Source organism: Vipera berus (assembly GCF_964194415.1).
Source record: "Vipera berus genome assembly, contig: HAP1_SCAFFOLD_215, whole genome shotgun sequence".
Classification (NCBI taxonomy): Eukaryota; Metazoa; Chordata; class Lepidosauria; order Squamata; family Viperidae; genus Vipera; species Vipera berus.
In genome coordinates, this window is record NW_027673520.1 from 1 (window position 1) to 56,428 (window position 56,428).

The window sequence follows — 56,428 nt, forward strand, 5'->3', positions numbered from 1 at the left end:
TTTTGGTTTGAGGAAAGGCTGTTACCTAAAGGAATCTTTCCAATGTAGGTAATTCTCTTTGGGGATGTTTACAGCCAGATGGCATGCTTGAAGTGCAAACTGTACAACTCCCTTCATTTCCTTTAAGGATGTCATCACAACTTTGCAAGCTCTCTCAGATTTCTGACTTCCAAAGCAAAAACCCACTCCATGCAATTTCTCTCCATACATAAAAGCCTGTTGGATAGCTCATTTCCTTACTGTATTTTCCATATGTCAAACCCCACATTGTCAGGTACAACAAGTCACGAACCAGGATAGAGTTCAAAAGTAGCAGAAGTTTATTTCATGTTACCTTTACACAAGAATCTGAGCTACTAGCGGTCAGGGCAATTGGTGTCAGATAAGAGTCGAGGGAATTCAAGAGAGGCTGGATTTAGGTCTCTTACGTTGGCATAGAGATTCCAAACTAATGATGTATTTGACTCCCACCTTCAGGCTCAGCCTGGTCATCTCCTACCCATATACATCTGTCATGGCTTCTCAAAAGGCCTCCTGAGGACAAAATAAAGCAAGGGCAGAGCAGCCACACTCATTCAGGGGTGCAACAGTGCACTATGAGCCGAACCCGAGCTCCAGAAAGTGATCAGTGATGAAATAAAAGCAACATACAGCGTTGACAAACGTAATCCTAACGTAGTCACATTTAGTTTCTCGAGGTACAGTTGTAAAAATAAATAAGTTGTACTGGTAACTTGTACAAATCCCGTTTTGTTTGTAACAGATAAAAGGTGGCACTTGAAAAGGTGGGGGCGGGGGGGGGAAAGGAAGACACTGGCTTGTGGAAAAGTGGTGCATATTTTTGAAAAAAGTTCAATTGGTGGTAGCAACAGAACAGCAACAAGAAGTCCATGATTGCAGAGACCGAGAGTTTATTCTTGTTTGTTATATTCATAGTTGGTTCAGCATCATTGGCAGACGCTGAACTGGAAAAAATACCGTGTAACACCTCTTCTCCACGAGCTACATTGGCTTCCGGTTGCCCTCCGGGTGAGATTCAAGGTGCTGGTAATGACCTATAAAGCCCTAAATGGCTTGGGTCCGGACTATCTAAGGCAAGGGTCTTCAAACTTGGCCCTTTTATGACTTGTGGACTTCAACTCCCAGAATTCCTCAGCCAGAGTGCCTGGCTGAGGAATTCTGGGAGTTGAAGTCCACAAGTCATAAAAGGGCCAAGTTTGAAGACCCCTGATCTAAGGGAACACCTGCTGCCGGCATCATCTTCCCATCGTCCTGTGCGCCGCCACAGGGAGGGCCTTCTCAGGGTACCGCCGGTTAATGAATGCCGGCGGGTTATTCCCAGGGGAAGGGCGTTCTCTGTGGGTGCGCCTGCCCTATGGAACCAACTACCCACAGAACTCAGGACTGCCCCCGACCTTCGCTCATTTCGCCGGGACCTGAAAACTTGGCTCTTTGATCTGTTTGGTCCAGACTGTGGGGTTGTTAATTTAACTGGGTTTTAGATTTACTCTTGGGGCTTGAATTTAATTTAATTGTTTTAATTGATTTTAATTTTTTGTATTTCATGGTTTTAACTGCCCTGTAAACCGCCCTGAGTCCTACGGGAATAGGGCGGTATACAAATTCAATAAAATAAAATAAATAAAATAAATAAATTATTTTCAGACCACCTTATCTGCATTTTTTCCCTTCCTCCTCCTTTTCTCCCCTTCCATATGCCTCAGGTTTACGACAGAGACCTGACTTCTTCTGATTTTATGGGTTCAGCAGTTCTGATGCTTCACAAACTGGAACTGAACAGGTAACCTAACACTTATATTTGTCTTTCAAAGTGCAGTTTTTTAATTTTTTTTAATTTTAATTCCATTTATATCCCGCCCTTCTCCGAAGACTCAGGGCGGCTTACAAGCTTAGCAGTAGCCTTCATTCTATGTATATGCCTGCTTATTAGGGCTTCAACACACACCCCAAGCGGCATTATTACAAAGTCAGCTTATTGCCCCCAACAATCTGGGTCCTCATTTTACCTACCTCGGAAGGATGGAAGGCTGAGTCAACCTTGAGCCTGGTGGGACTCGAACCTGTACTAATTGCAGGCAGCTGGTGTTACTTAAGGAGGCATTAGCCCACTGCTCCTACTTCGGACACGTTATGTGATGATCCAGTTCTGGAAAATGGACTTATGCTGGGAAAGGTGGAAGGAAAAAAGAAGAAAAGGATGGACCATCAGCAAAGTAGACGGACTCAGTTACAGCGGCAATGGATGCAACCTGAAAGAACAAGTCAGGGGCAGATTGCTATGGAGAAAACCTATAGGTTTTTATCAATAGACAAAGAACAGAAAAGAGCAACAAAGATGTTTAGGGGATTGGAGGCTAAAACGTATGAAGAACAGTTGCAGGAACTGCGTATGTCTAGTCTAATGAAGAGAAAGATTAAGGGGAAAACATGATAGCAGTCTTCCAATATTTGAGGGGCTGCCACAAGAAAGAGGGGAGCATCATTCCTCCAAAGCACCTGAGGCCAGGACGAGAAGTAACAGAATTTATCAAAGGGAAATGCAACCTAGAACTAAGTAGAAATTTCCTGACAGAACAATTAATCAGTGGAACAACTTGCCTCCAGAAGTTGTGGGTCCAACATTGTAGGTTTTCAAGAAAAGGTTGGATAGTCATTTGTCAGAAATTGTATATAGTCTCCTGCTTGAGCAAGGGGTTGGACTAGAAGACCTCCAAGGTCCCTTCCAACTCTGTTATTCTGTTATTCTATATGAGTGGCACATAAGTTGACCCATCAATTTACATTTTTGAAGCTTCTGGCCGCATTGTGCCTTAACCCCCTCTTCCAGCAAACCTGGGAACACAATTTCTTCTGTAGATCTGGGGATTTTTAAGGGGTGAATTGGGGATCTTTGTAGCTGAGCACGTTTTAAGGTGTTCATTTTTGGCCCTTTACTATACTTCACTTTCTAAGTTGGCAACCTGTGACCTCATTTTGGCACCAAGCCCCAGATGGAGTCATTATTTACTTTGCAAGTTTGGAGCATTTGTTTGGGTAACTGTGCTTACATTTTGATGGGCTAGTTCAGAGTCGTATAAAGAATTCTTTGGCACTGATACATCTGCTTTTATTTATTTGTTTGTTTTTATTTCATACTTCTTAACACTCCAACTCCCTCACGTGGGAGACTGGTTTTCCAAGTGCTGAAGAGAAAAATTCCCTGGCTGCATTCTTTCCTTTGGACTGGATGATTATTGAAGATACTAAATTAAGGAAGCAAATGTCTATGGAGATTCTCAGTCATCCAGGTCATGTTGTCCCAAAAATGTTGTGTTTTTTTTTCAAAAGGCAACTGGACTTTCTTGTTTTTTTTTCCTTGAAGACATTTCGCTTCTCCTCCAACTCCCATTTACAACACAGACCTTTCAGCAGTACCAGGAGGGTTCCACACCCATCTGCACTATTCAGGTGACCCTGAGGGCAGAGATAAACCTCAACAACTCTCAGAAAGAGTGCTAAGGACCAGATGACTGCCAGGAATATAAATCCTTCCATTCTCCACCCTTCAGTCAGAACTGAAGAAGCTTCTTGGATGAGAAGCGAAACATCAAGGAAAAACCAAGTCCAGTTGCCTTTTGGAAAAACGCATCATTGGGTTTGATGGCCAAACATTTGGGGTGCAGAAAGGCCCACAGGCTGGAGCACTGACCAAAAATGACTGCGGCAGCATGACGAATATTGATGTGGTTAGAAACCTTGAAGGTTCTTGTGTTAGGAGGGTGCTGTTTTAAAGTGTTGGGATATAGTTTTTCAAATGGTGCAGAAGCTGCTTTAGGATTTGGGGACTTAGACTAATGTTTTCGAAGGATACCAGCTGTCCTCATTTTGCAGCCAAACTCTCAAAGAGGCCAAAATCACCGTAGGCAAATAAAAACATCCTAAACTTCCACCTGAGATTTGCAAAAGCTTTTGTCATGACAAATGTGCAAATTTTGAATGGGCCACACCGGTTATAGGCTGTTAGTGCAATTTTATGTCCTTCGTGCTGTCATAAATTGTCATAAATTGAGGAGGGGGTTGCCAGTCAGGCCACTGAAATTAAGAGGGGCAACCGGGAGGATGCAGTGCTCCAAGGAAGAGTTTCATAGGGTCTCTCTCGTCACCCATTTTTATTTTATTTTATTTATTTTATTTTAATTCCATTTATATCCCGCCCTTCTCCGAAGACTCAGGGCGGCTTACAAGCTTAGCAGTAGCCTTCATTCTATGTATATGCCTGCTTATTAGGGCTTTCACACACACCCCAAGCGGCATTATTACAAAGTCAGCTTAATTGCCCCCAACAATCTGGGTCCTCATTTTACCTACCTCGGAAGGATGGAAGGCTGAGTCAACCTTGAGCCTGGTGGGACTCGAACCTGCACTAATTGCAGGCAGAGGCAGTTATCCATTACAGAGCACTTGAGGTGCATGGCACTGTTGCCCTCTGTATGGCTCAGTGAATATTTGAGTCCTTCTCAGTGTTTTGCTCTTAAATTAAACACCAGCTTTTTTGCTTCTACTTTTCTGAATACTACCAAGGCAGTTTTATTTTGAGTGGGCTCGGTCCAGTATCACATCTCCCCTAGGACCCCTGAAACATTAACTGGAAACATAGAAAGAAAAATAATAATCAGGTGATGGATTAGTTTAATTGCATGACCATTCGTAGTAAAATATTCTGGATAATTTTTGCTTCTTAATTCATATTAGCTCCTGAAATTAATATATCTGCCTGTATGTATATACGAGTAGGTCTCTACAGGTAGTCCTCTATTTACGTCCAAAATTGGACCCAAAGTTTATGTTGCTCAGTGAGAAATCTGTTAAGTGATTTTTGCCCCATTTTACGACCTTTCTTGTTAAGGGAATCATTGCAGTTGTTAAATTAGGAACACTATTGTAAGTGAATCTGGCTTCCCCATTGACTTTTCTTGTCAGACGGTCGCAAAAGGGGATCACATGACCCCGGGACACTGCAACCGTCATAACTATGAGTCAGTTGCCAAGTGTCTGAATTTTGAGCACGTGACCACGGAGACGCTGCAACGGTCATAAGGGTGAAAAACGGCCCTTAAGTCACTTTTTAAAGTGCTGTTGTAACTTCAAGCGGTCACTAAACTAACTGTTGTAAGTTGAGGACTACCTGAATATCTTTCTCAGTTATATATACTGTATCTCTATTTGTCTACAAGGCATTAACAATCATAATTCATGATAAAAGTACAGAACATTTGAAGGTACCAAGCAATCGTTAAGAAGGGATTGGTGCCTGTAATCTTTCCCTTGTCGATTTTGGTCAAAGCCATTCTTGTTTCGTTTGGTGAAAAATGGTTTGTTTTGGAAGCGGGTTTGAAAGGAGAACATAGGTGAAATGGGTAAAGTGCCATGTTCCTTCCCTTGTTTTATGATCAAGGAATGTTTTGAACTAATAGAAAATACTTGTAGCTCGGGTTTTAGATTTTGGCTGTGGTTTGTTCTCCAGGCTTGTTTCAATATCATTTCTGAACGTTTCGTTACCAAACTAGGTAACATCATCAGCAAGACGTTCTTGTCCTATTCTCCCTAGCTTAGACACAAGACATTTGTAAGCTAAGGAGAATATCTTGCTGATGATGTTACCTAGTTTGGTAACGAAACGTTCTGAAATGTTATTGAAACAAGTTTGGAGAACAAACCGCAGCCAAAAAGATCAAGGGATGTGCTTGGAAGTCTTTCACTGTTGTATCTTCCCAGTCTTAAGATTCTTCCTAAGTTCTCATCTCTCTAGTGGTGAGTAGGCTCTCCCCAACTTAATACAGGTGATCCTTGACTTTGAACGATTGTTCAAAGTTACGATGAACTTCAAAAAAGCTATTTATAACTTACAACCGCTGTGGTCACAGGATTGTTTTGGGACACTTGACAGCCAGTTCAACGTTTATGACCAATTGCAGCATCCTGTAGTCAATGACCACAATTTGACAGAAAATGGCAAAAAAGCCCAGCTGATATGCTGGATGTGGTTTGCTTAAGGACCATGGTGATTCATTTTACAACTGGTTGTAAAAGTGAGTCATGTGGCGCCTCTGCTTATGACTGCAGTGACCTTATGATTGAAATTCTGGACTGCCTTGTGGTGGTAAGTTGAGACCTCTGAGGAAGGGATTCTTCTTAAGAGTTTTCCTATCAGTGATACTTCTGTTGCTACTAAGTGGTAGACACTGTTGAAAGATTTTTTCCTTTTCCTTGGAGAAAGAATAATCATCTGTTCGGTTTTTTTTCCTCCTCAAGTTTGGGGGAAATAAACCATATAAAGGCTATTCCAAAAGATGCTTTATCAAAAGGCAACTGGACTTTCTTGGTTTTTTCCCTTAAACATGTTTTGCTTCTCATCCAAGAAGCTTCTTCGGTTTGAACTGAAGAAGCTTCTTGGATGAGAAACGAAACATTTTTAAGAAAAAAAACCCCAAGAAAATCCAGGTGCTGTTTGAAAAAGCACCTTTGGGACAACCATGAGCTGGATGACTGAGAATCTGCATAGACATAGGTAAAGGTTCCCCCACACAGGCGTGCTAGTTGTTTCAGACTCTAGGGGCCGGTGCTCATCTCTGTTTCAAAGCTGAAGAGCCAGCACTTGTCCGAGGACGTCTCCGTGGTCATGTGTCCGGCATGACTAGATGCCAAAGGCGCACGGAACGCTGTTACCTTCCCACCGGAGTGGTCCCTATTTTTCTACTTGCCTTTTTACGTGCTTTTGAACTGCTAGGTTGGCAGAAGCTGGGACGAGTAACAGGCGCTCACTCTGCTATGCGGCACTCGGGATTCGACTCACCAAACTGGCGACCTTCTGATCGACAAGCTCAGCGTCCTAACCCACTGAGCCACCGCGTCCCTAGACATACTCAGGTCCATATTGCAAAAAGAAGCTGAGGGTGCCATCCAAGGCAAAACTGGATCTTATTTTATTATTTGCAATTACAATGAAATATACTTAGTGAGTATTTAAATAAATTTAATTTAACTGCTTCTTCTTGCAGTATGGACCTGAACATGCCTACATGAAATATTTCCAAGGAAAGAACCAAGGAAGTCCAGTTGCCTTTTGAAAAAGCACCTTTGGGACATGACCATGACCTGACCATAAATTCACTGTTTGAAGTTTCTCCTCATTTCAGCTATTTTCCCTCAAAAATCTTCCTCCCCATTGATTTTACTTCCTAAAGATGATTATGGGACCTGTAAGAAAACCAGGGCCTTTCGGGGGAATAAATATGAAACTAGAGGATGACTGAGGATCTCCATAGACACCTGTAATGGCTGCTTCTCCTTGACTCTTGTTGCTATCGGAGTCTAATTTCCTTTTCTTTCATCCAGGACGATTGAGAGGATCCTAAAATTGGAAGATCCAAACAGCTTGGAGGACGACATGGGAGTGATTGTGCTGAATTTAAGACTTGTTATGAAATCGGGTGATATTAAAAGAAATGTAAGTAAGACTATCATAGCCATTCTGGTTTTCCTGGTGGGAAGGAAGAGACGGACACAGAGCCAGCATCTGTGGTTGTGTGTTGTTGTGCCAGGCAAATTCATACTACAGTGGTACCTCGGTACTCATTGTTAATTGGTTCCGGGAGGCCCAATGAGTACCAAAAATGATAAGTACCAAACAGTTTTTTCCCCCATGAGGAATAATGTAGTGAGTCGTAAGGCAGCCAACATGGACAAGTTCTACCTTGTGCATCAAGTACCAAACTAACTATGAAAACCGGGGCAAAATTTTCATGTCAAAATGTGCTGAGTACCAAATTCAATGCGTTTCAAAGCAGTTGAGTATCAAGGTACCACCCTACACCTATTAGGGATCCATTAAGGGAAGACTTTAAGTGTAGTGATAGAGGATATTTAAGGAGATGCTCCATGTATGCCTGGTTGAATGAAAAGGATGAGTAGGGGAGACATGATAGCACTATTCCAATAATTGAGGGGCTCCTACAAAGACGAGGGTGTGTGTGTGTCGAACTATTTTCCAAAGGATCAAAAGGCAAGACAAGAAACAAGAAGCAATGGATGGAAACTACATAGCTGTTAAGCAATCCAGCTTTATCTCCGTGGTAGTTGTCAAGATGTGAAGACAAACATTAGAGGCATGCGAAGCAAAGGTAGATCTCAACTCACCCTCCCAGTGGCATCATGAACACATTTTCATAGTTTTTCTTGGCAACAGCATGAAGCCATTTATCATTTTCTTCCACAGCATAATTTCAGCTTCTCCATACATCCTGAAGCTACGGGCTTAGCTGGCATTCTTTCCTCTAAGTACCAACTAAGTCTGGTTCTTCTGAGCTTCTCACGCCAGATAAAGTCCATCAGGCGTTTCCTCCTGCTGTGGGCAGAGTCAATATCACTGAACTAAAAGTGGGAATGAATAACAGAACAACAGAATTGGAAGGGACCTTGGAGGTCTTCTGCAGGCAGTCCTTGACTTACAACGGTTGGTTTAGTGACCGTTCAAAGTTACAACTGCACTGGACAAAGCGACTTACCACCGTATTTGACACTCACAGCACCCCCACGGTCAGGTGATCAAAACTGACACGCTTGGCGACTGGCTCATATTTATGATGGCTGCAGCGTCGCGGGGTCACGTGATCCCCTTTTGCGACCTTCTGACGAGCAAAGTCAATGGGGGGGGAAGCCAGATTCGCTTAACGACCGTGTTACTAACTGCAGCGCTTCACTTAACCACCGTGTCAAGAAAGTTGTAAAATGGGGCAAAACTCACTTAACAAATGTCTCACTTAGCAACAGAAATTTTGGGGATCCGTTGTGGTTGTAAGTTGAGGATCAAATGTAGTCCAAAGCACGGTCTTGGGACATAAGGCGAAGGAGCATTCAGCCCTCGCATAGAGCTAGCCTAGTATCTCTCTGCAGCCAGAATGTGCAGATGTTCGTGGTTTGTAATATTTTGTAAGCAGTCATCTTTTTCCCAAGCTTTGAGAAAGCCATTACAGTTGGATTCCGACTATTGGGAACTGAACATCACTCATGGGTTGCTCTGCTGGAGGATATGGGGAGCCATTTTTAATATTTACCTTCTACTATAACGTACCGAGCTCCCTGAGTAGCAGTTTTGAAGGTTCTTACATTCCAAAACAGCGTGGAAACAGATGCTGGGAAGATGTAGTAAAAAGGATTGGTGAGAATTACCGATTCTTCAGTGACACATCTGTGCTGAATTGTACTCCTATCATTTATGGAGGACGTAACTCAGTCAGATTCCGACAACGCAGCCTATGAAAGAGGTCAGCAACAGTCAGAATATTCCATATTCATAACCAATTCAAAAAGTTGGACAAATAAAAGTTTTTTTTAAAAAAAATAAAAAAATAAAAAAGTCTGGGGAAAAAAAAAAGCCCAGTGAGATGCCCCCACTGAAAATTACCTGCCTTCAGTCGCCCCTTTCCGTGATTCATAAAAGGTTTTGGAGCAGGACATAGATAGCAGCTACTGTCAGGCTTGTCCCAAGTTGGACTTTTAGGAAAGAAGGACCGTCGACTCCCATTTCGTAGCGAAAGGTTTACTTTTGCTAAAGTCAAGTGGTTGCAGCATAAGCAAAGCTGGACCTGAATATTCAAAGTCTGATATATATTTTTTTCCTTTTTCCTTGCGAGGTGAAAGATTTTCTGCTTTCCCTCACCAGGATAGGCTTCAAATACGGAGAACCAAGAAAAGTTGCCAGAAGTCGGAGGAAAACTTTCCTGACAAATGTCTTGTCGGGCTCATATGTGAGAGTTGATGGTTCCTCTAGAGCAGAGGTAGGCAACCTTGGCTCTTTCATGACTCGTGGACTTCAACTCCCAGAATTCCTGAGCCAGCCATGCTCAGCTTGGAAACCTCTCCCTTTCCCCTCAGCATGGCTGGCTCAGGAATTCTGGGAGTTGAAGTCCACGACTCATAAAAGAGCCGAGGTTGCCTACCCCTGGTCTAGGGTCACATCATTGCCATTTGTGACTTTTCCAGCATGGAAACCTCTCCCTTTCCCCTCAGCATGGCTGGCTCAGGAATTCTGGGAGTTGAAGTCCACGACTCATAAAAGAGCCGAGGTTGCCTACCCCTGCCCTAGAGATAGGCTTCTACTTGTCAAACTGAAGAATCTCTACCTTGTGGAACTCAAATGTCATATTTATTGGCTAGCACCATAGGACAACCGGCGAGTGGCCTTGGTCTTTTTCTGTTGGATACAATTTTCAGTTCTTCACTTCCACAGGGATAAAAATTCTCCGTTCCTTCAATCTCTGCTTGTACAGTTGCTTCCCAATTGATAGAAGAGAACATTTGCAGCTCAGGGTCGAACTGGGGGGTCCTTGGTGGTCTCTGAGCTTGGTGGTTTTCTTGCAGAGGTTTCACCACTGATGGCGGTGCACTGACGATGTTACCTAGCTGGGTCATGAAACATCTGCAAGAAAACTACCGTAGTTGTTCCCTTGCTCCTTTCCTCACGCTCCTTCCCTTCTAGCACTGATGATGCTACCTAGTTTGGTAGTGAACATCTGCAACAGAACCACCAAGCTGAGAGAGCACCAAGGACCCCATAATCCTTCTCCTCTACTCTCCACACACCCCACTCCCTTCTAGCACTGATGAAGTTAGCTAGTTGGGTCATGAAATGTCTGCAAGAAAACCGCCAAGCTCAAAGAGCATCACAGACCCCATAGTTGTCATCCGCTCTCTCCTCTTGCATGCCCCACTCTTTTTTTTTTTTTAGTACTGGTGATATTACCTAGTTGGATAATGAAAGGTCTCCAAGAAAACAACTAAGCTGAGAGAGCACGGGGACTGTATACTCCTCCTCTTTCCAAACTCCATTGCCTTCTAGCATTGATGATATTACCTAGTTGGGTCATGAAACATCTGCAAGAAAACCACCGTCATAGACCACCAAGGACCCCACAGTTCTCCTCCTCCATCTCTTCTTCCTCCATTCCCCAAACCCCACTACTTTCTAGCATTGATGACGTTACCTAGTTGGGTAATGAAACATCTGCAAGAAAACCACCGTCATAGACCACCAAGGACCCCACAGTTCTCCTCCTCCATCTCTTCTTCCTCCATTCCCCAAACCCCACTGCTTTCTAGCACTGATGATGTTACCTAGTTGGGTCATGAAACATCTGCAAGAAAACTACCAAACTCAGAGAGCACCAAGGGCCCCACTCTTTCTAGATTTCTAACTAACCTCATTGCCCTTCCGAGAACTGTTCCCCACTTGTATTCTTGAAATACGTGCAGCAGTGGAATAATATTTGAAGTGGGACTTAACAGTGGGAGAATAAAGTGAATTTTTAGCTCCTGTGATTACTCACTATCCTCTCTCTCTCTCTTTTTTTTTCTGGATCCTCTCTTGGATGTTCCATGTTGCACCTCTGGGGGGGAATGGTGGACGCAGCGATGGCCAAACCGAAGGAGATGCTCTGTTCCAAAGGTAATGTGTTCTTTGTCCCCATCGTTGTGTTGTTGTTATTATTATTTTGCTTTTCTTTCAGCTGGAAAAAGCCAACCAGCTGCTTGTAGTAATGAAAAGCAGAGATGGGTAAGTTGAATGCAGATGGAGGTCCCTTTTGCTGAGCGTCTTCTTTCCAAAAGCCTCTTTGAGCATCAAACATGGTCACTGTTGCCAGGAGAGGAGCTTCCATCAGCCCTTCCCTAGCAAGAATATTGTGTCTTTGTGAAGTTGTTCTAAATTGGAAACAGGCACACTGAAATCTGTCAGTAAGTCTGGCAGATTTGGGAGCAGGAGAAACATATGTTGGGATGTCAGCCTTCATTTCTGTCCTTTTTTAGGATTACAGTCTATCAATAATACATCAGACTTAATGCGCTGGGAAAAGATTTAGCACAGATCAAATCCACACAGAAACTGGAATTTTCAATTTCAGTAGGGGTTGGGGTTTTTTTGTTTTTTGTTTTGCTAAAGGTTGTCTCTCACTTTTGGTTCTTCGTTAGCTTCTCCCTGAAGATACAGAGGGGCAAAGTTGATGCCTCTGGGAAGGTTTGCCAGGCGGAAGAGCTTTAGATTGGTCCTTTCAAAAGTTTGCCCATCCAAGTGACACGTTTGAAGTGGCAGGTGGAGAAAACGTGGGTTTCATTGCATTAACAGAGCTCAGTAAATACTTACACAGTTCATTAAATTAAATTTAGGTTTTCTGATTTTAGTAGGAATGAAAATAGTTGCTGGTTTTATTTTGCTTTGATTCAGATGACCCTTCCTTCCTTCCTTCCTTCCTTCCTTCCTTCCTTCCTTCCTTCCTTCCTTCCTTCCTTCCTTCCTTCCTTCCTTCCTTTCTTTCTTTCTTTCTTTCTTTCTTTCTTTCTTTCTTTCTTTCTTTCTTTCTTTCTCTCTCTCTCTTTCTCTCTCTTTCTCTCTCTCTTTTTTCTTTCTTTCTTTCTTTCTTTCTTTCTTTCTTTCTTTCTTTCTTTCTTTCTTTCTTTCTTTCTTTCTTTCTTTCTTTCTTCTTTCTTTTCTGGGAGGCTTCTATTGAACAGTTAAAACAACATATAAAATTCCACTAGCCTTCTGTTGCATTCCTATCTCTTTCTCTTTAAAAATAGTTTCCAGCGGTATGTTAACTGCAAAATGCTTGATCTCTACAAGGCATATTGTATCCATTTTTGCAGTTTAACCCACTGAACTCCCCTCAAATGAGAAAAATAAAAGCCAGCTTTGGGCCAAATCTACTCCTGCTCCAATAAGATGCTGGTGCTTGACATGGAGTTCTGATCAAATTCCATTTGATCACAATCAATACATCAATGCTCATGATCCTCCCTGACCCCTACTCCTTGATCACAAGGATAAAAATTCTCCGTTCCTTCAATCTCTGTGTGTACAGTTGTTTCCAAATTGATAGAAGAGAACATTTGTAGCTCAGGGTTGAACTGAGGGGTCCTTGGTACTCTCGGAGCTTGGTGGTTTTCTTGCAGACGTTTCATGACCCAACTAGGGAACATCATCAGTGCACTTCATTACCTAATTGAGTCATGAAACGGTTGCAAAAAAACCCACCAAGCTCAGAGAACACCAACCCCACCCCCAGTTTGATTCTGGAGTTTCCTTTGGATATTCACCTATTATTTGGGGCTGGGACTTTGTTTTGTTATTATCAATGAGATATACCTTTAAAGTCATTTGGGTCAATTACTGGGCGCTCAAGGCGCTTTGGAAGTCCTTTTAGTCATTCTTACAAAAAAGGAAGGAAGAATTGTGGAAGGAGGAAAAAAACACAAACCATGTAAAGGCTTTTGTCGTTGTGTGTTGCTGCCACTAGAGGGCAGGCAGGTTTCAGCACATGGTGCCCAGGTTATCATTGGATATAGAGAAGGATTTTTAAAAGCATCTCTTCTGTGGCCATTGGAGAGTCAGAAAAGAATTTCCCAGCAAACCTACTTGGGCTACTCTTGACAAAGCAGTATTTCCTTCTTTATTGATTCCTCTGCCACAGTAAAAGGCCCACATTGTACATCAATAACTATCTTTAGTTAGGGAACACCGAGCTGGGGAAACAGTGCTGGCACTTGCTTGCTTTCTTCTTTCATCCCATTTTTTTTTTCTCCTCTTCATTTTTTTTCTTTTCTTTCTGTAATGGATCATAAAGTCAACAAAGGAAAAATAAAAGAGAGCTGGTACAGGGGAAAAAAAGTGTTTTGGGGAGTAGTGAGAGGCTATGGAAAAAGCAATGACTTGAGCAACCTTCCTTCGTTTGGCACTGTCTTCATTGTAGCTTAGACTACAAGGTCCATCAGCCACAGCCGGCTTGTGTATTTCCCCCGCTGGTTGCAGGTATGAGGTTTTAGGAATTGGCTCCATGTTCAGGGCCACTGCAAAAAAATTTTTTCCCCTCCCATGCATGTAGCGTTTTTTTTTTTAAAAAAAAAAACCTCACATGCAACTGTATTTCCAAGCATCATGGAACTAGTTTATAATTTCATTAGTTGTTTTAAATAACTGAATTATATCATATTGAAAACATGGATTGTTTTTAGATCCACGTGATATGTGAATATCAACAGCACTATTAATCTGTGCTCTATAAGTCATAAAATAAGAGGAAGAATTTCAATGTCCTTGGATTGTCCAGGCAGTAGACATTCAATGACCTTACAAGCATCGTTTGTTGGTATTCCTCAAGACTTCTGGTTCCATTTTATTTATTTTTTAAAATTTTCTCGATACAACTTGAACTTTTAATGGGTTTAATTAGCTTAAAAGTTTTAAAAGCAAAATGCTTTAAAAATGACTTCCTCAGAATTAAACAGATCCAGCACTCATAATGTTATAAGAAGCCCTGTTCACCCAGAATGTGGATTTGTCTGCTGTTTACTTTAAAAGTCTTGGTTATCTTAAGATTTTCTTCGGTAAAAATTACACTGGCATTCCTAGAAATAAATATTTTTAAAAATGATAATTTTAAACATTAAAAGGGATGTTGAATACTGCAAAGTGCAGCCCCCCCTCTCTCTAGATTCTTTCTTTTATTCCCCCAAATGGCCTTACTTTTTATGCGACTTCACAGAAAATAGAAATGGTCTATGCCTGATGTTTAGAATTTTGTTTGGAAGTGTGTCTATCCTTTTAGAAAATCATAACTGTGAACACTTAGTGTTCTTGAAATTTTAAGAGAATATCAGTTTGCATCCAAAAGTGGTAACTTTCCTTCCCACGACAGTCTTATGTTTTGCATGCTCTGGATATGCTCGCAAACCATCAAAATGGGTGCACCAGCTGAAAACAAATTAGGGATTCCCTATTCTAGCAGCCAATTTTTTTCCCCTCTCATATAATCTCTCGATGCTCAAGAAATGTGTTTTTGTTCTTGTTCTTGTTCACCTGTTAAGACTCAGCTATTACTGTTTGGATTATCAATTTATTTTTCAAATTTATATAGCTGCCTGTTTCTCAAGTCAAGTGGCTCTGGCGGCATAGAACAATGTATATTTTCTCTTATCGCTGCATAAACTGACGACCATGGGTAAACATTTAATTAATTTTCAGTTTTCTCCATTCCCTTCTGAGTTTTAGCTAGGTTTGACTGGGGTGTGTGAGACGGTAATAGGTTTGCTTCTGTTATGAAATTCGTGGAAGATGGAAGGAAAGGAAAGCAGAAATAGATTTGGCCCCTTTCTGGGCCAGTGGTTTTCCTTGGAGATTTTGCATGCAAGAGGCAGTTGCCAATAGCTTCATTAGAGCGTCTGATCTCAGATTGGCTTTGTGTAAGTGCTGGAAACCTTTGCAACGTGGGGCACGCTTTGCTCACTCAAGGGGCACCAAGCAGCTGAAGGCTTTTTGCTCTAGGGATGTGGGCTTCTCGTGTTTTCTCCTTCCCGTTCAACGTGTGCAGAAGCCAAACCAAATTGATTGCCACCTTGGTGTCCAAATAATTGGATAAATTGGCCCAGAAAGGAATATGAGTTGAAGCAAGGCAAAAAAAAGAAAGCCCATCTCTGTTTTATGTGGGCACGCACCCGCACTTCCGTTGGAGCATCTTGCCCCACCTCACTGGCTTTCTTATTTTTATTTGTCCATCTCCAGAATTCCGCTTTGGGCTATTGTCCTGTTGAAACATTTTAAACAACTGTGGAATTCTATTGCGTGAGAGTTCACCTGCCTCCTTTCATTTGTCTTAAAAAATTTTTCCTATGGGGAAAAAAATGCTTCTCCAGAATGGTGATCCTGCCTAATGAGCAGAGCTAAGGGAGGGGAGAGACCAAGGAGGGATCCGAGGAGAGCCGCAAATCATTTTCCTTTGAAGCTGTGATGCTGCTTTGACCTCTTCACAGGTCTTTTTGTCCCCTTGTCACATCTTTTAAAGGACAGGCGTTTGAAAGACGTCTTCATCTTCGTTTGTGCAGCTTTCACTGTGGCAGCGTCTTAAGACATCACAGGTTTTGCCTTGGAGTGTTTTGAAAGCATCTAAGCAAAGCACAACAGATGGCCCGACTTTGGATCGAGAGTTCTTGCTATTTGCGAGTTCCATTAGGACACACTGAAGGCATAAAATTCTTCCAAAATTTAAACTCGATTCCTGCAGAACCCCAACAGTTTGTTCGGAACTTATTGTTTTCCAATTATTGAGGGTCACTTATACAGGGCTTGGTCAAATGAATAGCTTGGCTACTCTTGCATGGCCTCCCATTGGCTTTGCTTGTCAGAAGGTCATAAAAATGACCCGGTTGCTAGTGCCTGGATTTTAATCACATGACCACGAGGATGCCGCAACGGTCATAAGTGTGAAAAACCATTCAGTGCCTTTGTAACTTCAAATGGTCACTAAATGAACTGTTGTAAGTCAAGGACATTGCTTTATTTGTTGGTTGTGTCATGTTTTATATCATCCAGAGTCCCTCTTTGGGACAGTTTAGAAATATGAAATATAGACAGATAGATGGATAGATAAGATAGATAGGTAGATAAGATAGAAAGATAAGATAGATGGATAGATGGATAAATGGATAGACAGAAAGATAAGATAGATGGATAGATAGATGGATAGATAGACATAGATAGATAAGATAGATGGATAGACAGATAAGATATAAAGATAAGATAGATGGATGGATAGATGGATAGACATAGATAGATAATATAGATGGACAGAGAGATAGATAAGATAGATGGATAGATAATGGATAGATGGATAGACATACATAGATAAGATGGATAGATGGACAGAGAGATAGATAAGATAGAAAGATAAGATGGATGGATGGATGGATAGACATACATAGATAAGATAGATAGATAGATGGATAGAGAGAGAGAGATAAGAGAAAGATAAGATAGATGGATAGATAGATAGGAGAAAGATAAGATGGATATATAAGATAAGATGGATAGATAAGATAGAGAGATAGAAAATAGAGATAGAGAGATGATAGAGAGAGATAGAATAATAGAGATGAATAAATAGATAAATCTACATCTTCCTTCTAGAATGGAGGCAGTTCTGGTCAACTGCTGGGCTTTTTATTTTCAGAAATAGGAGATCAGCTGCTTGCCTTTTCTGCCACCAATCCGAGGCACCACCTCAACTCTCTAGCTATCTCTTCCCACCTCGCCTGTGAGGTGGGAAGATTCATTTTTTTTTTTGCTTTCCCAGCTTGTTTCATAATAGAATCTGGGGACCTTCCAAAGTCTGCCTGCTATTCCATGAGTTTGCCTCAGCTTAATAAATAAAGGCAGTTGTCTACAATGTGTTTTGGAGCCTACTTTCTGGCTAGGGAAACTGCTTTTGATTTAAACCCAAAACGTTTTCTCTTCTCTTCTTTTTTTCCCTTTCCTCCCCTCTGAATATTTCATTCCTGTATTTCATTGAGTCTTTCAAGGGAAAAAAAAACACATCCAAAGTGTGGGGTGTCTATTATGCCTTCCTCCTCAAAAAATCTCCTTCCTCCACCGGCAGAACAAGGAGGGGAAAATAATAATAATAAAAAATTCCTAGGGAGACTAGCTTGTGTGTTCCAAAACACTGGGAGGAATTGCTTTGGACTGAAAACGCAGCAAGTGCTGCATCAAACCGGCTGCCTTATGCGCTGAAATGTTCAAAGTGCAGCGGAGATAGATAAAGGCCTTTGATGGAAAGTGGATATTTCCCAGGGACATTACAAGCCATAATCCAGATGTTCTTCTGTAATGCAACGAGTGTCCATGGAAAGACTAGGAGCTTCTAGCCAAATGTGGCCGGCTGTAGACTTTGGCCCTTTCACTCCCCTGCTGTCTGGCCATATGGAAGCAATCTCCCGGTCCTTTTTAATGACCAGCCTTAGATTCCATTTTCGTGGACCCACCCAGAGCTTTGAGTGGGCCTGTTTTTATGGACAAATTAGGAAGAGCACTTTCCAAGACAAACAATCCGTTTAGGAAAAAAAAAATTAGGACCCACCAAGCCACGCAATTATTTTAGAACATATTTCATGGAAACGCAGACTTTTCCGTTAGGCAATTGGCCGATTGCAAGCTTGGACCTTTGACCTTTTGCTGACATTTCTTTTTTTTCTCTTCTCTCCCCCCCCCTCCTCTCCCCTCCTACCTCGAAAGGGAAAAAGCGGGGGGAAAGAATTTTCTGCTGCAAGGGTGAAAAAGATCTGTCAGAGCTTTGAAGTATGCTCATGAGAATGGGTGTACAAGAGAGGGAGGGAGGGAGGGAGAGAAAATAAATATAAATAAATAAATATCCACAAAAGAAAGAAAGTTGCTGCTCTATTTCTGAAGCAAAATCAAATTTTCTTTGCAAAACCGGGAATATTTATCCCCTGTTTAAGGAAAGTCAAATGGTGATCTTTATGTGCTGCAGGAATTGGGTATGTCTAGTTTAATAAAAAGAAGGACTAGGGGTGACATTGATTTCCATATTTGAGGAACTGCCACAAGGCAGAGGGGGTCAAGTTATTCTCCAAAGTACCAGAAGGCAGGACAAGTAGCAATGGATGGAAACTAATCCAGAAGAAATCCAAGCTAGAACTAAGGAGAAATTTATTGAGTGTGAGAACAATTTACCAGTGGAACAACTTGCTTCTAGAAGTTGTGGGTATTCCAACAATGGAGGTTTTTAAGAAGACATTGGACAACATTTGTCTGAAATGGTATAGGGCAGAGGTCTTCAAACCTGGCCCTTTTATGACTTGTGGACTTCAATTCCCAGAATTCCTCAGCCAGGCATGCTGGGTGAAGAATTCTGGGAGTTGAAGTCCACAAGTTATAAAAGGGCCAAGTTTGAAGACCCCTGGTATAGGGTTTCTTGCTTGAGCAGCAGGCTGGACTAGAAGACCTCCAAGGTCTCCTCCAACTCTGTTCTTCTGTTATATGGAATTCCATAAATCTATAGAAATATAGAGATGTGTGGGGACTGTAAAGGGAATGGCTTCTGAAACCCTATTTGAATATGTTCTGAATGACAGCAGTGAGAGCTGAAGAAGTCTCCCTTTAGAATAATGGCTTTGTGTTGAAGGCTTGTCAATTCCATGGAGATGCCCTTTATTCACTCCGAACAGAGCCCCCATCCCCAGATAGAGCGGGTTCACATTTGGAGATGCTCTTAAACTCATCCCTCCTGCTCCTGTGGCCAAGAGGACTTTTTGCCCTGCTCCATCTTGTGCATCAAAGGTGACCTATCTTGGAACAGCTGTTATTACTTATGGTTACTCATTGAATCGTAAGTCTGGGAGGGTCCTTTGAGGTCTTCTAGTTCAACCCCCTATTTAAGGCAGGAGGCCTAATTCCACCACGCACAAATGGTTGTCCAATCTCTTCTGAAAACCTCCAGTGATGGAGCACCCACAACTTCTGAAGGCAAGCTGTTCCACTGATTAATTGTTCTCACTATCGGGAAACTTCTCTTTCGTTCCCCTCTAGTCAGATCTCCCTCTGACTAGCTTCCACCCATTACTTCTTCTGCCTCAGAGAATGAGTCAATAAGTCATATCCCCTCTTCTCTGTTGTAACATGCTGTTGTTGATCTTTGAAACTCTTTCATGACTTAGGGCCTAACTATCTGTGAAACCACTTTTCCCACGATGAACCTGGCCAGTTACTTAGATCAGTAGAGACCATTCTGAAAATTCTCCTGCTGCTAAAACACGACTCTCAATTATTTAGTAAAGGACGTTCTTCTATATGGCTCCCAGGTATTGAATGGTTGGTTCCCTAAGGAGATGCAGTTGGCTCCCATTTACCCATTATTTAGGGTAAATGGGAGTCAAGTCCTGGAAGATGGCTGTCATGTCTCCCCTAATCCTTCTCTTCAATAAGCTAAAGTTCCCCCGCACATACGTGTTAGTCGTTTCCGACTCTAGGGGCCGGTGCTCACCTCCGTTTCAAAGCCGAAGAGCCAGCGCTTGTCCGAAGACGTCTCTGTGGTCATGTGGCCAGCATGACTAGACGCCAAAGGCGCACGGAACGCTGTTACCTTCCCACCGGAGTGGTTCCTATTTTTCTACTTGCATTTTTTTTATGTGCTTTCGAACTGCTAGGTTGGCAGAAGCTGGGACGAGTAACAGGCGCTCGCTCTGCTACGCGGCCCTTGGGATTCGACCCGCCAAACTGCCGACCTTCTGATCGACAAGCTTAGCGTCTTAACCCACTGAGCCACCGCGTCCCTTTCAATAGGCTAGACATAACCAATTCCTTAATGTTTATCATATAGTATAGCTTCCAAATTTGTCTTGTTTGATCATCTCTCTTAGTCCTTTCTCAGTTGGACTATTGCTATATGCTCTACAAGGGGCTGCCCTGGAAGATCGTTTGGAAGCTTCAGTTAGAGTGGCTGAAGCAATGGTGGGGGCATCTCAAGGCACTTGCACAGCGCTTCTGCATGAACAGCTGCATTGGCTGCCAGTTGGCTTCTAGCTGCAGTGCAAGGTATTTCTTGTCACCTTTAAGCCTTTCATCTTTGGGGTATCTCAGTGACCACTCCCCCCCCTAACATCTATCTGCAAGATTAGGGAATTGACACATAGATGTACCTTCTCAGTTCCTGCTTCCATCTTCTGAAACGGTGCTCTCCCGCTACGCGTGATCACACTTTTCCCTCCTGCCTTTTAGGGAATTGTTGAAAACCTGGTGGTTCCATCAAATCAGGATGATTGCTTTGTTGTCCCTTCCTCTTGGGTGACGGGATTGAGTCTTTTATTGTTAATGCTTTCATTCATGATTCCCAGTTCCGTAAGAACATTATGTAGTAATTGTTGTTGTTGTTTTATTTTTTTACACCGACTATATGGTTTAAAACAAATTATACATTGGAGGACTGTAGGCTGTTCGGTGTTGGTAGATTGGAGTGGCCTATCAGCTCTGTAAATAAATAAATGGACTGGCCTCTATTTGGAGATACTCCTCCGAGTATCCTCCTGTTAAGAAGAAGGCTTTCAATCTCAGAGCAGCGATAAGCAGGATTGCCCGGCAGGAGAAGCTACTGCCAAAAAGGAGCTTGAAGTGGGGATGAGACAGCATACAGGGCGGAGGTACAAAAACTATCCATATGGTGTAGTAACAACAACTTGCACCTGAATATCAGCAAGATGAAAGAGATGGTGCTAGACTTCTGGAGGAAAAAGGAGGAACCTGCCCCACTTTACATTGGGGAGGACTGTGTGGAGAGAGTTTCCTCCTTTAAATTTCTGGGAGTCTACCTCTGCGAAGATCTGACCTGGAAAGTTAACGCAACCCAGGTGGCTAGAAAGGCCCAACAGAGGCTTCACTTTCTCAGGGTCTTGCGGAAGAGCAGGGTAGAACAACGGCTAATGACCCTCTTTTACCGGTCTACTATAGAGAGGGTCCTCTCGTACTGTATTGTGGTTTGGTATGCTGGTCTGACAGCCGCGGATAGGAAAGTATTACAGAGGGTGGTGAGTACAGCACAAGACATTGTGGGCTGTCCCCTGACACCACTGGATGACCTCGCCAGGGCTCGCTGCCTTGGAAGAGTGAGGAAAATTCTCAGGGGCGACTCACAGCCTGGACGGTATCTCTTTACTCTCCTACCATCGGGTAGGAGATATAGGAGTATAGCCAGCCGTACCAACAGGCTGAAAAACAGCTTTTATCCGTGGGCTGTTAAGCTTTTGAACGGGAAATAATTTTTATAAACTTTATGCAGAATTGACTTGCGAGGCCGGTGTGTGGTGCAATTAGTTCACATGGGGTAATAAGATGGAGGCTTGTTGTCAGTGTGAGTTGGGGGGGGTGGGGGCACGAAGGGAGGCTCAGCTAATCTCAATGTATACATGGTTGTACTTTGATAATAAAGGTTCATTCAGAGTTGGCAAATAATTATAAGGTGGGGAGAAAAAGCTAGTCGAATTAGCTAATGTGGCTTTATAAAAAGCCTACTGAAGATCTGAAAACAAGGAAGGATGCTTTTAATGGGAGGGGTTGCAAAGGAGCTTAGCAAGAAACTCCCTTCTAGATCAAGCCAAGTGCAAAAACCCTAGAGCAGTGATGGTGAGCCTTTTAGAGACCGAGTGCCCAAACTGCAACCTAAAACTCACTTATGTATCGTCGGGTGCCGGGTGGGCGTGGCCCATTGGGTTGGTGTGGCCCATTGGGTGGGCGTGGTCCATTGGGTGGGCGTGGCTGCAGTGGTAACGGCAGACTGGGTGGGACTAAAAAGTTCAATCAATCAATTCCAACTTTGCAAGATTTTTTTTCCCCGCGAGAAGTTGAGATTGGTTGATTTATTGAACCCTTTTTTTTTGCACACGACGGCGGAGGCCTAAAGCGAAAAGGTTTTATAATACCCACCTGAAGGCCTAGGACTGGGTGATGGTGTGCATGCCCACAGAGAGGGCTCTGAATGCCACCTGTGGCATGCCTGCCATAGGTTCGCCACCACGGCCTTAGAGAATTCCTGGAAGCCGGGCACTCAGACATATCTGCAGTCAACAGGCACATAGAGATAAATAACTTCTACGTACCATTCAAACAAACCCAAAACATCTCCTCACCAGCAATCAGCACTTAGATGAGCAGAGATTAATTTAATTTAATTTAATTTAATAATTTGATTTCTATACCGCCCTTCTCCCGAAGGACTCAGGGCGGTGAACAGGGCAATACACAATAAAAAACCAGATACAAAAATTAAAAAACCATTAAAAACCAATTAAACATCATGCCCATAAAATCAATACATAATTAATTAACACCAAGATTAACATTTGACCAACAGTCAAGAAGCAAACCATACCTCTCAAGGAACGACCAACTCAGACAAACAAGCTAAGAGTAAGCCACAGCCCAATCAAGGGGCCACAAGACCGTTTCCAGCAACAGTGACAGGGCAAGCCACTGGTGTATACAATGAGAGGAAGCCTCACTCCCTACTAGCATTGATGATGTTGTCTAGTTGGGTAATAAAATATTGGGTTTGGTGAAGGGAGTTCAAAAGCAACAACTATTCCATTTCAGGATAAAATAATTTGCATACTAATTATTCTGCAATCATTGCAGAAAGTTCTGCAGCGGTTGTGGGAAAAAGGCTAAGCTATTGGCCAACAGAAGTTCAATTTCAGCTCAAACATGTCCAACAAGAGGGAATGTCCTTCCCCAGAAAGGCAGGGCAAATAGGCAAGATTGAAACCCGAGGCTGATCCTCAATGGAGCCACTTCTCCAGAGAAGAGATAGAAAGATAGAATCATAGGGCTGCAAGGAACCCTGGAGGTCTTCTAGTCCAACCCTCTGTTCAAGTAGGAGAACCTAAACAGACCTTATGGCCTGCACATACCCAACGGCCAGCCCTTCCCTGGAAGGTTCAGATGTGGACTGTAAAGCCCTTCATTAAATGGTAAAGGTTCCCCCGCACATGTGTGCTAGTCATTTCCGACTCTAGGGGCCGGTGCTTATCTCCGTTTCAAAGCCGAAGAGCCAGCGCTTGTCCCAGGACGTCTCCGTGGTCATGTGGCTGGCATGACTAGACGCCAAAGGCGCACGGAACGCTGTTACCTTCCCACCATAGTGGTCCCTATTTTTCTACTTGCACTTTTACATGCTTTCGAACTGCTAGGTTGGCAGAAGCTGGGACGAGTAACAGGCGCTCACTCTGCTACGCGGCACTCGGGATTTGACCCGCCAAACTGCCGACCTTCTGATCGACAAGCTCAGCGTCCTAACCCACTGAGCCACCGCGTCCCTCTACAGCCCTTCATTAAGGATGCTTTAATTCGGTTGCTTGGACCAAAACGAGAGGGCTGCACTCAGTGGCCTTTAGCTTTCTGCTTCCAACCACACGGAACCCTCAAATAACTTCAGCCTTGATTGACCAACCCGTTAATGTCACAAAGAATTGAAAGTCTGGCTGAATTTTTATCTGTGAGCTTAAAAACCATACATTTTAAATGGGCTAAAAAGTTATACAGGTAGCCTTCGACTGACAACCACAGTTGCTAAGTCTGTTGCTAAGTGAAACACTCGTTAAGTGAGCCTTGCCCCATTTTTATGACCTTTCTTGCCACAAGTGAATCACTGCAGTTGTTAAATTAGTCGAACGGCTCTTAAGTGAATCCGGCTTCCCCCCCCATTGACTTTGATTGTCAGGAGGTCGCCAAAGGGGGTGATGTGACCCCGGGACGCTGCAACCATTGTAAGTATGAGTCAATTGCCAAGCATCTGAGTTTTGGTCACAGGAGCATGTGAAGGTTGCAGCAGTTGTAAATGTGAAAAAACGATCATAAGTCACTTTTCCCAGTGACGCTTTAACTTTGAATGGACACTAAATGAACTGTTGTAAATCGAGGACTACCTGTATATTTTTTTTACCAGATTCTCAGTTGGTGGAGGGGGGCAGCGGTCCGCTTTGAGATGTTGGAAAGACGCTGTGGAACACTTAGCCCTTCAGAATATTTTTTTAAAAGAAAATGTATCTATTTACGTAATCAATTTATGCCGTCACCCATCTCGCAATTGTGACCTGTAGTGTACACAAGATTAAAACCAACCAAGTGTGCAATCATAAGAATAATGACAGCTGAGGGCAAGCCAGGAAGAACAAACTCATGAGGATGACCTCTAAACCTCTCGCCTGAGGGAACGTCCTGGAGAACCGTCAAATCTAGAGACGAAACAAATGTACCTTTTTTAATGTCCCCCACCCCCACCCCTTCAAATATCTAAATAAGCTGAGCGGAACACTTTGTCCGTGAGCGCGTGGAGAAATATCACAGGGTGCAAATAGAACGATTTGGTTGTCCCTCTTGGTGAGGCTGTAAACTCCTGCTTTCAGTTTGATCCAGTTGCCATAACTCAACCTTTAGACACCTTTGGCCTGGTTGATTGGGTCTTCATTGACATATTCCTACTTCTAGCTTCCCAAATTGTGTTTCTTTCTTTCCCCCCCCCCCCCAATTTTAGGCAAGTTTCATGAGAACCAGCAGGCTGGTTGACACGCTGCAAAAAAACCAGCTGTGGAATGGAACAGTTACTGTGGCTTTACTGGAAGGGAGAAATATTCCCATGGGGAGCATGACCCACATCTTAGTTCTGTTGAAAATGGGCCAGGAAAAATTCAAAAGCAAGGTAAGTAGGGTTGATAAGTCTGTGTGCTACCAAGTAGTGTGATTTGAAGCAAGTCTGACCATCAGGGAAGAAGTCAGTCTTTCCTGAGCTATAATTTAATACACAGATATGTATCATAACAAACTGGAGTCTCTCTCCATGTAGAGAATAATGTTTCTCCACCTCAGCTGAATCACCTTCCAGGTGAGTCCGTTTCAATTCCCAGAACTCCGCATGGTTCCAGCTAAGAATGTTGGGCTTTGAAGGGATACCTACATGCACAAAATGCTGAAATCAGAAAATAAGCAAAACCAAGAACTGCCAACTCTCTTGTTTACTGACAAATAAGCTTTTGTGAGTTCCTATCCCCTCTTCGGCCTTTCTAATCCAAACAGACAGTCCCCATTGGCAATAATACCCATCGTGCTTCAAGTCTCCCCCAAACGCCTTTGTGTTTCATAGGGTAATTACATTAACTGTATTAAACACATTTGGATTTAATGGAATGAAAACAAGCAGAGCTTGTGCCCCAGCTCTCTCTGCCTTGTGCAGCAACTTGCTGGTTCCCCGGCTGTGGAGGTTTGTGTGGCCCTTTGGTTTCCATGTCAGAAGTTTAAATTCTCCCACATGTAGTATAAAAAAGTGTCCCCCCGCCCCCCACTTCCCCGCTGGGTTGCAGAAGACAGCTGTTCCCTTTTCATACTTGTTCTTAAAGTCTGCCTCCCCCCCTTTTTTGTGGGGTGCATTTTTTAAAAGCTGCCATCTTTTGTAAGAACGATAAATCTTGATCGCTCTTATGTTTTCCTAGACCCTGTGTAAGAGTGCAAATCCACAGTGGAGGGAACAGTTTGATTTTCACTACTTTTCTGACAGAAAGGATGTATTGGAAATTGAGATCTGGGGGAAAGATAACAAAAAGCACGAAGAAATTCTGGGAATGTAAGTTGTCTTGTTTTATTAGCTATTAAACGTATTTTGGGAAGCTTTGGAAGACAATGTGGGATGAGGCTTTCTGGATAGCTCTGCTGATGCTCTCTCTGTTGTGTAACCTTTTAATTGTTGCGGGTTTTTCCAACAAGAACCTGGGAACTGAAGCTTCTCAAAATCTCATTCAAGCATTGTGCAGGTCAACAACAGGACCGAACTCACAGGGTTTCTAATTATGCAGAATCCTGTATTTTGGAAGAGCTACTCCTAGATAATTCTGTGAGCTGCAGTGGTACAATCCAGACCCAACAAAAGAGCTTCCCAGGGTTGTCCTCTTCCACAAGTCTTCTCTAGCAACTTTTGGTATTCTTCTATGCTTGAGAAAATAGCCACCAGTTATCCAAATAGTCATTGATCCTCCATGATTCTTTTCAGTCTCTTCAACACTGGTGTCTCCATCTCTGCTAGTAGCAGATGCTAGAGTTTAATTCTGCATGGCCTGGAAAAACAAACCAACAGGAAGATACTTTTATGGGACCTCCATTTCCTTCTATTCCAGCAGTTCTTTAGCAGAAGAGGTGACACGTTGAGTTCCACAACTGGGTTGAGATAGCAGTGTTGATCAATCCTACTGGCAGAACCAATTTTTGGAGACAAAAATCCTTGTAGTCCAAACGTTTGAAGCAACTCAGACCAATAAAGGTTAGACTGAATTAGAACTGGAAAGAAAAGGGTCTTTCATATTCTTCACAAGTGGACACAGCAAATTGGTGGACAACTTGTCCAATTTCCTTTACAGGGGGAGAAATTCTTCAACAGTTTATTAAAGGCAGGATTTTTTCCCCCCATTCTCTTTGGTAGTTGCTGTGAGAAGGATCCACCATAGGTGTTCCCTATCTAAGAATCTTTGAGGTTTAACGTGGGAAGCCATGCATGCTGAAAACTCCTGGAGATAGAATGATAGAAGGGTATTCTTGCAAATCCTTCAACAACCCTACCACAAAATATGTGCGGGGGATATCACAATCTGCTGCTAGAGGAATAATCTGGGGGTCCCATGATCTGGAGTGGTGCAAGAAGAAATTAAAAAAATGAAATGCAGACGTACTGTGATAAAGGAGATTCATTTTATTCCCAAGAACAAAGAGATTTCGGGAGTAGCTGCAGAGAAAAATGGGGCCCAGAGAGTTGGTTTTATAGTGGGGGGGGAACCTGTCCTTGGTGTGAACTCAGAGGTGTGGTTTGTGTACATGCTGGCTTTAGCTTTAGCTGTGTGTCCTTCCAGGGTAGATGTGCAAATTGGGATGTTCCTGCCCTGGGCTTTGATGGCTGAGGTGTCTGTGAAATCCAAAAAGGAAGATTGTCCTCAGATTTGTAGAGTCCACCTCTGGTGTCTCCTTTTATCTCGGGAGGGTTCCTGCCGACCCCCCACCTCCCCAGGGAACCAGGTGCTAAAAGGAGGGGGAGAGAAGATCAAAAGGCTTTTTAACTTCTGTCACTGCCCATTAGAATTTTACTGAAATTCAATTGGCAGGAAACGCTAAGAGGGAAAGGTCTCTTCTTTCCTTAAACGCAACAATTCTGAGCATGAGACTTTTCTCAGTGGTGCAGGAACAATGAGGACGGTGGTGCCACAAACTCCTCAGCGCCCCTCCCCCCCTTCTTCTTTGCAAGGGACTACTCGCACCATGAATGAACGACTCCCCCTTTGACTTCTCCGTGATGTCTCCTCCGGGTTCCTGAACGGATTGCCTCCTTAAGCTTTATGAGATTTTTGCCGCTTCCCGCTCCTCCCCTTCTATAGGGCTGACTTATTACCAGCAGAGAGAGGTCTGTGCAAAACACAATATGGTTGCAGCAATTCTGGTGTTAAATAGTTGCAAACAGTTAGAACCGGGGCGGGAGTCTCTCGCCACGGGGAAACCGTTTTGAAAGCATGACCATGGCGGGTTTATGGTGCGCTCTGGTCCTCATTTTGAACAGCTGCTGCTGGCTTCGCTCGCCTTCTATTGGATCCTCACCCGATGGTAAGAAAAGGGAAAGGATGGCTCTGTTGCTTAGGCAGGGAGAAATAATCACCGTGCAAACAATTAGACTCCCAAGTAATTAAACAGCTTGATTGTACATTAAACTCAAGATGGGTTTGGCTCTTAGCAAAGTCCTTCTCCCCTTCCTCCTCCTCCTCCTCCTCCTCCTCCTCCTTTCTGAATCAGTTCAATTCAATTAGTCGGGGGTTTAAATATGACCATATCTTGATAATGCTTTCCATGGATCCATGCCTTGGAATTGTTTAGCCACCAATGTAGACTATAGTTATGGTTCCTTAGCTAAGCTGTGCAATCAAGTAAATAAAAAAAATAAGCTCAAGTAATTAGGTGGTGAGACTCATAAGTATGAATGGAATCAGGGATATTGTACTTCACTGGAGCTGTAGAACAGAGAGAGCAAGCGAAAGCTTTGAAGAATAGTTTTGAAAGCCCCTATGGTAGGTCTTTCACCACTCTTAGCTATTTCTAACCTAGTCTCCATCTCTCATTGGAAGACCTGTGTCCTAGTGAGGTTTAATGCCTTACTCTGCACTGGTACAGCCACTCTTCAAATACGGTGTCCAGTTTGGTCACCATGATCCCAAAAAAGATGTTGAGATCCTAAAAACAATGGAGAGAAGAGCAACAAAGATGATTAGGTGAATGGAGGCTAAAGCATATGATGAAAGGTTGTAGGAACTGGGTAGTCTAATGAAGAGAAGGACTAGGGTTGACATGATAGCAGTGTTCCAGTATTTGAGGGGCTCTCACAGAGATGTGTGTGTGTGTGTGTGTGTGTCAACCTATTCTCCAAAGCACCTGAGGGCAGGGCAGAAAGTAACAGATGGAAAGTAATCAAGGAAGAGCCAACCTAGAAATAAGAAGAAATTTCCCGTCAGTGAGAACAATTAATCAGTGGAACAGCTTGCCTCCAGAAGTTGTGGGTATTCCATCACTGGAGGTTTTTAAGAAGAGATTGGACAGCCATTTGTCCAGAATGGTACAGTGTCTGCTGCTCGAGCAGGCGGTTGGACTAGAAGACCTCCAAGGTCCCTTCCAGTTGTGTTATTCTATCATTAAGATTGGGCAGGAAGTTCCATAACATAGGAACTTTGGAAGTGATTGCTCTCTGCTCAGATGAAATTGTCAAGGCAATTTTCTGAGGAGCTTAAGATAACAGTCTTATGATAAACAATCATCTTATTGCATTTTTATCTTATTATAAACAGTAAGAACAAGCACCAACTGAACAAGCATTTATCCAAAACAGTGTATATTTTTAGCCCTCCCATCCTTACTGCTTTTCCCCCCCCCCCCCACTGTCCTTGTGCACTGCGGTGTAACGTTCAAGTGTCACAACCAATGCCTTACTTTCATATCCACCTAAGAGAATCTTGTAATCCTGTACCAGTTCCTCATGCACACTTTAGTTCGTTCATTCCTTCTTCACCGTGTTTACTTTAAATTACCAGCTGTGTAAGCAGCAACGTTGCACCAAGTTGAGTTAGTACGTTTCTGATATATTTTGTGTGTCTCTGATGGACCATGCAGTTGAGTGTCAGGGTTTCAAGAGATGAAGATGGAATGCTCGTGGTTGGCCACGAAGAAATGATTCTTACATTGAGGTGCTCTTGGCCAAAGCCTATTAAAAATGAAGCATTCAGAAGATTTTTTCAAGGAGATTGCTGAAACCTCTGGGTTTCGTGCCCACCTTGCTTTCTTCTCCAAAGCCAGCTATTTAGAAATGGAAATTTTTTTTGTAGATCATGGCAGATGGACACCAAGTGTTCAAGGCTCTAGGATCTATCTGGGACTAATGCATGTTCCATTTCCCAAGCCGAAGCCCCCAGGAGATGTTCCTCCTGTTTCTCCTCCTTCTCCTTCTAATTAGGCAACACCTTAACAGGTTCCTGCTTTAAATAAAAGCCTTTCAACAGGCCTTCAGCTGTCAAAATCTGTTCCAATTTCTCTCTCACCATCCAGAAACTTGACTCCTGTGACTACGCAGCAGGGATCTGAAGCTGCAAGTATTTATCTTTTATAAGAGCTGAAATCTGCAGAGTTTCTTGGAAGTTGTGCTCCATTTGCTTCCAAATAAATGAGCTTTGAATGCTTACACCACTGGTCTTCTGACTGCTACAAATCTGAGGAAGGATTTTTCCCCCCCTTCTTCCCTTCCCTTCCCTTCCCTTCCTTTCATCCACTTTTGAACACTTCTATGTTTTTTTGCTGCTATCTTTAAAAAGAAATGCACAGGTTTTTCCCCCCACTAAAATGGCAAATGCTGCTTTCTGGAAGCAATTCTCTGGAGTGCATCATCATGAAAACTGAGATCGGTGGCGACCCATTTAGACCTTCTTCTGGGGGTGCTGCCCCATTTCTAAAATGAGGTCCCCCTTGATCAACTGCATCGCTGTTAAGGCCCATCCGTTTTTAAATGTTTTTAAAGAGACTATTTAAACACAATGCATCCATTTTCAGACGTAACGTTTCTTGAAAGTTTATATGCAGATAAACTGCATATGCAGTAGACGTAATATTGAATGTCATTTCTCTTGATTTGTTATTTGTTCTTAATACAAGAAAATATTGTTCTTTGCATGGGAAATTTCCCCAATTTTATTTTTACAATGTTCCTGATTAGGAACTCGTGTCTTTAAATGTCTCTAGCTCTTCCTGACCACCACTTTCTGGAACACTTACAGTTTATTCAGGAGTGCGTCTTTCTCCAATAAATGTTTTGGGTACATAGATTGAAGGAACTATCCCAAAGATGATGATGATAATAATGATAATGATAATGATGATGATGATGATGATGATGATAATAATAATAATAATAATAATAATAATAATAATAATAATAATAATAATAATAATAATAATAATAATAATAATAATAAGTTGGAAGGGAACTTGGAGGTCATCTAGTCCAACCCCCTGCTCAGGCAGGAAACCCTATACCATTTCAGGCAAATGGCTGTCCAGTCTCTTCTTAAAAACCTCCAGTGTTGGAGCATTCACCACTTCTGGAGGCAGGTTGTTCCACTGGTTAGTTGTTCTAACTGTCAGGAAGTTTCTCCTTAGTTCTAGGTTGCTTCTCTCCTTGACTAGTTTCCATCCATTGCTTCTTGTCCTGCTTTCAGGTGCTTTGGAGAATAGCTTGACTCCCTCTCCTTTGGGGCAGCCCCTGAGATATTGGAAGGCTGCTATCATGTCTCCCCCCCCCCATCCTTCTCTTCATTAAACTAGGTAAAGGTAAAGGTTCCCCTGCACATGTGTGCTAGTCATTTCCGACTCTAGGGGCCGGTGCTCATCTCCGTTTCAAAGCCGAAGAGCCAGCGCTTGTCCGAGGACGTCTCCGTGGTCATGTGGCCGGCATGACTAGATGCCAAAGGCGCACGGAACGCTGTTACCTTCCCACCGTAGTGGTCCCTATTTTTCTACTTGCATTTTTACGTGCTTTCGAACTGCTCGGTTGGCAGAAGTTCATTAAACTAGACATACCCAATTCCAGCAACCGTTCCTTATATGTTTTAGCCTCCAGTCCCCTGACCATCTTTGTTGCTCTTCCAGAAGGCAACTGGACTTTCTTTTTTCTTTTTTTTTCCCCTTGAAAACATTTCACTCCTCATCCGAGAAGCTTCTTCTGTTCAGTTCTTCAGAACCGAAGAGGTTTCTTGGATGAGAAGCAAAACGTTTTTTTTTTAAGAAAACAAAATCAAGAAAGTCCAGTTGCCTTTTGGAAAAAAAACACACCTTTGAGACAACCATGACCCGGATGATTGAGCATCTCCACAGGCATTAAAGGAACTAGTAATTTTTGGGCAGGAAGGAAGATGAGTTGAGTCCTTTGAAATGGGAAGTGGGAAAGTTGTAGCTGTCTTTTGAAGGGTTTCAGGGCACCTTATAAATTCTCAACCCTCTGTCTGAGGTTGAACACTGTAGGGCACTCAGCACTTTGCACAGAGGGATGACTCTAACTCAGGGGTCTTCAAACCTGGCCCTTTTATAATAATAATAATAATAATTTTATTTGTATACCGCCCTTCTCCCGAAGGACTCAGGGCGGTGAACAGGGCAAACATATAAAAGTACAAAAATACAAAAGTTAAGAAAGAATTAAACGAGATGCCCAAGTTATAACAATAGGTTAAAATACATTTAAAACAACAATAAAATCCAAACCCATCCCCCATCAGGCCAGGCCGGCTTGTTCGAACAAATAAGTCTTTAGATCGCGTCGGAAGGAGCGAAGGTCGGGCGCCATCCGGAGCTCAACCGGCAAATGGTTCCATAAATCTGGGGCGCCCACAGAGAAGGACCTCCCCCTGTTGAAGTCCAGAAGTCATAAAAGAGCCATGTTGTGAAGACCCCTGCTCTAAGTGATGGAAGGTAGGAAGTGATTGTGTTTTCTTTTGCCTTCCAACGGTTTAGATGCAGAGTCGATGTTGGTGGACTCTCCGACAAACAAGCCAACCGCTTGGAACTGCCTCTGGAGAAGCAGCCTGGTTTCTTGGTGATGGTGATCTCCGTTGCACCTTGCTCAGGGGTGTCTATCTCTGATTTGTGTGTGTGCCCCTTGGGAGACCCCAATGAAAGAAAGCAGATTTTCCAGCGTTATGTGAGTCTGGATGGTTATATTTCCCCTCCCCCCTTTTCTCCTTAAGCAGGGAGATCCACAGAGGCCGAGTCAATTGCACAATCGCACAATTGCATTGTGATCAAGGCCTTATCTTTTCTGTGTGTACAAAAGGGGCACCTGGCAGCCACTTTTTGCCAATCCAAATGCAAAGCTGATCTCGAACGTTCTCAGGAACCCAGCAGCACCAAAGGTAGATGGGAAATTCCTGGGAATCCTTGTGCTGGGGGGGCTAGACCTACATAGAAAGAAGGTAGTGGGCTAGCACTGCTGGGTCGCTGCCACTAGTTATATAGTAACAAAAATTTGAACCTTGCTCAAAATTTTGACTGACTCAAAATTTGAACCTTACACATTTTCGGAGTAAAGGGGGGTGAAAATGAAAGGCAAAGGAGCATAGAGTTCATTGAACACAAAATATTGCTTTCAGCCAAAGGGCAGGTCTATAAACTCTATTCCAGTACATAGCCTGTTATTAGCCTGTTAGCCTGTTATTCCCCCTCTCCCTCTCTCTCCCTCTCTTTCTTTCTCTCTCTTTCTCTCTCACACACACATCTTTCTTCCCATCCATCCATCCATCCATCACCTGGCTATGGCTAGACTAGTAAAGAGAAGGACCAGGGGAGACATGATAGCAGTCTTCCAATATTTGAGGGGCTGTCACAGAGAGGAGGGGGTCAACCTATTTTCCAAAGCACCTGAAGGCCAGACAAGGAACAAAGGATGGAAACTGATTAAGGAGAGATTCAACCTAGAAATAAGGAGAAATTTTCTGACAGTGAGAACAATCAACTAATGGAACAGATTGCCCTTAGAAGTTGTGGGTGCTTTATCACTGGACGTTTTTAAGAAGATGCTGGACAGTCATTTGTCTGAAATGGTATAGGGTCTCCTGCTTGAGCTACAAGGTCCCTTCCAACTCTCTTATTCTGTTATCTGTCTATCCATCATCTATCTATCATCTATCCTTTCTGTCTGTCTGTCTGTCTGTCTGTCTGTGTATCTATCTATCTATCTATCTATCTATCTATCTATCTATCTATCTATCTATCTATCTATCTATCTTCTGCCCATCCATCCATCCTCATCCAGTCAACTTCTCTAACTTCCATGCGTCTATCCATCCATCTATCATCCATCCGCTCAACTTATCTGTCTGTCAATCCATTTATCGATCCATCATCCTTCCATCCATTCTTTCATTCCACTTGTCTGTCCATCCATCATCCATCCATTACCCACTCATTCAACTTCTCTGTTGTCTGTCTATCTATCTGTCTATCTATCTATCTATCTATCTATCTATCTATCTATCTATCTATCTATCTATCTATCCATCCATCCATCCATCCATCCATCCATCCATCCATCCATCCATCAACACACACACATAAATAAAAAGTATATGCAAACACGTATACATGCATATATACATATATGTACATCTCCCATTATGATTTGCAATTTTTGGAGACAGTATATTATATTTAAACATAGTTATAAGTATTTAAAGGGACGCGGTGGCTCAGTGGGTTAGGACGCTGAGCTTGTCGATCAGAAGGTCGGCAGTTTGGCGGGTCGAATCCTGAGTGCCGTGTAACAGAGTGAGTGCCTGTTACTCGTCCCAGCTTCTGCCAACCTAGCAGTTCGAAAGCACGTAAAAATGCAAGTAGAAAAATAGGGACCACTACGGTGGGAAGGAAACAGTGTTCCGTGCGCCTTTGGCGTCTAGTCATGCCGGCCACATGACCACGGAGACGTCCTCGGACAAGCGCTGGCTCTTCGGCTTTGAAACGGAGATGAGCACTGGCCCCTAGAGTCGGAAACGACTAGCACGCATGTGCGGGGGAACCTTTACCTTTACCTTTATAAGTATTTAGCAGTACTATGTGCTAGTAGGAAATCAGACAGTTTCTTATCTAGGCAACTAGTGTGTTACAAAAAAGTAAAAGAGAAGCAGAAGAACTGAACATGAGGCCTATTTAATTAACTGCTTCTTTGGACTTGAGAAAAATGTGCTCTTAAAAACGGACACATTAAATGTAAAATAAAAATGTGGAGAACATTATTTTTCTAACAATGACTTTCTTTTCAGAGCTTAAGGAACTCTTTCCAAAACATGAAGGATATTGGTTTTTTACAAGTCAAACTTTTAAAAGCTGTTGATCTGTTAGCTGCAGATTTTTCAGGTATATATTCGGGTTTTTTTTCCTTTCGCTTTGTTCAGCGTGACTTGAATCTCACATAAATGCAATTCCACAAAGGAGGGTCTGAAACAAAGAGGGGGGGGTCTATCAAGAAGTCAAAGGAGAATATTGGCAAGCTTCTTTTCATTGATCAAGTTCTGGTTTGTTTTTGGTTTGTTTCTGTAGGCAAAAGTGATCCCTTCTGTGTCCTGGAATTAGGGAACAGCAGACTTCAGAGTTACACCGTTTACAAAAACCTCAACCCAGAATGGAACCAAGTCTTTACTTTGTAAGTGGATTTGCAACAAGAAACACCCGATACTAGGGATGCCCGGAGTATTTGTAAGACTTGCCAGGAGAAGTAGCCCACGTAGTGGGGACCAATTTTGGGAAAGGAGGTGGGGGACGTGTAGGTGCTTTCAAAGTATAAACCAAATATACCAAATTGTATTATTGAGCCTAGGACGGGGGTCAGCAACCTGAAACAGTGAAAGAGCCACTCAGAACTGGTTCCCTCACAAAAGGAAAAACTGGGAGCCGCAAAAAATGTGTGCACATGCGCATACATGCGCACAACAGGGTTTGACTGAAGAGTGGAGCCAAGGCGAGATATGCATCTACCCTGCATATTTGAATTGATTGGTTGAACTTTTTTGGTCCTACTTTTTTTTTTTTTGGACTGCACATGGCAGAGGACTGGGAGCTGCAGGAGACGGCTGAAAGAGCCGTATGCGGCTCCGGAGCCGCAGGTTGCAGACCTGTGGCCTAGGACAGACCTTCTGTAGAGTTCCTGCACTTTAAAACAAAAAACAATGTTTTATATTATATTTAAACTAGGTATGGTGTTACCTAGTTTGGGTAACAAAATGTCTGCTAGAAAACAACTAAACTCAGAGAGCACCAAAGACCCCTCATTTCAATCCTCAGCTACAAAAATTTCTCCTTTATCGGTCTAGAATTTGTTATGTTTTTCATCTTAATAGCTGTATTCTTAATTATTCTTAAACTAAACTGGGTTAATTACTTCAAGATGCTTCTTTGCACACTCAGCTTCGAACCCAGATAATATAAATGTGAGCAATTAGTAAGGTAGTCAGGGAAACGGTTAGCAGAGAAGGTGGTAGAATCATCTAGAGAGGTAGTACATTCTCAGTGACCTGTTGGCTATTTGCTGCTAGCATTTTCTTTCGGAGGACAACACGATCCACTGAGAAGAGGCAGAATCAGATGGCTAAATGGCCATTCTTCCAACCCATTGATTCCATGATGTATGCAAGTGCATGCTTGTCTCTCTTGGTGGAAATGTTGGAAAAAAGAATGATCAAGTTATTGGGGAGAATTAAAAGTATTTACTTAAGTAGTAAGCGTCACTCTTGAAAGAAGACCCAGAGGAGAAGGTTTGCAAGGAACAGCATGAACCCCCAAAGTTGAGAGGCTGTAAGCAGTGGTGGAACTCATCAGACATTAGCAACGTGGGAGTGGTGCAGATCATCTCAAGTAAAACGGACGGCTTCATTTAAAGCGCTAAACCCAGTATTGGGTAGATCACCACAGGGTTCATGGTCACACAGCTTTCTGTAAAAAAATATCTTCCATGCATGCTGGGACTATGATCTTCAGAGTTCACCCCTCCTCTGGCAAGCGGATTATAGCCCTAACATATCTGAAAGACAATATTATAGTCCAGGGGTGGCGAACCTATGGCACGCGTGCCACAGGCGGCACGCGGAGCCATCCCTTAGGGCACAGGCCATCGCCACAGAGGGAAGCAGGGCCAAGCTGCTCCCTGTCCCCTCTCCACATGTTCCTGCGCTCTTTCTCTCTGCACTGAGAGTCAGGGAACAGCTGCAAGAGCTGGGGCCAGGTGGATCCGGGCTGGATGGTGGAGGCAGCTACCAGCACGAGTCCAGGTAAGCCTCCGGAGCGATTTTGTGCCCCCCCGCCATGGCCGATCTGGGTGGCAGAGGCCTTTTCAAAGCCTCTGGAGCTCTCTTCCATGACTGCGGGGTGATTTTGCGATGCACAAGCTGCCTGATCCGGGCTCCGGAGGCCTACAAAAGGCCTCTGTTTGGTGGCGATGCCCACTTGGTGGCCACGCGCCCATGCATAAGTGGGTTTCGGGTTGCAGTTTGGGCACTCTGTCTCAAAAAGGTTCGCCACCACTGTTATAGTCCTAACAGGCAGAACGAGTTCGAGATTCTTGCTGGAGTGAACAGCCATCAGGGAGATGAGTTGCTAGAGGATCGCCCAGGCTGCCTTCGTTCCTGCGATTTGCAGAAATAAAACTGATTTGATTGGATCTGTGGGAAGGAGGGGGATGCAATTTGAGGTGTTAAACTGGTGTGTAGAGTAATTGCATCTGCTCTACATACAGGTTTTAACACCTCAAAGCGATGGCAAGCATAATGGCCAAATGCATATCCTTAGGTTGCTTCTTGTGGCGGACGGAACGAGTGTAAATTCCTTAATTCTGCCCCACTCTCTTTCCAGCCCTGTTAAAGACATTCACGAAGTCCTGGAAGTCATGGTGTTTGACGAAGATGGAGATAAACCTCCTGACTTTCTTGGAAAAGTTGCCATCCCTTTACTGTCTGTAAGTTATTTTTCTCTCCCCTTTGGCTGCCTGCTTCATCTCAGCCTTAATGGCCTCCGTGGGACACGGCTGCCTTCTTATCCTCCTGCAACGATGTGGACAGAAAGAAAAATGGCCCTGTCTCGATGTCGGCATTGTGATAATTCTGTACGTTGCGCTTAGGATTCGCTTTCAATCATGTTCTTTGTGTGTTCGAGGAAGACAGGAATACCGGCCCAGGTTTGATTCAATTCACTAAGCAGCCGGATTTCCTTTAGAAAAAAAAAATATATTTCTGTATCTTGTTCATTTACTCTCTTTGCATACTTCACTGTTGGGTGTGTGAACAGGCGCGCAAACCACGTGCACTCTTTTCTCCTGGGTACTTTGAGTAAGCCTTAATTAGCAGAGCTTTTTTTTTCTAGGCACTTTCAGTGTTGGTTGTCAAGTTTAGATTCAGAGTAGATGTAGCATTACGAGGGAACTGGAGGCCATTCAAATGCATGGTGTTCTGTGAGTCAAATCTGGGACATTTGGGCTCGTTGGCTAGGCTTTGGGTGGGATGTTTGCTTTGCTTTCTGTGATTGCATCTTAAAGGTAAAGGTAAAGGTTCCCCCGGACATGTGTGCTAGTCGTTTCCAACTCTAGGGGCCGGTGCTCATCTCCGTTTCAAAGCCGAAGAGCCAGCGCTTGTCCGAGGATGTCTCCTTGGTCATGTGGCCAGCATGACTAGATGCCAAAGGCGCACAGAATGCTGTTACCTTCCCACCGTAGTGGTCCCTATTTTTCTACCTGCATTTTTACGTGCTTTCAAACTGCTAGGTTGGCAGAAGCTGGGACGAGTAACAGGCACTCACTCTTGCTACGCGGCACTCGGGATTCGACCCGCCAAACTGCCGACCTTCTGATCGACAAGCTCAGCGTCCTAACCCACTGAGCCACCGTGTCCCTATGATTGCATCTTATTAGAACCCTATTGTCCTTCTCGTGGTTGCATAGTTTCATACAGCTGCAAAGCTGTTCCAGAGTACTATCCCAGTGAAGAACACAGAATACAGAATAACAGAGTTGGAAGGGACCTTGGAGGTCTTCTAGTCCAACCCGCTGCCCAAGCAGGAGTCCCAATACCACTTCAGACACATGGCTGTCCAGTCTCTTCTTAAAAACCTCCGTTGATGGAGCATCCACAACTTCTAAAGGCAAACCTTTCCACTGGTTTTCCCCGTTAGGAAATGTCTCCTTTCTGCTCGAGGTGGGAAAAAAAAAAGATATTATGATTTTAGGTTTTACCGATTAGACTGATTTGCCCGTACAGGAATGGCTAGTGCATACTACTAGAAACATCTTGAGATTTGATTTTAATATCTGATTTTAAGAGAGAGAGTTGGAAGTCAATGCCTTTTGTTTCTTCCCCTCTCTTTCTTCACACCTTTCCCCCCCCACCTTTCTCTGATGTTGTCCCCTACTATTTTGCTTTGGTATTTTCACATGTTTTTGTTAGAAATGAATAAAACTAAATAATAATAAAAAAAGGAAATTTCTCCTTAGTTCTAGATGACCTCCAAGGTCCCTTCCAGCTATGTTGTTCTGTATTCTGTGTTCTATGTTCTAAGAAGCTACTTGGATAAGCAGCAGCAAAATGTTTCAAGCCAACAAAATAAAATAAAATAATAAGCTCTGATTGTCCTGGCTCAGCTTCCAGACTCGGACCCCAAAGAGCCAGGGTGAAGGCACCCTGATAAACCAGAGTTGGCAATTTCTTCTCCCATTTTCTACTTAAGGCTACTTCTGATTTTATTTTATTTTTTAAAGCAAGGAAAAACGCTTGCGGTCTCTTTTGCCAGAGAGTTTTATCAAGTCCTCCTCTTTCATTAAACCGTATCAGCCGCTGCCCAAGGTGGTCTGAAGGAAAGTTACCATTTCTTTTCTCGACTTTCATAGCTTTTCGCATAGCTTTGAAACTTTCTATTTTTAATTGGAGAGAAGTCGCTTTCAAAGGAATCTGAAAACGTGCAGCTTTACGGCAACGCTGCTCTTGACCTGTGAGCCACTTCAAACTTATTACGCTCTTTGCACATCTGTATTCTCTTCTTCCCCACTTCCGTTTCTTTTTTTTCCTTTGGACTGTCCTTTGAAACAGTTTTTAAGGCAGGCTGCGCGGGTTTTCTTTTGAAGAGTAACTCACACTTTTAAAATTAGGAGATATCCCATAGCACTAGCAGGTAGATGTTGTTCAAATCTTACTATGGTCAGAAACAGCTGCCTCTCAAGATACATTTGGAGGTGCTTTGTACGTCTAAAACATGCTGCAGTATTTCCACCCCCCCCCCACCCACCCCCCCAGCCATGAATACAGGAAGCTTCAGATTGTGTTCTTCAAGGCTGGCCAATCCTTTCCCCAAATATCTTGGTTTAATATCTCTCTCTCTCTCTCTCTCTCTCTCTCTCTCTCTCTCTCTCTCTCTCTCTCTCTCTCTCTCTCTCTCTCTCTCTCTCTCTCTCTCTCTCTCTCTCTCTCTCTCTCTCTCTTTAAGCATATATAGATATAATGCTCTTTTTGATCCTGTTCTTTCGTATCTGGAGCTCTCCAATGTTTGCTTGACTTTTTTTCCTCCCTTTTTTTTTCTTTTGGAACGGTTATCAAAGCTCGCGTCGTGCGCCGAACCGTTTGATGTTTACAGGGAAGGAACAACTCCTTAACATCTTTTATTCAATTTTTGATGACTCTGTTAATTTCTCCCCAAATCCTCGTATCCCTGATGCCGCTGGACGGGAACAGCGTGAGCAGCTGGTCTCCTGGAGAGCTTGTGTTTGCCAAATGGCTTGTGTGTGAGGCAGCCGGCTGTGTGAGTTAGACAGGGATATGTTAGATCTCAATTTCCTCCCCTTTCCTCTTGATTTTATAGACGTTTGTCAAGAGCCACTCAGATTTTCCCCGAACGGGGCTACGAGAGGGAGGGAGACGTCCATGTGGCTGTATAAAGTGGAGAAAGTGAAGGAGAATGTTAATTCTCTCTCTTGCCTAGCCCGTGTGTTAAGAACAAATAATACTGTGGGGTGTTTCTAGGGCTCAGTTGAAAGACTTGGTTTAACAGAATAACAATTGGAAGGGACCTTGGAGGTCTTCCAGTCCAGCCCCCTGCTCAAGCAGGAGAACTCATGCCATTTCAGACAAATGGCTGTCCAGTCTCTTCTTAAAAGCCGCCAGTGATGGAGCACTCACAACTTCTGAAGGCAAGCTGTTCCACTGGTTGATTGCTCTCACCATTAAGAAATTTCTCCATAGTTCTAGGTTGCTTCTCTCTTTGATTAGTTTCCATCCGTTGCTTCTTCTCCTGCCATCTGGTGCTTTGGAAAATAGATTGACCCCCCTCTTCTTTGCGGCAGCCCCTCAAATATTGGATACTGCTATGGTGTCATTCCCTGGTCCTTCTTTTCACTAGACTCGACAATTCCTGCAACTGTTGTTCGTATGTTTTAGTCTCCAGCCCTCTAACCCTCTTTGCTGCTCTTTTCTGCACTCTTTCCAGAGTCTCTACCTCTTTTTTTATAATGTGGTGACCAAAACTGGATGCAGTATTCTAAGTATGGTCTTACTAATAACTTTGTAAAGTGGTGCTAATAATTCACGTGATCTAATAATTCACGTGAACCTGAAAGAGCTTGAGGCTAGATTACCTCAAGGAATACCTTCTGCTTGATGAACCTCTGCAGGGAACTTAGAGGTGACTAGAGAACTGGGCCCTGAATGCATAATTCAGGATGGCATTTATTTAATTGCAGGCAGCCCTTGACTTATGACCATTCGGTCTGCAATTGTAGAAAGTTAGGATGGCGCTGGAAAAAAGCAACACACAACTTGTCCTCATAGTTGCAACTATTGCAGCACCTCCCCCCTCCCCCCATTTGTTATCAAACTTTAGTGGCTTAGCAAAATGGCAGACTGGATCTTCTTTACTCTTGTGTGATTCGCTTAATGACGGAACCAAAAAGTTTGCAAAGTTCGTGTGACTTGCTTAAGAACCACGTTGCTTAGCAGCTGAAATTCTGATACCCATTACAGTCGCAAGTCGAGGACAATCTGTATTACTTTGCTTACTTCGTAGATGCTTTTCTACTCTGCGGAATACTCCAGGTGGCTAACATAATTTAAAAAGCAAAACAAAAAGAGAGAATTACAGTAAGTCGAAAAGACAGATTAAAAATAATTTCTCTTCCTAGCATTAAACTAAAACACTCCTCTCCTGCTTAGGCAATTTAATAGTTGAACTGAACTTAATGTTTAGTTCCTGTTCTATACTTGAATATTGTAGGAGGAGAATCACAGTAGTGTATAAATGGTAAAAGATTGGACTTTTTTCTTTTTTTCTTTTTTTACATTGAAAAATTAGACTTCAGCTTATTTTCCTTCTTGGGCTATTGGATCGTTTTCCATTGGTTTGCATTGCTTTAATCTTTTTATCTTTCTTTGTTTTCCGATGCTTTCGAAACCTTTTGATGATTCTAGTCACTTTGTAATCGGCTGTGAGAAATCTGGGTAGTGGATGGGTTAGAAATACAATAAGTAAATAAATTAATATTTCAAGGGCGGCCAGATGGTTGCCTGAGACTAGCTCCAATTCTCATCTTCCTTTATTTGTGCTTTGGTGGGTCCTAGCAAATGAAGCAAACACTAGCAATGTGCAAAACTCACCAATCTGCAAGCAGAACGATCTGGAATCGGTGTGTTTTGCACATCCCCAGTGAACAATGTGCTCAAATGGTTGTTGAAACAAGAGGGAGAAAAAAGGCTTTCCTCGTGTTGCCGGGATGGAGCTGAGAGCTACAGCGTAGATCCAGATATTTTAGGACTGCGTTCTGTAGATTTTTTTAGCATACGTAGTTAAAGGCAGTCCTACCATATCTGAGTTTGTTGTTCTATTGCATTTGGAGCTGGATTGGGAAAAAGTGGTTTGTGAAAAGAAAGGAATGAAGTTTACTTTTGTATTACAGAGAGTGGGAAGATGGTGAACTGCTTTGGTGGTTTTCTTTATGCTGGAGATAAATAATCCAATAAATAAAGGCACCCAAAGTAGCTTGTAGGTTTTCTTTTTGTGAATTTCATGCTTTGTCCACCATACATCTATTCTGGTGACAATCTCAGTGTGTTAGGCACAGCCCTTCATTCTGAATGGACAGTTTTTCTCTCTCCATATGTAACTAAATCAGATTATCTGGATGCAATATGGAAATAATATAATTGCATCATTATATGACAGAGCTTCATATCACATATGAGCATGAAAGGAAAGGAAAGGAAAGGAAGGAAGGAAGGAAGGAAGGAAGGAAGGAGAGATTGAAAGAGAGGAAAGAGGAAGGAAAGGAAAGGAAAGGAAAGGAGAGTGGGAGGAAGGAAAAGAGGAAGGAAGGAAAAGAGGAAGGAAATAGACTGGATTGGAAAAGAAAGGAAAGAAGGAAGGAAGGAAGGAAGGAAGGAAGGAGAGATTGAAAAAGAGGAAAGAGGAAGGAAAGGAAAGGAAAGGAGAGGGAGAAAGGGAGAGAGGGAGGAAGGAAAAGAGGAAGGAAATGGTAAAAGGTAAAGGTTCCCCCCGCACATGCGTGCTAGTCGTTTCCGACTCTAGGGGCCAGTGTTCATCTCCGTTTCAAAGCCGAAGAGCCAGCGCTTGTCCGAGGACGTCTCCGTGGTCATGTGGCCGGCATGACTGGACGCCAAAGGCACACGGAACGCTGTTACCTTCCCACCGGAGTGGTCCCTATTTTTCTACTTGCATTTTTACGTGCTTTCGAACTGCTAGGTTGGCAGAAGCTGGGATGAGTAACAGGCGCTCACTCTGCTATGTGGCACTCGGGATTCGACCTCCAAACTGCCGACCATCTGATCGACAAGCTCAAAGGAAAGGAAAGGAAAGGAAAGGAAAGGAAAGGAAAGGAAGGAAGGAGAGATTGAAAGAGAGGAAAGAGGATGGAAAGGAAAGGAGAGAGGGAGAAAGGGAGAGAGGGAGGAAGGAAAAGAAGGAGGAAATGGACTGGACTGGAAAAGAAAGGAAAGGAAAGGAAAGCTGCTCAAAGTTTGGGTAGAGATTCTGCTACCACAGCAGTAATTACTAGATTAAAAGAGAAAGCTGAACCGTTGCCAGTTGGATAACATACTTTCAAAACATGAGAGACTTGATATTACTTTCTTGTATCTCTCTGACCCAGTAAGCTTAATTCAAACTGAAAAACTGCATTGTGCCTAGCAAGTATAAATTTAGTTACGACTATAATCCCATAATTTGCTGAGGCTGAGCACCATGGAATAAAGTTTTTTTCTCTAAACTGGTAAACTTAGAGCTACTTGGCCAATCCTGGAATCCACACGGAATCCGCAACCGAATGCTCATTTTTGAGTTCTTGCTCAAGAGCAAGTTATCTCTCTCTCCTCTTCCTCTACCCCCATCTGTTTTACTTAACATTGAAGGAAGTAATTTGGGAAATTCAACTTCTGCGATATCTACATTAACCATCGTAAAGATTTCCTTGTGGCTGATAACTCACAGAAGGAAATCGGGGCGGGGGGGGGGAGCGGGAAACAGCTCCAGAACGTGGTAGGGCAGGGAGGAGAGAAGTTGTACACAACATTTGGACAGCAATTTCCTGCGTTGGCCAAGTGATGAATTTCTGCTCAGATATGAGAATGTTCGATGATTCCTTGCAGCTGTTAGCTCTCCCCCTATCTTACCCTGCGGTGGAAAATCCTGAGTTCTGCTGGAACCGTTGTGTGCCATGCTTTCAACCGCAAAGGCTGCATCTGCATTGAAGCCAGATGTACTTCTGTAAATAAATGCTTGTGTGGGTTTGTGTGTGTGTGTGTGTGTGTGTGTAAAAAGGGAGGAAAGTTGCCAAGTCGTTTTTCTTGGAAGAGGAGAGCAATGCCATTCTCCTCTTAAGAGCTTGATCTCCTTACTGCCCTGTTCTGTATCGGAATTCCAACATTTTCCCGTTTCATTAAAATTCTCCAGCGGTCAACGGGGTTCATGCTTAATAGATTCAGCATTAGTAGTCCTTAGTAGTGCTGAATTCACACACATTTCATTTCACCTGGCATGTTTCGTACAAATGGCTGAGCAAATCTATCCATTAGGCTGGAGAAAGTCTAGCCCGAACTCTGATATTTTGCAGGACTGTTTAGTGAGGATAAGAGTCTGTTCAGTTTGGAATAAACTTTGGTCCAGTTGCCATGATTTAACCTTTTTAGATACTTTTGGCCTGGTTGATTGAATCTTCATTTACACATTCAGTTTGGAAGTCTTTACATGAAGAATATTAGATTTTTCCAGATATTCAGGTTTGCATATATGTTTGTGTGTGTGTGTGTGTGTGTGTGTGTGTGTGTGTGTGTGTGTATGTATATATATATATATATATATATATATATATATATATATATATATGTATGTATGTATGTATGTATGTATGTATGTATGTATGTATGTATGTATGTATGTATATTCAGTCATTTAAACATCCTTGTAGGATTGCTCAAGCTTCTAATTTGTCGTATTGGAGAGACTAGCTTTCTGTAATCTGAGCATCTTTCAAGTATGTAGTTTCCATGCTAGCTGGAGAACTTTGGGATATCTGAAGGGTACCAAGGTTAGTAGAGCTGAGATTAAGGTAATATTTCTTACCTCTGGATATTCCAGTGTGTTTCAGCTTCATTGCAAGTGACAATTGGAGCTTTCCGATTTTCCATTTGGGTTACAAGAGAAGCAGGCAAAGATTCCTTTCAGTTGAGCTGGTCTTTCGGTAACTTCATGGATGTACAGTAGCTACCGTGTTTCCCCGAAATCAAGACCCAGTCATATATTTTTTTTGCCTCCAAAAGGGGCACTAGGTCTTAATTTCAGAGTATGTCTTACCTTAGGATCAGCGCAGCCAGGCCTCCCACACCCTGACATGTGTCGCACCGCTGCTTGACTTCTTCTGTGGGTGGATGACATGTGGCGCATTGCAGCATTTTTGCTCCTCCCAACAGGACACCACATGGTGCTTTGCGCTGATTCTGCTGCTTGCAGCCAGACGCTATGTGGCTCTTTGGGCCGTTTCTGCAGCGGAAACAGCCCAAAGCACCACGTGGCCTCCTGCCACGAGCAACAGAAGTGGCCCGAAGTGCGCAAGCAGCAGAAACAGCCTGAAGTGCTATGAGGCATTCTGCCGGGAGGAGCAGCAATGGCACAATGCACCACTTGGCGTCCGGCCATAAGTGGCAGCAAGCAGTTGCAGAAGATGACAAGTAGCAGCATGACAGTTGTTGGGGCGTGGGAGGCCTGGCTGAGGTGGTCCTACTGGTAAAGTAAGCGGGTGCGGGGTGCATAGGGCAGCTTCATCCCCCCTACCTCCACCCTAGCTTGATTTTTAGGGGTGCACCTCACCCCAAAACTGTGGCTTAATTTTGGAGTAGGGCTTATATTAGCCCCCCCCCCCAAAAAAAATCAAGCTAGGGCTTACTATCAGGCTAGGTCTAATTTTCGGGGAAACACGGTATATAAAATACAGGTAGTCCCCAACTTAAAACAGTTCACTTAGTGACTGTTCAAAGTTAGAATGGCACTGGAAAAATGGACTTATGACTGTTTTTCAACCTTATGATCCGTGCAGCATCCCTGTGGTCATGTCATCCAAATTCTTGGATCTTGGCAACACTTGGCAACTGACTCATATTTATGACGGTTGCAGTGTCCTGGGGTCATGTGATTATATTTTTGTGACCTTTTGACAAGCAAATTCAATGGGGAAGCCGGATTCGCTTAACAACTGTGTGACCAACTTAACAACTGCAACTGTGGCAAGGTCATAAAATGGGACTAAGCCAGAGGTAGGCAACCTTGGCTCTTTTGTGATTCGTGGACTTCAACTCCCAGAATTCCTGATCCAGCTTGGCTCAGCTTGGATACCTCTCCCTTTCCCCTCAGCATGGCTGGCTCAGGAATTCTGGGAGTTGAAGTCCACCAGTCATAAAGCAGCCTAGGCCTAGGCCAGGGGTAGGCCACCTTGGCCATTTTATGACTCGTGGATTTCAACTCCCAGAATTCCTGAGGCAGCTTGGCTCAGCTTGGATACCTCTCCCTTTCCCCTCAGGATGGCTGGCTCAGGAATTCTGGGAGTTGCAAGTCCACCAGTCATAAAAGAGCCAAGGTTTCCTACCCCTGGACTAAGCTCACTTAATAAATGTCTCACTTAAGAACAGAAATTTGGGGCTCAGTTGTGGCCATAGGATGAGGACTATCTATAGAGGTAAATGTTTCCCCTGTCCAGTCGTGTCCGATTCTAGCTCATGCTCCTCTCAGTTTCTTAGCCGAGGCAGCCAGTGTTGTCTGAAGACATTCCCGTGGTCATGTGGCCAGCATGACTGACTGCTGTTACCTTCCCACCAAAGTGGTACCTATTGATCTACTTGCATTCGCATGTTTTTGAACTACTAGGTGGGCAGGAGCTGAGGCAAGGAGCGGGAGCTCACTCTGTTGCACGGTGCTCGGGTCTCGAACCTGAACATCTGCTTTACAGCTCAACAAGTTCAGCCTTTTAATCGCTGAGCCATCGCGCCCCCTAACAACTATGTAATTTCGTTGATGACAATATAGAAATGGTTTCCCTTTGTCTTCTTCTGGGCTTCTTTTCAATTCTTGCTCTAGACCAGGGGTAGGCAACCTTGGCTCTTTTTATGACTTGTGGACTTCAGTTCCCAGAATTCCTGAGTCAGCATGGCTGGAAGGAAATTCTTTCCTTCCACCCAGTCTTGTATTTCACCTTTTGCCATCTCTGAATGTGAGGAGCACATTTCTGAAGAAGAAGGCTTCTCTGAAACCTGTTGGCCAAACCGAATAAAGCCTGAAAGAATCCAGATTGATTAAATTATGCCAATGTGTTTTTTATTATTATTATTATTATTAGTTCACAACAGTGACTGTTTGTGCACCCTCTTATTTATTTGATTTATAACCTGCTGCTCTGCTCTAACACAGAGGTTGCCATCTTGGTTTATTTGCATTGACTCTCTGGCTAGCCAGAGGTCAGCAAAGGTGTCTTGTTGTATAATCATTGAAGCAGTGGAAGCAGTGGGAGGTTTGGCCCCCTCCTCTTCCTAACTGACTCCCTTTGAAAGAGAGGGGGGGAAAATCTACATCTCTTGAATAATAATAATAATAATAATAATAATAATAATAATAATAATAATAATAATAATAATAATAATAATAATAATAATAATAATAATAATAATAATAATAATTTTATTTGTATACCGCCCTTCTCCCGAAGGACTCAGGGCAGTGAACAGGGCAAACATATAAAAATACAGAGATACAAAAGTTAAAAAAGAATTGAAGGGAGAATAAAGCATAGTTCAGCCTCGTATTATTTTGAAGACCAACATGGACTGGTATATTTGGTGGTGCAAACTCTGAATTTTGATCATGTGACAATGGAGATGCTACAATAGTCATAAGTGTGAAAAACGGTCATAGGTCTCGTTTTTCAGTGATGTTTTGTAACTTCAAACCATCACAAAATGAGGTCTGGTATCCTACTACTGTGTGTATTTAATCCGGATGTTTATAATACATACATACATACATACATACATACATACATACATACATACATACATACATACGTATAATAAATACTTCAAATATATAGAGATACATACCATAGATAGAGGGATAGATATATGATAGATAGATAGATAGATAGATAGATAGATAGATAGATAGATAGATAGATAGATAGATAGATAGATACACATAGATAGACAGCACATAGATAGATAGATAGATAGATAGATAGATAGATAGATAGATAGATAGATAGATAGATAGATAGATAGATAGATAGATAGATAGATAGATAGATAGATAGATAGATATGCAGGCAAACAGACAGACAGACAATTTGAAATGTAAGCTGCCCAGATTGAGATGACTGGCTATAGAATGAATGAATGAATGAGTGAATGAATGAATGAATAAATGAAAACATACCTTCCTTGATAATGAACTGAATTGCCCATGTCGTTTTTTAGCTTTCATGGAAGTGTATAAACCGGGATAGTCATTACACATGGACTGTGTGCTATTGAATATAGCGACCTCCTTTCTTAAATCTTAACCAGGCTTTTGTGAAAGCATCTTAAAATGCAGCTGCAATTTCAAAATCATCTTTGGGTATTTTGTTCTGCCAAAGATGATTCTTTCCCCCCCCATTCCTTGACAGCTTTCATGTTACATTATTTTGAATCGAGTTATTTCCCATCCTAAAAGCAGGGCCCGGAGTTGGGAGGGGAGCGAGACAGAGGAGAAACCAAATGTGTAATCAATCCTTATTGTACCGTGTATAATGTATATTTTCCTCCCGTATTTTTTAAAGCCAAAGCCACCTTTCTTGATGAGCCAAATGGTTCAAAATTGTTTTTTTTTTAAAAAAAACAACCTCCCATTTAGCACAACAGAAGCCAACAAACAAATTAGAGCGTAGGAAATATATTTTATATTCAAGGCACCACCAAACTATTTATAGGAATCCATTTGGTTTTTTTTATTTGTGTTTATTTTGTTTCTCTGAGTATGTGTGAATATTTTTTCCAGTTATGATTCTGTAGATTCAACATACTTGGGGATAATCATGGTGTGTGTGTGTGTGTGGAATTGAAGGCTCCTGGATTTGGGGTAGCTGATGTGCTTCGGGGATGACAGGTAGTCCTCGACTTACGGCCACAATTGAGCCCAAAATGTCTGTTGCTAAGTGAAACTTTTGTTAAGTGAATCACTGGAGATTTGTTTAGTAACCCAGTTGTTAAGTGAATCCGGCTTCCCCATTGACTTTGCTTGTCAGAAGGTTGCAAAAGGGGACCATGTGACCCTGGGACCCTGCATAACCGTCATAAATATGGGTCAGTTGCCAAGCATTTGAATTTGGATCATGTGACCATGGATATGCTAAAATGGTCGTAAGTTTGAAAAACAGTCATAAGTCACTTTTTTCAATGCTGCTCCAACTTTGAATGGTCATTAAATGAACTGTTGTAAGTGGAGGACTATTTGTATTGGGGAAGGCATTGTTTTTATGGTATCTGGAAGAAAAGAGCCATTTAAAATTGTAACTGATGGCGGCTGATGATTTCCTATAGGGTTAATTGAGTTTCCCAGGCAAGGTTCCCCCCCCCTGTGTGTATGTATGTGTGTGTGTATGTATGTGTGTGTGTATGTATGTATGTATGTGTATGTATGTATATGTGTGTGTGTGTGTGTGTGTGTGTGTGTACACACACACACACACATACACACACACACATATATATGGGTGCGCCGGATTTGTGGAACCGTTTACCGGTTGAGCTCTGGACGGCGCCCGACCTTCGCTCCTTCCGACGCGATCTGAAGACCTACTTGTTCGAACAAGCCGGCCTGGCCTGATGGGTGATGGGTTTTGGTTTTATTATCGTTTTATGTATTTTAATGTATTGTTATATTGGGCTCTTTGTTTAATCTCTTTTTAATTTTTGTATTCTTGTATTTTAGTATGTATTGCCCTGTTCACCGCCCTGAGTCCTTCGGGAGAAGGGTGGTATACAAATAAAATTAATAATAATAAATTATAATAATATATGTATATGTATATGTATATGTATATGTATATGTATATGTATATGTATATGTATATGTATATGTATATGTATATGTATATGTATATGTATATGTATATGTATATGTATATGTATATAAGGGACGCGGTGGCTCAGTGGGTTGGGACGCTGAGCTTGTCGATCAGAAGGTCGGCAGTTTGGCGGGTCGAATCCCGAGTGCCGCGTAACAGAGTGAGCGCCTGTTACTCGTCCCAGCCTCTGCCAACCTAGCAGTTCGAAAGCACGTAAAAATGCAAGTAGAAAAATAGGGACCGCTACAGTGGGAAGGTAACAGCGTTCCGTGCGCCTTTGGTGTCTAGTCATGCCGGCCACATGACCACGGAGACGTCCTCGGACAAGCGCTGGCTCTTCGGCTTTGAAACGGAGATGAGCACCGGCCCCTAGAGTTGGAAACGACTAGCACGCATGTGCAGGGGAACCTTTACCTTTACCTACCTATCTATCTATCTTTCTATCTGTCTATCTATCTGTCTATCTATCTACACACACACACACACACACACACACACACACACACACACACATACATACATACATATATGTTTGTTCATTTCCACTTGACTATAGTTTTTTAAAAAAATATAACATTATTGTTGGTTTTTTTCTTTTCCCTTGTTTTTTTATTTTTTATTTTAATCCCATTTATATCCCGCCCTTCTCCAAAGACTCAGGGCGGCTTACAATCTAAGCACAAATCAAATGCCTTCATTCTATGTATATGTCTGCTTATTAGGGCTTTGCCCCCCCCCAGTGGCATTTTTACAAAGTCAGCTTCTTGCCCCCAACAATCTGGGTCCTCATTTTCCCTACCTCGGAAGGATGGAAGGCTGAGTCAACCTTGAGCCTGGTGGGACTCGAACCTGCACTAATTGCAGGCAGCTGGTGTTACTTAAGGAGACATTAGCCCACTGCTCCACCAAGGCTCTATGCTGTCTGGTTTGCTTTAATCCACAATTTTGTGACCTGAAAAGCAGCCTGGCATGGTCTAATTTGAAAATGTGTTTTGCATTTTGGAGGGTGATGAGGGACAAAATTGGGGGCATTGCTTTGCAGATGTACAGAGCGCTATTCCACCCCTTTGAACTCTCACCCCCCCATCTAAAAATGGGCCCTAGTTCCACCCCAAGTCTGAAGTGTGGCCCTTAACGTGCCACAGAAACGTAGATGTGGCCCTTGAACAACAGACCACAAGGTTCCTCTAATGCAGGGGTCCCCAATCTTTTTGGTTGTGTGGGCTGGTGGCTGCAGCGGCTTCAGGGTTTTTGGTGGTGGGGGAATGGTTTTGCATGCACAACCTAAATCCCACATCTATTCCACAAATGAAGCCTTGTGGACTCGCCTGCCGTTTTGGCGGGTGAGGCCTGGGGTTGGAGAGCCCTGCTCTAAACTTTGAAGAAGCAAGCAAAGTTGGAAAGTTGCTGGAACAAAGAATACAGATTTAGGCTTGAGGCTGATATATTCCTTTCATTGTAGGGAAAATAATGAACTTGCCTCTTGCAGGACAGCTTGTATGTGTGTTTGGACTTCAGTTTTGCTTGCAGTTGAAAACAAGCTTCGGAGCCAAGCTTGACTTGATTTTAGAACAGAATAGATCAGAACAGAATAACAGAGTTGGAAGGGATGTTGGGGGTCTTCTGGTCCAACCCCCTGCTCAGGCAGGAAACCCATGACCATTTCAGACAAATGGTTGTCCAATCTCTTCTTAAAAACCTCCAGTGATGGAGCACCCACAACTTCTGTAGGCAAGGAGTTCCACTGATTAATTGTTCTCCCCGTCAGGAAATTTCTCCTTATTTCTAGGCTGGTTCTCTCTTTGCTTAGTTTCCATCCATTGTTTCTTGTCTTGCTTTTTTGTGCTTTGGAAAATAAGTTGACCCCCCTCTTCTTTGTGGCAGTCCCTCAGATATTGGAATATTGCTGTCATGTCACTCCTAGTCCTTTTCATTATACTAGATATACTCAATTCCCACAACGTTCTTCATACCTTTTAGCTTCCGCTCCCCTAATCATCTTTCTTGCTCTGTTCTGCTCTCTTTAGTTGTGCTATATAAATAGCAGCTTTATTGAGCTTATATATTTATTGACATTTTTTTTCTTTATTTGTTACCTACAGATTAAAAATGGACAACAAAGTTGCTATGTGCTAAAGAATAAAGATTTGGAGCTTCCATCTAAAGGCATGGTCCACTTGGAGATAGAAGTCCTGTTTAATCCTGTAAGTCTATAATCTTTAGAGGAGAAGGGATGAATGATAAGCCTTCCCCACCTTGGCACCCTAGAAATGGGATGTCAAAGTCCATAACTCTCAGCCAGCAAAGAATGGTGTTTGTCAGTTTTGGGGATGGCAATGCTCTAGAGACTGTCTGAGTGGTTGAATTGTGTCTTTCAATAGTACACGAACCCATCACTTTTGACACTGACTTGTTTCAGCAAACTATTGTAAAGGTTAACTGTGGTTTAGAGATCAGACACACAATTCCACTGTATTCCACTCCCTGGAGTCCAGTGGAGTTGGATGGTTAATAAACTGAAATAAATAAATGAGTTCCTGAAAAGTAGAAATCAACATTTCTCTCTGCTGATTGTGGGAGAGATCAGAATTGGGTTTCCATAAACTAAGGTTCATCCTGAATTATCTCTTTATGAATGTGGACATATTTCTGGATGACCTTTTCTCCAAGACTGGAGAAGAGCTTAAAAAGGAAGGTTTCAATTGGAGTGGACTTTTTAGATAAAAGGAATATTAACAAAATATATCCTGGTGTATGTTTGTCACTGCTGTGGGCTGAAGCTTGAATGGAAACTAGAAACTAGAATAACAGAGTTGGAAGGGACCTTGGAGGTCATATAGTCCAACCCCCTGCTCAGGCAGGAAACCCTATACCATTTCAGACAAATGGCTGTCCAGTCTCTTCTTAAAAACTTCCAGTGTTGGAGCATTCACAGCTTCTGGAGGCAGGTTGTTCCACTCATTAATTGTTCTCACTGTCAGGAAGTTTCTCCTTAGTTCTAGGTTGCTTCTCTCTTTGGTTAGTTTCCACCAATTGCTTCTTGTCCTGCCTTCAGGTGCTTTGGAGAATAGCTTGACTCCCTCTTCTTTGTGGCAGCCCCTGAGATATTGGAGTAATGCCATCATGTCACCCCTCATCCTTCTCTTCATTAAACTAAACATTCCCAATTCCAGCAACCGTTCCTTATATGTTTTAGCCTCCAGCCCCCTAATCATCTTTGTTGCTCTTCTTTGTACTCTAAACGAATGCTCAATGGAACTCTGAATACTGATGTTGTGTAGCTGTTGCTGCTTTATTTCAGATAAGAGCAAGCCTTAGAACCTTTTTTCCACGTGAGAGGAGATTTGTGGAAGACAACCGCAAGTTTTCCAAGAAGGTATGTCTTGGAGCTGCTAGAGGAAATCCTGTTGACCCCAGAATTCCATAATCCTGTTTGTTCATTCTCTGGAAATTGCCCCCTCTGTCTGTGCTACAAGATGAAAGAGATTAAAGTTCTCAAGATAGTTGTTACATGCTATTAGATGCTGAACATACAGTACAAGGAGATGACTTAGAAATGTTGTTCTCTATTAAAAACCACACTGATATCAGAGAATGTCCCAAAGATGCTTTTCCAAAATGCAACTGGACTTCCTTGTGGTTTTTTTTTCTCCCTTGAAAACGTTTTGCTTCTAATCCAAAATGCTTTTTTCAGTTCTGAACTGAAGAAGAACTGAAGAAGCTTCTTGGATGAGAAGTGAAACATTTTCAAGGAAAAAAAAAACCAAGAAAATCAGTTGCTTTTTGGAAAAAGCGTCTTTGGGACAACTGTGATCTGCATGATTGAGAATCTCCATAAATATTAGAGGATGTTATATGAGCTATGATATCATCCAAATCACATCATTTGCATTATTGCCATGGCAACATCTGGACCTACATGACGTCACCTGCCCATCCCTGTAGAAGCTTATGGTGAATTGGAAATGTTAGATTCAGGGTTGAATGTAAGAACTCATTGGGTTCTTTAATTGGGAAAAAGCCTTGTTTCAATTAAACACCCTCCCCCCATCATATTGCTTTCTAGCTTTTTAAGAATGATCCATTGTAGAGCAAAGAGAATTGTCAGTGTGTTCCAAGCCTGGTGTAACACACCCATATAACAATAAAAATAACTTAAAACTTGTAGAAAGTCATTTGTATACATAGACTTCCCAGTTGCAATGTATGGCTGTGAAAGTTGGACCATAAGAAAGGCTGAGTGCCAAAGAATTGAAGCCTTTGAACTATGGTGCTGGAGAAGACTCCTGCGAGTCCCTTGGACTGCAAGGTGATCAAACCGGTCAGTCCTAGAGGAGATCCACCCTGACTGCTCTTTAGAAGGCCAGATCCTGAAGCTAAAACTCAAATACTTTGGCCACCTAATGAGAAGGAAGGACTCACTGGAGAAGAGCCTGATGCTGGGAAAGGTGGAGGGCAAGGGAAGAAGGGGACGACAGAGAATGAGGTGTCTGGATGGAGTCACTGAAGCAGCAGGCATGAGCTTAAATGGACTCCAGAAGATGGTAGAGGACAGGAAGGCCTGGAGGAACGTTGTCCATGGGGTCGCGATGGGTCGGACACGACTTTGCACCCAACAACAACAATACATAGACACAACAAATATAAATACGATACTCTGTTTGGCAGGGGGTTTGTTTGTTGTCCAGTCTGTCCTAAAACCTCATTTTTCCCTTGTTCATCCTCTCCCTTATTTTCTTCCCTTTGGCTGCCCACAGATTTTATCAAGAAACGTGGACCGGGTGAAAAGAATCTCCATGGGAATCTGGAACACGATACAGTTCCTCCGAAGTTGCTTTCACTGGGAATCTCCCCTAAGAAGCTTGATAGCTTTTGTGGTGAGTGGGATTAATTCACACACCTAATTAAATGTGTGTGTATGTGTGTGTGTTTCTTAAGAGGCCTTTGTAATTAGATAACTACTGAACTGCTGGTTTTGGAGGAGGGAGGGGTAATATATGTCTTGAGAGAAGATTTATATGTGTTGTGATTCAGGGTCAGCCTGTGGGTTCGGCAGTTGCGTCTGACAATTCAGAGGAGGAGGAGGAGGGTGTTGGAGAGCTTGCTGAGAATGATATTGAGGCTCCACAGAGCCCTCAGCCAGGCCCCTCCCATCTGGTCACGACGCAGACCCAGCTGTGTGAGCCTGACAGCGTGGATGAAGATGACCCACAGCTGGCCCTGTTCAAGGACGCCCGACGCAAGAGGCAGTCAATCAGGAGTAAACAGAGGAAGGCAATGGGGCACCTCGGAAGGAGGCAGAGAGAAGCCACGCCCTGAACTTTTTAAAAAGGGGAATGCGTGGGAGGGCTGGTTTGCTGAAGGCAACCGTTTGAATAGCTCCTGTTTCATGGTTCGTGTTTGCTCTCTTTGCTCTGTTTGCTGTTTTACGTTAATAAATTTGGCAGGCTTAGTTCCAGCCTCTTGCCTTCTTGTAAAGGGGTTGTCCCTGCCTTATCTGCAGGGCCAGTAGCAGGCTGGTACAGAACAATATGATGCAAAGACCTGAAGAAGGAGACACCTGAAAAAGTTTCTGTCCTTTGATCTGAAGCTGAATTCTTTCCCCTCCCCCCAACCCCCCCCCAAACCATGTTATGATTTGGGGTAATGCCCAAATATGTTTGCGCGTGTGTATCTGTGTGCCCACACATACCACTTTTTTGCCAAAAATATTTCTCCTTGCTAAATGAATAATTTATTGCTTGCTGAAAACAATCCCAGAAATGAAAATTATTTTTGAAATTCTTTTCCTGGCACGGGCAGGGAAGGAGTTTAGATTGATTGCATTGAAAATACAGCAAACTGTGTAAGTTTTTTTAAAAAAAATAAAGAATGGTGTATTTAATATTATTTTCTTTAAAAAATATCTCCACCGGAAGATTTTAGAGCTTCTAACACAAAGTGTCAGGAGAGGCAAATGCCTGGAGAACTTTCAGTTCCAAAGCAGTTTCCCCCCCCCCCCTATGTTTTCAAAGCTTAAAGTAGGGGGAAAAATATTTAGAAGCTTGAAAAGGAATAGGAAGCGATTTGCAGAAAAAGATGATTAAAAAGTGTTCAAATCCATGCTGTGTTTATAGCAGGTTGGCAAGCAATTAAATCATCTTGTCCGAGCAGGCAATAACTGGCTGATGGGAGAAAGCAATTGTATCAAATCTCTCTTTTATTTCATGACAGTTAGAACAATTAATCAGGGGATTAACCTGCCTCCAGAAGTTATGAATGCTGCAACACTGGAAGTTTTTAAGAAGAGACTGGACAACCCTTTGTCTGAAATGGTATAG

General features: G+C 42.9%; 1 protein-coding gene across 1 annotated transcript; it reads left to right on the forward strand.

The window, feature by feature from the left end:
• Nucleotides 1-1,724: 1,724 nt before the first annotated feature.
• On the forward strand, nt 1,725-54,989 carry LOC308679335 (multiple C2 and transmembrane domain-containing protein 2-like; the record flags this gene model as incomplete). Its single annotated transcript, XM_081346941.1, has 12 exons — nt 1,725-1,801; nt 7,396-7,507; nt 11,468-11,503; nt 24,918-25,082; nt 25,870-26,000; nt 32,453-32,639; nt 34,753-34,846; nt 35,030-35,132; nt 37,334-37,436; nt 52,211-52,312; nt 53,410-53,484; nt 54,866-54,989. Coding segments are annotated over 12 exons (1,309 nt in total), but the record flags the coding sequence as incomplete, so codon positions are not given.
• Nucleotides 54,990-56,428: the final 1,439 nt, after the last annotated feature.